The 55,763-nt window shown below is 48.2% G+C and overlaps 1 protein-coding gene across 2 annotated transcripts; it reads right to left on the reverse strand.

Annotated features, from left to right (window-relative positions):
* Positions 1–10,814: 10,814 nt before the first annotated feature.
* Positions 10,815–51,671, reverse strand: MYL11 (myosin light chain 11). 2 transcript variants are annotated; one of them, XM_083155129.1, is made up of 7 exons: positions 50,467–51,671; positions 13,992–14,087; positions 13,315–13,390; positions 12,192–12,296; positions 11,512–11,590; positions 11,248–11,296; positions 10,815–11,158 (listed from the first exon to the last, which is right to left on the reverse strand). In XM_083155129.1, the coding sequence occupies exons 1-7, from the start codon at positions 50,494–50,496 to the stop codon at positions 11,123–11,125; spliced, it is 471 nt and encodes a 156-aa protein (XP_083011255.1). In that variant the 5' UTR covers positions 50,497–51,671; the 3' UTR covers positions 10,815–11,122. The 2 variants fall into 2 exon arrangements, with proteins under 2 accessions (XP_083011255.1, XP_083011256.1); XM_083155130.1 differs by lacking the exon at positions 50,467–51,671 and adding an exon at positions 18,383–18,821.
* Between the last annotated feature and the right edge of the window lie 4,092 nt (positions 51,672–55,763).

A 55,763-nucleotide genomic window follows, 5' to 3' on the forward strand; every position in this document is an offset into this window, starting at 1 on the left:
TGGATTAGGGGGAGTAGCAGAGGTAGATGGTCCAGGTTGGTGGGCTTGCAGAGCAGCAGCGTTGTGGGGGGGGGGGGGGAAGCTGCAGCATGGATTAGGGGAGTAGCAGAGGTAGGTGGTCTGGGTTAGAGGGTTTGCAGAGTTGGGGGGGGTAGGGGAGCTGCAGTATGGATTAGGGGGAGTAGCAGAGGTAGATGGTCCAGGTTGGTGGGTTTGCACAGTTGGGGGAACTGCAGTATAGATTAGGGAGTAGCCGAGGTAGGTGGTTCTGGTTGGTGGGTTTGCAGAGCAGCAGCGTGTGGGGGGGGGGGGAGCTGCATTATGGATTAGGGGGTAGCAGAGGTTGGTGGTCCAGGTTGGTGGGTTTGCAGAGTTGGGCGGGTTAGGGGAGCTGCAGTATGGATTAGGGGAGTAGCAGAGGTAGGTGGTCAGGTTGGTGGGTTTGCAGAGTGGGGGGGGTTCAGGGAGCTACACTATGCATTTAGGGGAGTAGCAGAGGTAGGTGGTCCGGGTTGGTGGGTTTACAGAGCAGCAGAGTTGGGGTGGGGGGGTTAGGGGAGCTACACTATGGATTAGGGGAGTAGCAGAGGTAGGTGGTCTGGGTTGGTGGGTTTGCAAAGCGGCAGAGTTGGGGGGGGGTTAGGGGAGCTGCAGTATGGATTAGGGGAGTAGCAGAGGTAGGTGGTCCCGGTTGGTGGGTTTGCAGAGTGGGGGGGGGGGGGGGTTTCAGGAGCTACACTATGGATTAGGGGTGTAGCAGAGGGTAGGTGGTCTGGGTTAGTTTATTTGCAGAGCGGCAGAGTTGGGGGGGGGGGGGTAGGGGAGCTGCAGTATGGATTAGGGGGGAGTAGCAGAGGTAGATGGTCCAGGTTGGTGGGTTTGCAGAGCAGCAGCATTGTGTGGGGGGGAGGGGGGGGGAGCTGCAGCATAGATTAGGGGAGTAGTAGAGGTAGGTGGTCCGGGTTGGTGGGTTTGCAAAGCGGCAGAGTTGGGGGTTGGGGGGTTAGGGGAGCTGCAGTATGGATTAGGGCAGTAGCAGAGGTAGGTGGTCTGGGTAAGAGGGTTTGCAGAGTTGGGGGGGGGGGGTAGGGGGAGCTGCAGTATGGATTAGGGGGAGTAGCAGAGGTAGATCGTCCAGGTTGGTGGGTTTGCACAGTTGGGGGAACTGCAGTATAGATTAGGGGAGTAGCAGAGATAGGTGGTTCTGGTTGGTGGGTTTGCAGAGCAGCAGCGTTGTGGGAGGGGGGAGCTGCAGTATGGATTAGGGGGGTAGCAGAGGTAGGTGGTCCAGGTTGGTGGGTTTGCAAAGCGGCAGAGTTGGGGGGGTTAGGGGAGCTGTAGTATGGATTAGGGAGTAGCAGAGATAGGTGGTCCCGGTTGGTGGGTTTGCAGAGTGGGGGGGGGGGGGGGGTTTCAGGAGCTACGCTATGGATTAGGGGAGTAGCAGAGGTAGGTGGTCTGGTTAGGGGAGCTGCAGTATGGATTAGGGGAGTAGCAGAGGTAGGTGGTCAGGGTTAGAGGGTTTGCAGAGTTGGGGGGGGGGGTAGGGGAGCTGCAGTATGGATTAGGGGGAGTAGCAGAGGTAGATTGTCCAGGTTGGTGGGTTTGCAGAGTTGGGGAACTGCAGTATAGATTAGGGGAGTAGCAGAGGTAGGTGGTTCTGGTTGGTGGGTTTGCAGAGCAGCAGCGTTGTGGGGGGGGGGGGGAGCTGCAGTATGGATTAGGGGGGTAGCAGAGGTTGGTGGTCCAGGTTGGTGAGTTTGCAGAGTTGGGTGGGTTAGGGGAGCTGCAGTAAAGATTAGGGGAGTAGCAGTGGTAGGTGGTCCAGGTTGGTGGGTTTACAGAGCAGCAGAGTTGGGGTGGGGGGGGGGGGGGTTAGGGGAGCTACACTATGGATTAGGGGAGTAGCAGAGGTAGGTGGTCTGGTTAGGGGAGCTGCAGTATGGATTAGGGGAGTAGCAGAGGTAGGTGGTCCAGGTTGGTGGGTTTGCAGAGTGGGGGGGGGGGTTCAGGGAGCTACACTATGCATTAGGGGAGTAGCAGAGGTAGGTGGTCCGGGTTGGTGGGTTTACAGAGCAGCAGAGTTGGGGTGGGGGGTAGGGGAGTTACACTATGGATTAGGGGAGTAGCAGAGATAGGTGGTCTGGTTAGGGGAGCTGCAGTATGGATTAGGGGAGTAGCAGAGGTAGGTGGTCTGGGTTGGTGGGTTTGCAAAGCGGCAGAGTTGGGGGGGTTAGGGGAGCTGCAGTATGGATTAGGGGAGTAGCAGAGGTAGGTGGTCCCGGTTGGTGGTTTGCAGAGTGGGGGGGGGGGGGTTTCAGGGAGCTACACTATGGATTAGGGGTGTAGCAGAGGTAGGTGGTCTGGGTTAGTTTATTTGCAGAGCGGCAGAGTTGGGGGGGGGGGGTAGGGGAGCTGCAGTATGGATTAGGGGGGAGTAGCAGAGGTAGATGGTCCAGGTTGGTGGGTTTGCAGAGCAGCAGCATTGTGTGGGGGGAGGGGGGGGGAGCTGCAGCATAGATTAGGGGAGTAGTAGAGGTAGGTGGTCCGGGTTGGTGGGTTTGCAAAGCGGCAGAGTTGGGGGGTTAGGGGAGCTGCAGTATGGATTAGGGCAGTAGCAGAGCTAGGTGGTCTGGGTTAGAGGGTTTGCAGAGTTGGGGGGGGGGGGGGTAGGGGAGCTGCAGTATGGATTAGGGGGAGTAGCAGAGGTAGATCGTCCAGGTTGGTGGGTTTGCACAGTTGGGGGAACTGCAGTATAGATTAGGGGAGTAGCAGAGGTAGGTGGTTCTGGTTGGTGGGTTTGCAGAGCAGCAATGTTGTGGGGGGGGGAGCTGCAGTATGGATTAGGGGGGTAGCAGAGGTAGGTGGTCTAGGTTGGTGGGTTTGCAGAGCAGCAGCGTTGTGGGGGGGGGGCTGCAGTATGGATTAGGGGGAGAACCAGAGGTAGATGGTCCAGGTTGGTGGGTTTGCACAGTTGGGGGAACTGCAGTATAGATTAGGGGAGTAGCCGAGGTAGGTGGTTCTGGTTGGTGGGTTTGCAGAGCAGCAGCGTTGTGGGAGGGGGGAGCTGCAGTATGGATTAGGGGGGTAGCAGAGGTAGGTGGTCCAGGTTGGTGGGTTTGCAAAGCGGCAGAGTTGGGGGGTTAGGGGAGCTGTAGTATGGATTAGGGAGTAGCAGAGATAGGTGGTCCCGGTTGGTGGGTTTGCAGAGTGGGGGGGGGGGGGGTGGTTTCAGGGAGCTACGCTATGGATTAGGGGAGAAGCAGAGGTAGGTGGTCTGGTTAGGGGAGCTGCAGTATGGATTAGGGGAGTAGCAGAGGTAGGTGGTCAGGGTTAGGGGTTTGCAGAGTTGGGGAACTGCAGTATAGATTAGGGGAGTAGCAGAGGTAGGTGGTTCTGGTTGGTGGGTTTGCAGAGCAGCAATGTTGTGGGGGGGGGAGCTGCAGTATGGATTAGGGGGGTAGCAGAGGTTGGTGGTCCAGGTTGGTGAGTTTGCAGAGTTGGGTGAGACTGAGTTAGGGTAGCTGCAGTAAGTGGTAAGTGGTCCAGGTTGGTGGGTTTACAGAGCAGCAGAGTTGGGGTGGGGGGGTTAGGGGAGCTACACTATGGATTAGGGGAGTAGCAGAGGTAGGTGGTCTGGTTAGGGGGAGCTGCAGTATGGATTAGGGGAGTAGCAGAGGTAGGTGGTCCAGGTTGGTGGGTTTGCAGAGGGGGGGGGGGTTCAGGGAGCTACACTATGCATTAGGGGAGTAGCAGAGGAAGGTGGTCCATTTGGTGGGTTTACAGAGCAGCAGAGTTGGGGTGGGGGGGTTAGGGGAGCTACACTATGGATTAGGGGAGTAGCAGAGGTAGATGGTCTGGTTAGGGGAGCTGCAGTATGGATTAGGGGAGTAGCAGAGGTATGTGGTCTGGGTTGGTGGGTTTGCAGAGCGGCAGAGTTGGGGGGGGGGTAGGGGAGCTGCAGTATGGATTAGGGGGAGTAGCAGAGGTAGATTGGTCCAGGTTGGTGGTTTGCAGAGTTGGGCGGGTTAGGGGAGCTGCAGTATGGATTAGGGGAGTAGCAGAGGTAGGAGGTCTGGGTTGGTGGGTTTACAGAGCAGCAGAGTTGGGGTGGGGGGGTTAGGGGAGCTGCAGCATGGATTAGGGGAGTAGCAGAGGTGGTGGTCTGGTTAGGGGAGCTGCAGTATGGATTAGGGGAGTAGCAGAGGTAGGTGGTCTGGGTTAGTTTATTTGCAGAGCGGCAGAGTTGGGGTGGGGGGAAGGGAGCTGCAGTATGGATTAGGAAAGTAGCAGAGGTAGGTGGTCTAAGTTAGAGGGTTTGCAGAGTTGGGGGGTGGGTAGGGGAGCTGCAGTATGGATTAGGGGGAGTAGCAGAGGTAGATGGTCCAGGTTGGTGGGTTTGCAGAGCAGCAGCGTTGTGGGGGGGGGGGGGGAGCTGCAGCATTGATTAGGGGAGTAGCAGAGGTAGGTGGTCTGGGTTAGAGGGTTTGCAGATTTGGGGGGGTGGGGGGGGGTAGGGTAGCTGCAGTATGGATTAGGGGGAGTAGCAGAGGTAGATGGTCCAGGTTGGTGGGTTTGCACAGTTGGGGAAACTGCAGTATAGATTAGGGGAGTAGCCGAGGTAGGTGGTTCTGGTTGGTGGGTTTGCAGAGCAGCAGCGTTGTGGGGGTGGGGGAGCTGCAGTATGGATTAGGGGGCTAGCAGATGTTGGTGGTCCAGGTTGGTGCGTTTGCAGAGTTGGGCGGGTTAGGGGAGCTGCAGTATAGATTAGGGGAGTAGCAGTGGTAGGTGGTCCAGGTTGGTGGGTTTACAGAGCAGCAGAGTTGGGGTGGGGGGGTTAGGGGAGCTACACTATGGATTAGGGGAGTAGCAGAGGTAGGTGGTCTGGTAAGGGGAGCTGCAGTATGGATTAGGGGAGTAGCAGAGGTAGGTGGTCCAGGTTGGTGGGTTTGCAGAGTGGGGGGGGGTTCAGGGAGCTACACTATGCATTAGGGGAGTAGCAGTGGTAGGTGGTCCGGGTTGGTGGGTTTACAGAGCAGCAGAGTTGGGGTGGGGGGTTAGGGGAGCTACACTATGGATTAGGGGAGTAGCAGAGGTAGGTGGTCTGGTTAGGGGAGCTGCAGTATGGATTAGGGGAGTAGCAGAGGTAGGTGGTCTGGGTTGGTGGGTTTGCAAAGCGGCAGAGTTGGGGGGGGGTTAGGGGAGCTGCAGTATGGATTAGGGGAGTAGCAGAGGTAGGTGGTCTGGGTTGGTGGGTTTGCAGAGCGGCAGAGTTGGGGGGGGGGTAGGGGAGCTGCAGTATGGATTAGGGGGAGTAGCAGAGGTAGATGGTCCAGGTTGGTGGGTTTGCAGAGTTGGGCGGGTTAGGGGAGCTGCAGTATGGATTAGGGGGAGTAGCAGAGGTAGATGGTCCAGGTTGGTGGGTTTGCAGAGTTGGGGAACTGCAGTATGGATTAGGGGAGTAGCAGAGGTAGGTGGTCCAGGTTGGTGGGTTTGCAGAGTGGGGGGGGGGGGGGGGTTTCAGGGAGCTACACTATGGATTAGGGGAGTAGAAGAGGTAGGTGGTCTGGTTAGGGGAGCTGCAGTATGGATTAGGGGAGTAGCAGAGGTAGGTGGTCTGGGTTAGTTTATTTGCAGAGCGGCAGAGTTGGGGGGGGGAGGGGAGCTGCAGTATGGATTAGGAAAGTAGCAGAGGTAGGTGGTCTGGGTTAGAGGGTTTGCAGAGTTGGGGGGTGGGTAGGGGAGCTGCAGTATGGATTAGGGGGAGTAGCAGAGGTAGATGGTCCAGGTTGGTGGGTTTGCAGAGCAGCAGCGTTGTGGGGGGGGGGGCGGAGCTGCAGCATGGATTAGGGGAGTAGCAGAGGTAGGTGGTCTGGGTTAGAGGGTTTGCAGATTTGGGGGGGGGGGTAGGGGAGCTGCAGTATGGATTAGGGGGAGTAGCAGAGGTAGATGGTCCAGGTTGGTGGGTTTGCACAGTTGGGGAACTGCAGTATAGATTAGGGAGTAGCCGAGGTAGGTGGTTCTGGTTGTTGGGTTTGCAGAGCAGCAGCGTTGTGGGGGGGGGGAGCTGCAGTATGGATTAGGGGGGTAGCAGAGGTTGGTGGTCCAGGTTGGTGGGTTTGCAGAGTTGGGCGGGTTAGGGGATCTGCAGTATAGATTAGGGGAGTAGCAGTGGTAGGTGGTCCAGGTTGGTGGGTTTGCAGAGCAGCAGCGTTTGTGGGGGGGGGGGGGGGGGGCGGAGCTGCAGCATGGATTAGGGGAGTAGCAGAGGTAGGTGGTCTGGGTTAGAGGGTTTGCAGATTTGGGGGGGGGTAGGGGAGCTGCAGTATGGATTAGGGGGGTAGCAGAGGTAGATGGTCAGGTTGGTGGGTTTGCAGAGCAGCAGCGTTGTGGGGGGGGGGGGGGGCGGAGCTGCAGCATGGATTAGGGGAGTAGCAGAGGTAGGTGGTCTGGGTTAGAGGGTTTGCAGATTTGGGGGGGGGTTAGGGGAGCTGCAGTATGGATTAGGGGGAGTAGCAGAGGTAGATGGTCCAGGTTGGTGGGTTTGCACAGTTGGGGGAACTGCAGTATAGATTAGGGGAGTAGCCGAGGTAGGTGGTTCTGGTTGGTGGGTTTGCAGAGCAGCAGCGTTGTGGGGGGGGGAGCTGCAGTATGGATTAGGGGGGTAGCAGAGGTTGGTGGTCCAGGTTGGTGGGTTTGCAGAGTTGGGCGGGTTAGGGGAGCTGCAGTATAGATTAGGGGAGTAGCAGTGGTAGGTGGTCCAGGTTGGTGGGTTTGCAGAGCAGCAGCGTTGTGGGGGGGGGGGCGGAGTGCCAGCATGGAATTAGGGGAGTAGCAGAGGTAGGTGGTCTGGGTTAGAGGGTTTGCAGATTTGGGGGGGTGGGGGGTAGGGGAGCTGCAGTATGGATTAGGGGGAGTAGCAGAGGTAGATGGTCCAGGTTGGTGGGTTTGCACAGTTGGGGGAACTGCAGTATAGATTAGGGGAGTAGCCGAGGTAGGTGGTTCTGGTTGGTGGGGTTTGCAGAGCAGCAGCGTTGTGGGGGGGGGGGAGCTGCAGTATGGATTAGGGGGGTAGCAGAGGTTGGTGGTCCAGGTTGGTGGGTTTGCAGAGTTGGGCGGGTTAGGGGAGCTGCAGTATAGATTAGGGAAGTAGCAGTGGTAGGTGGTCCAGGTTGGTGGGTTACAGAGCAGCAGAGTTGGGGTGGGGGGGTTAGGGGAGCTACACTATGGATTAGGGGAGTAGCAGAGGTAGGTGGTCTGGTTAGGGAGCTGCAGTATGGATTAGGGGAGTAGCAGAGGTAGGTGGTCCAGGTTGGTGGGTTTTGCAGAGTGGGGGGGGGGGTTCAGGGAGCTACACTATGCATTAGAGGAGTAGCAGAGGTAGGTGGTCCGGGTTGGTGGGTTTACAGAGCAGCAGAGTTGGGGTGGGGGGGTTAGGGGAGCTACACTATGGATTAGGGGAGTAGCAGAGGTAGGTGGTCTGGTTAGGGGAGCTGCAGTATGGATTAGAGGAGTAGCAGAGGTAGGTGGTCTGGGTTGGTGGGTTTGCAGAGCGGCAGAGTTGGGGGGGGGGTAGGGGAGCTGCAGTATGGATTAGGGGGAGTAGCAGAGGTAGATGGTCCAGGTTGGTGGGTATGCAGAGTTGGGGAACTGCAGTATGGATTATGGGAGTAGCAGAGGTAGGTGGTCCAGGTTGGTGGGTTTGCAGAGTGGGGGGTTTCAGGGAGCTACACTATGGATTAGGGGAGTAGCAGAGGTAGGTGGTCTGGGTTGGTGGGTTTGCAGAGCGGCAGAGTTGGGGGGGGGGGGTAGGGGAGCTGCAGTATGGATTAGGGGGAGTAGCAGAGGTAGATGGTCCAGGTTTGTGGGTTTGCAGAGTTGGGGAACTGCAGTATGGATTAGGGGAGTAGCAGAGGTAGGTGGTTCTGGTTGGTGGGTTTGCAGAGCAGCAGCGTTGTGGGGGGGGGGGGGGAGCTGCAGCATGGATTAGGGGAGTAGCAGAGGTTGGTGGTCCAGGTTGGTGGGTTTGCAGAGTGGGGGGGGGGTTCAGGGAGCTACACTATGGATTAGGGGAGTAGCAGAGGTAGGTGGTCCAGGTTGGTTGGCTTGCAGAGCGGCAGAGTTGGGGGGTTAGGGGAGCTGCAGTATAGATTAGGGGAGGTGGTTCTGGTTGGTGGGTTTGCAGAGTTGGGGAACTGCAGTATAGATAGATTAGGGGAGTAGCAGAGGTAGGTGGTTCTGGTTGGTGGGTTTGCAGAGCAGCAGCATTGTGGGGGGAGCTGCAGTATGGATTTGGGGAGTAGCAGAGGTTGGTGGTCCAGGTTGGTGGGTTTGCAGAGCGGCAGAGTTGGGCGGGTTAGGGGAGCTGCAGTATGGATTAGGGGAGTAGCAGTGGTAGGTGGTCCGGGTTGGTGGGTTTGCAGAGCGGCAGAGTTGGGGGGGGGGGGGTTAGGGGAGCTGCAGTATAGATTAGGGGAGTAGCAGAGGTAGGTGGTCCGGGTTGGTGGGTTTGCAGAGCGGCAGAGTTTGGGGTTGTGGGGTGTTTGGAAAACTTAAGTATGGATTAGGGGAGTAGGTGCAAATGCACTATGCAATCCTTACATTACAATATATAATAAGAGGTTGTTAGTATATCAATGGCCAGTGATATTGGCCTACCCACCAATCGTCCAGGTCACCTCTTGTCGGGCAGGTCCCTAACACTATGGGGTCACCATCTGGGACGCAGCGAACCCCGAAGCATGATCCAGCTTTGGAGCCCCCCAGGGCATCACAATAAAGAATAGGGGTAGTAAAGTGGTAACATTATAAGTATGGGAGGTCCCTACTATATGTTTGGTGGTAGAGAGTGTGTGAAATAAAGAGTGCATACATAAATAATAGACAAACATGATGTAAAAAGTGACTGTGTAATTAAGTTGTGATGCCCTGAGACCGTCCAGCCAGAGCAGCCCGGGGGCCCCATGCCCAGATGCCAACCCCAAGTTTTCTGACACTCTATACAAATAAATAGGACGTACTTGGAATTATGCCTCTGTCTCAGTGCAGTCCATGTAATGATAGCATAGTGCATATGCACCCTCTCTCTGTGTAAACCATTTTATTCTCAGCAGATGGCACCTTTCATTACTGAGGGTGTGCAATTCAGAGCCACTCTTCCCTGGATTAGGGGAGTAGCAGAGGTAGGTGGTCCAGGTTGGTGGGTTTGCAGAGTTGGGCGGGTTAGGAGAGGTGCAGTAGGAACTAGGGGAGTAGCAGAGGTAGGTGGTCTGGGTTGGTGGGTTTGCAGATTGGCAGAGTTGGGGGGGTTAGGGGAGCTGTAGTATGGATTAGGGGAGTAGCAGAGGTAGGTGGTCTGGGTTGGTGGGTTTGCAGATCGGCAGAGTTGGGGGGGGGGGTGGTTAGGGGAGCTGCAGTATGGATTAGGGGAGTAGCAGAGGGAAGGTGGTCCAGGTTGGTGGGTTTGCAGACTTGGGGGTGGTTAGGGGAGCTGTAGTATGGATTAGGGGAGTAGCAGAGGTCGGTGGTCTGGGTTTGTAGAGCTGGGGGGGGGGGGGGGGGTTAGGGGAGTTGCAGTATGGATTAGGGCAGTAGCAGAGGTATGTGGTCCAGGTTGGTGGGTTTGCAGAGTTGGGCGGTTTAGGGAGCTGCAGTATGGATTAGGGGAGTAGCAGAGGTAGGTGGTCTGGTTAGGGGAGCTGCAGTATGGATTAGGGGAGTAGCAGAGGTAGATGGTCCGGGTTTGTGGGTTTGCAGAGTTGGGGGGAGGGTTTAGAGAGCTGCAGCATGGATTAGGGGAGTAGCAGAGGTACGTGGTCTGGGTTGGTGGGTTTGCAGATCGGCAGAGTTGGGGGGGGGGTTAGGGGAGCTGCAGTTTGGATTAGGGGAGTAGCAGAGGTAGGTGGTCTGGTTAGGGGAGCTGCAGTATGGATTAGGGGAGTAGCTGAGGTTGGTGGTCCGGGTTTGTGGGTTTGCAGAGTTGGGGGGAGGGTTTAGAGAGCTGCAGCATGGATTAGGGGAGTAGCAGAGGTAGGTGGTCCGGGTTGTGGGTTTGCAGAGTTGGGAGGAGGGTTTAGAGAGCTGCAGCATGGATTAGGGGAGTAGCAGAGGTACGTGGTCTGGGTTGGTGGGTTTGCAGATCGGCAGAGTTGGGGGGGGGTTAGGGGAGCTGTAGTATGGATTAGGGGAGTAGCAGAGGTAGGTGGTCTGGGTTGGTGGGTTTGCAGATCGGCAGAGTTGGGGGGGGGGGTGGTTAGGGGAGCTGCAGTATGGATTAGGGGAGTAGCAGAGGTAGATGGTCCAGGTTGGTGGGTTTGCAGAGTTTGGGGGGTTAGGAGAGCTGCAGTATGGATAAGGGAGTAGCAGAGGTACGTGGTCTGGGCTGGTGGGTTTGCAGATCGGCAGAGGTTGGGGGGGGGGTTAGGGGAGCTGCAGTATGGACTAGGGAGTAGCAGAGGTAGGTGGTCTGGTTAGGGGAGCTGCAGTATGGATTAGGGGAGTAGCAGAGGTAGGTGGTCCGGGTTTGTGGGTTTGCAGAGTTGGGGGGAGGGTTTAGAGAGCTGCAGCTTGGTTAGGGGAGTAGCAGAGGTAGGTGGTCCAGGTTGGTGGGTTTGCAGAGCTTGGAAGGTCCACATCAGGAGAGCAGTAAATTAATCTGAGGAGGTGTGTGTAACCTGTTTGTACGCTCAGAAGATCAGGGGCTTAGAGTTACTTGTATTAAGTGCACAACGTTGATACAGTTACAATATTTTATAAAAATCACCCAACAAATAGAATAAAAACTAGATTTTATTGAGTATTTTCTTCCCCTGAGGATTCCACAGTTCCAGTTTTAAGATATTTAAGAGAAAAGAGTAGGGGACAAAGATGGGGAGAGTGTCAGGCAGAAAGAGAACGGGGCAACAAATAAGCCCCTTTCAGACCACACAGACAGAAATAAATTACAGTTGTGTCTTTTATGGGTTGGGTTTACAAAATGAGACGCAATATACAGCAAGTTGGGGATTTGCACTGGGTGTGAGAGCGCACCCCAGAGGGGTAAGATATTGCCCCATTTATTCCTGGTCTTTGTCCTCTCCGTGGGTGATGACATAGCAGATGTTCTTGTAGTCTACGTTGCCGCCTACATCTGGGGGAAGGCGGTCCACATGTTCTTAATCTGATAGAGGGAGAGAAACAAAGTATGAGGAAAGGTCTGATACCTCCAAAACTGTCCCCCTCTACCCAAGGTAAGTCCGAAGCGCTCACCTCCTCTGGTGTGAACCTGTCGCACTGTGTGGTGAGAAGTTCCTCAAGGCTAAGAGAAAACAGAGAGACATCATGAGTTACGTTGCCTTCCATACTGTGACCAGAAGAGAACGGGAAAGATGGGACACAATGGGGTGGGGTGGCATGGGACATGAGAGGATGGTGGTGGGCTAATGACATTAGATGTAAGTGGTGGTGATGAAGATGATGAGGGATGGTATCAGGAGGAGATGTAGATGATAGGAAGGTGAGGTAGATACTTACAACTGCTTCTTGATGGACCCTTTGCCCTCAGGATCAAGCACCTTGAATGCCCCTGTGATAACGTCTTCTGGATCAGCACCTGCGATGAGATTTACTATGAGGACACTGGTGGACAGGAATGGTCCATGTCAGACTCCACTTCTCTGTAAAGCCCCATTTCTCACCTGGGTACAGCTATGACTTAGGGTGAGATGTACGAAGCTTTGAAAACTGCTAAAATTGAGAGTGATAAACCTCCAACCAATCAGCTCCTACCTGTCATATTTCAAACCCAGCCTGTGACATGGCAGTTAGGAGCTGATTGGCTGGTATTTAATACTCTCTATTTTATCACATTTCAAGCGTAGTACATCTGATCCTGAAGGTGATGAGTCCCCCTCTATTCCTCACTGCTGTATTGTCCCCAGGGTCCATTAAGACCTTCACCCTTTTATTGTACCCAATGCCCAATAACACCTGAAGCCTGCTCCTGGCTTACACTAATCCCCCAAACCCACTGAGGTGTATCTTCCCCCTATCCCTAGTACCAGTATATTGTATCAGAACCTCCCCATGTACACAGACCCCCTAGCATAGCCCCGCTGACCCCCGCATTGGCTCATAGAGACACATGTATCATTTAACAACCCAAGGACACATAACCCAAGAGGAATCCCCCCCAAGCACATCAGGACCCTTACCCTTGAGCTTCTCTCCGAACATGGTGAGGAAGACTGTGAAGTTGATGGGGCCTGAGGCCTCCTTGACCATCTCATCCAGCTCCTCATTCTTCACATTCAGGCGGCCTGTGGAGAGCAGGTGCAGACGTGTTACATGGAGACATAAGGCGCACATACAACACAGATCATGTGTCCAGGGTCAGGTGCAGACGTGTTACATGGAGACATAAGGCGCACATCACAGATCATGTGTCCAGGGGCAGGTGCAGACGTGTTACATGGAGACATAAGGCGCACATACATCACAGATCATGTGTCCAGGGGCAGGGGCAGACGTGTTACATGGAGACATAAGGCGCACATCACAGATCATGTGTCCAGGGGCAGGTGCAGGATTTGTGGAGGGGGGTTCCCAAGTGTTTGATATCGGAGTGATGGTGGCCCACCCATGAAGAATGACTATGTAACATGCTACAATGCAGTGTATGTAATCAGACATAGGTGGCCCAGGGATCATGGGAAAGACTCTATCTGGTGCCATAGTCCGCACATGCAGCATGTGTACTGCATGTAGTGGGGATGGGGGGTTTCTGGGCAACTGGAACCCCCCTTGCCTTTGCCTATGGTGGCTGCATGGCCATGTGTTCCTCCAGGAATCTGATGCTGGAGGACAAGACTGAATGTGTGGCATTTTCCTCCGAGAGCAGCCATTTTCTCGGAATTTATTTAGGATCACCCCTATGTATGACAGATGTATGTGTTTGGCCCCAGATAGGCAGGGACGGGCTCCTTCATACATTTGGGTGGTGTGATCGCATCCTGCACTGTGGCGTTATACGCGAATGAGCGCAGGGTGTGGTAGAGGGTTCCGACAGTCGGGATCCCAACAGTCATTAGCCGGACGTCGGGATCCCGACTGGCCGGACTCAGACAGCATGGTGAGCCCCTATTCTATTCTCCCCCTATGGGGGTCGTGGACCCCCACGAGGGAGAATAGCCGGGGGCCGTCTGGAACCCGTGCGTCGGTATTCCCGACGTTGGGTAAATGACTGTCAGGACCCCATCCAGCACCCAATGAGCGCATGATGGATCTAAGGGCCCCTGTGGGAATCACACTACTGGGGCCATGTACACATGCACTCACCCATAGCGGCAAATGTGTCTCTCAGGTCTTCCTTGTCAATGATGCCATCTCGGTTCTGGTCAATCACGGTGAAAGCCTGAGGGGAGAATGTGACATATGTAATAGGATAGAGCTATATGATAATGCTCCGAATCCCCTCTGATCTCGCAGCTGCCCCAGTGTCAGCAATGAGCCATGGCTGACTCTATATTTGGCCCAGCACTCCCCCCCCCCCCCCCAGACACCTGTCCCCATCTCTCATGTTTCTGTGAGTGATAGGAGATGTCTGTGGGCAAACGTCTCAGGCTCAAGATATTAGTCCTGCTGAGCTGTGCGCATATCCTTAAGGAGTATATTTATTCTAGTACTATGGTAACACATCTCCCCTGGTGCAGTAATACATGTAAAACATCTCCCCTGGTGCAGTAATACATGTAACCCAACATCTCCCCCGGGGCAGTAATACATGTAACACAACATCTCCCCCGGGGCAGTAATACATGTAACCCAACATCTCCCCCGGGGGAGTAATACATGTAACACAACATCTCCCCCGGGGCAGTAATACATGTAACACAGCATCACCCCTGGGGCAGTAAATAAATGCAATGTAACTACTGCAGGTCAGCTTTATAGCAGATATCCCTGCACTGGTGTAGAGCATATCCAGGATAACCACCCCACATTGGTGCACTCACCTCCTTAAACTCCTGGATCTGGGTTTGGTCGAACATGGACAGGACATTGGAAGAACCTCCTTCTGCTGCCTTTCTCTTGGCTTTCTTTGCTGGTGCCTGTGGGGGAATAGGAGTTCAATTAGCAGCTGTAGTATCAGGACAGTCTCTGGGACCAGGGGTAGTAGTACTGTGCACGGTGCTACTATGTATTACCAGTATAATCAGTGGGGGAGGATGTGGGAGCAGGGGTAGTAGTACTGTGCACGGTGCTACTATGTATTACCAGTATAACCAGTGGGGGAGGATGTGGGAGCAGGGGTAGTAGTACTGTGCACGGTGCTACTATGTATTACCAGTATAATCAGTGGGGGAGGATGTGGGAGCAGGGGTAGTAGTACTGTGCACGGTGCTACTAGGTATTACCAGTATAACCAGTGGGGGAGGATGTGGGAGCAGGGGTAGTAGTACTGTGCACGGTGCTACTAGGTATTACCAGTATAACCAGTGGGGGAGGATGTGGGAGCAGGGGTAGTAGTACTGTGCACGGTGCTACTAGGTATTACCAGTATAACCAGTGGGGGAGGATGTGGGAGCAGGGGTAGTAGTACTGTGCACGGTGCTACTAGGTATTACCAGTATAACCAGTGGGGGAGGATGTGGGAGCAGGGGTAGTAATACTGTGTGCGGTGCTACTAGGTATTACCAGTATAACCAGTGGGGGAGGATGTGGGAGCAGGGGTAGTAGTACTGTGCACGGTGCTACTAGGTATTACCAGTATAACCAGTGGGGGAGGATGTGGGAGCAGGGGTAGTAGTACTGTGCACGGTGCTACTAGGTATTACCAGTATAACCAGTGGGGGAGGATGTGGGAGCAGGGGTAGTAATACTGTGCACGGTGCTACTAGGTATTACCAGTATAACCAGTGGGGGAGGATGTGGGAGCAGGGGTAGTAGTACTGTGCACGGTGCTACTATGTATTACCAGTATAACCAGTGGGGGAGGATGTGGGAGCAGGGGTAGTAGTACTGTGCACGGTGCTACTATGTATTACCAGTATAACCAGTGGGGGAATATGTGGGAGCAGGGGTAGTAGTACTGTGCACGGTGCTACTAGGTATTACCAGTATAACCAGTGGGGGAGGATGTGGAAGCAGGGGTAGTAATACTGTGCACGGTGCTACTAGGTATTACCAGTATAACCAGTGGGGGAGGATGTGGGAGCAGGGGTAGTAATACTGTGCACGGTGCTACTAGGTATTACCAGTATAACCAGTGGGGGAGGATGTGGGAGCAGGGGTAGTAGTACTGTGTGCGGTGCTACTAGGTATTACCAGTATAACCAGTGGGGGAGGATGTGGGAGCAGGGGTAGTAGTACTGTGTGCGGTGCTACTAGGTATTACCAGTTCAACCAGTGGGGCAGGATGTGGGAGCAGGGGTAGTAATACTGTGCGCGGTGCTACTAGGTATTACCAGTATAACCAGTGGGGGAGGATGTGGGAGCAGGGGTATGTAGTACTGTGCACGGTGCTACTAAGTATTACCAGTATAACCAGTGGGGGAGGATGTGGGAGCAGGGGTAGTAATACTGTGCGCGGTGCTACTAGGTATTACCAGTATAACCAGTGGGGGAGGATGTGGAAGCAGGGGTAGTAATACTGTGTGCGGTGCTACTAGGTATTACCAGTATAACCAGTGGGGGAGGATGTGGGAGCAGGGGTAGTGAAACTGTGTGCGGTGCTACTAGGTATTACCAGTATAACCAGTGGGGGAGGATGTGGGAGCAGGGGTAGTAATACTGTGTGCGGTGCTACTAGGTATTACCAGTAAAACCAGTGGGGGAGGATGTGGGAGCAGGGGTAGTGAAACTGTGTGCGGTGCTACTAGGTATTACCAGTATAACCAGTGGGGGAGGATGTGGAAGCAGGGGTAGTAATACTGTGTGCGGTGCTACTAGGTGTTACCAGTATAACCAGTGGGGGAGGATGTGGGAGCAGGGGTAGTAGTACTGTGTGCGGTGCTACTAGGTATTACCAGTATAACCAGTGGGGGAGGATGTGGGAGCAGGGGTAGTAATACTGTGCACGGTGCTACTAGGGATTACCAGTATAACCAGTGGGGGAGGATGTGGGACCAGGGGTAGTAATACTGTGTGCGGTGCTACTAGGGGAATAGGGGTGGAAAATAGCGGGGTGTGATAAGGTGGAATATAGGGGTGTCATATAATGGGGTGTGATTAGCAGGAATAATGGGGTGTAATATAATGGAGTGTGATAAGGAAAAATAATAGGGTGAGATAAGGAGGAATAAAGGGATGTCATTTGATGGGGTGTGATTAGCAGGAATAAAGGGTTGTCACATAATGGGGTGTGATACGCAGGAATAATGGGGTGTGATAAGCAGGAATAATGGGGTGTGATATAATGGGGTGTGATAAGCAGGAATAATGGGGTGTGATAAGCAGGAATAATGGGGTGTGAAATTATGGGGTGTGATAAGCAGGAATAATAGGGTGTGATATGATGGGGTGTGATAAGCAGGAATAATGGGGTGTGATATAATGGGGTGTGATAAGCAGGAATAATGGGGTGTGATATAATGGAGTATCATATAATGGGGTGTGATATAATGGGGTGTGATATAATGGGGTGTGATAAGCAGGAATAATGGGGTGTGAAATTATGGGGTGTGATAAGCAGGAATAATAGGGTGTGATATGATGGGGTGTGATAAGCAGGAATAATGGGGTGTGATATAATGGGGTGTGATAAGCAGGAATAATGGGGTGTGATAAGCAGGAATAATGGGGTGTGATATAATGGGGTGTGATAAGCAGGAATAATGGGGGTGTGATATAATGGGGTGTGATAAGCAGGAATAATGGGGTGTGATATAATGGGGTGTGATAAGCAGGAATAATGGGGTGTGATATAATGGGGTGTGATAAGCAGGAATAATGGGGTGTGATATAATGGAGTATGATATAATGGGGTGTGATAAGGAGGAATAATGGGGTGTGATATAATGGGGTGTGATAAGCAGGAATAATGTGGTGTGATATAATGGAGTATGATATAATGGGGTGTGATATAATGGGGTGTGATAAGCAGGAATAATGGGGTGTGATATAACGGGGTGTGATAAGCAGGAATAATGGGGTGTGATATAATGGGGTGTGATATAATGGGGTGTGATAAGCAGGAATAATGGGGTGTGATATAATGGAGTATGATATAATGGGGTGTGATATAATGGGGTGTGATAAGCAGGAATAATGGGGTGTGATATAACGGGGTGTGATAAGCAGGAATAATGGGGTGTGATATAATGGGGTGTGATATAATGGGGTGTGATAAGCAGGAATAATGGGGTGTGATATAATGGAGTATGATATAATGGGGTGTGATATAATGGGGTGTGATAAGCAGGAATAATGGGGTGTGATATAACGGGGTGTGATAAGCAGGAATAATGGGGTGTGATATAATGGAGTATGATATAATGGGGTGTGATATAATGGGGTGTGATAAGCAGGAATAATGGGGTGTGATATAACGGGGTGTGATAAGCAGGAATAATGGGGTGTGATATAATGGAGTATGATATAATGGGGTGTGATATAATGGAGTATGATATAATGGGGTGTGATATAATGGAGTGTGATAAGCAGGAATAATGGGGTGTGATATAATGGGGTGTGATAAGGAGGAATAATGTATTGTCCCCAGGGTCCATTAATACATTCACCCTTTAATTGTACCCAATAACTGCTGGCTAATGCCCGGTACACACCAGGACGATGGTGCTCGTGAGCGGGTGGTCACAGGAACGTACGACCCGCTCACGAGCTGACGGTTCCACCGACCCACCGTGAAAATGCCCCTAATGTGATCGCGGTCGGAATGTGACCCCCACCCACTACAATGGTTGATTCTGAGATCCTTCCTGCAGCAGCGGGGCCCCGCTTCGGATCGGGATAGCATCAATAGGGCAGCGAAATGGCCCAAAACACGCCCGATTTACATACAATCGGTCGAGATTGTATCTCATATTGACTGGTTTTGGCCCAAATAGTCCTGGTGTGTACCCCACATTACACTAATCCCCCAACCCCATGTACACAGACCCCCGCATAGAGACACATGTATCATTTAAGAACCCAAGGATACATTAAGCCTCCACCATACTATAACGTAAGAAGAATCCCCCCAAACACATCAGGATATAATGGGGCGTGATAAGGATAATATACTGTGTGTGTGTGTGGGTATATATATATATATATATATCCAAATGTCCTGTGGATGGGGGTGACAGTGTCCCCCGGCATTTTCTTCCCGACCCCCACATCCATGTTAGCCCGCCTCTTGTCTGCGTTACACATGTCCACGTCCCAGGTCCCATACACTTACCATGTCTTCAGATGAGCTGGGTGCTTGTCCTGGTCAGAAGGAGTGCGGGACATGGAGGAGAAACCCCCCAGCAGGCATTATATACCCCTCGTCTGCAAGACGCCGCTTCTAACTTTAGCCTCATCCTCAACTTTGGCTGTAAGGAGCTGGGAGGAGGAGGAGGAACTGGGGACAAAATTGTCCCGACCAAAATAGCTGTCAACTCTCAAGGCGTCTTCTGCTCCTTTCTTGGACACAGGAGAACAGAGAACAGCTGCAGGGGCTGGGGGTCCGAGGAGACAACGAGGGGGCCTGGGGGAGAGGGGGGGCCCAGGAATCCTGCGTGGGGCCAGGTACATATAATACAATACACATCAGTATAGGGGTCTCCCCCGGTGACGCCGCTAATATCCCCTCCTCTGGTCTCTGTGTCATGTGCTATCAAACATACCTGCCCCGTGTCCATTATCTATCTATCTATCTATCTATCTATCTATCTATCTATCTATCTATCTATATCATACTGTATCTATCTATCTATCCGCTATCAGACATTCCTACCCCGTGTCTATTATCTATCTATCTATCTATCTATCTATCTATATCATACTGTATCTATCTATCTATCCGCTATCAGAAATTCCTACCCCGTGTCTATTATCTATCTATCTATATCATACTGTATCTATCTATCTATCTATCTATCTATCCGCTATCAGACATTCCTACCCCGTGTCTATTATCTATCTATCTATCTATCTATATCATACTGTATCTATCTATCCGCTATCAGACATTCCTACCCCGTGTCTATTATCTATCTATCTATCTATCTATCTATCTATCTATCTATCTATATCATACTGTATCTATCTATCTATCTATCCGCTATCAGACATTCCTACCCCGTGTCTATTATCTATCTATCTATCTATCTATCTATCTATCTATCTATATCATACTGTATCTATCTATCTATCCGCTATCAGACATACCTGCCCCGTGTCTATTATCTATCTATCTATATCATACTGTATCTATCTATGTATCTATCTATCTATCTATCCGCTATCAGACATTCCTACCCCGTGTCTATTATCTATCTATCTATCTATCTATCTATCTATCTATCTCATACTGTATCTATCTATGTATCTATCCGCTATCAGACATTCCTACCCCGTGTCTATTATCTATCTATCTATATCATACTGTATCTATCTATCTATCTATCTATCTATCTACCTGCTATCAAACATTCCTACCCCGTGTTCATTATCTATCTATCTATCTATCTATATCATACTGTATCTATCTATGTATCTATCTATCTATCCGCTATCAGACATTCCTACCCCGTGTCTATTATCTATCTATCTATATCATACTGTATCTATCTATCTATCTATCTATATCATACTGTATCTATCTATCTATCTATCTATCTATCTATGTATCTATGTATCTATCTGCTATCAGACATACCTACCCCGTGTCTATTATCTATCTATCTATCTATCTATCTATCTATATCATACTGTATCTATCTATCTATCTATCTACCTGCTATCAGACATACCTGCCCCGTGTCCATTATCTATCTATCTATCTATCTATATCATACTGTATCTATCTATCTACCTGCTATCAGACATTCCTACCCCGTGTCTATTATCTATCTATCTATCTATCTATATCATACTGTATCTATCTATCTATATCATACTGTATCTATCTATGTATCTATCTATCTATCTATCTATCTATCTATATCATACTGTATCTATCTATCTATCTATCTATCCGCTATCAGACATACCTGCCCCGTGTCCATTATCTATCTATCTATCTATATCATACTGTATCTATCTATCTATATCATACTGTATCTATCTATCTACCTGCTATCAGACATTCCTACCCCGTGTCTATTATCTATCTATCTATCTATCTATATCATACTGTATCTATCTATCTATATCATACTGTATCTATCTATGTATCTATCTATCTATCTATCTATCTATCTATCTATCTATCTATATCATACTGTATCTATCTATCTATATCATACTGTATCTATCTATGTATCTATCTATCTATCTATCTATCTATCTATCCGCTTTCAGACATTCCTGCCCCGTGTCTATCTATCTATCTATATCATACTGTATCTATCTATCTATCTATCTATCTATCCGCTATCAGACATTCCTACCCCGTGTCTATTATCTATCTATATCATACTGTATCTATCTATCTATCTATCTATCTATCTATATCATACTGTATCTATCTATCTATCTATCTATCTATCTATCTATCTATCTATATCATACTGTATCTATCTATCTATATCATACTGTATCTATCTATCTACCTGCTATCAGACATTCCTACCCCGTGTCTATTATCTATCTATCTATCTATCTATCTATATCATACTGTATCTATCTATCTATATCATACTGTATCTATCTATGTATCTATCTATCTATCTATCTATCTATCTATCTATCTATCTATCTATATCATACTGTATCTATCTATCTATATCATACTGTATCTATCTATGTATCTATCTATCTATCTATCTATCTATCTATCTATCTATCCGCTATCAGACATTCCTGCCCCGTGTCTATCTATCTATCTATATCATACTGTATCTATCTATCTATCTATCTATCCGCTATCAGACATTCCTACCCCGTGTCTATTATCTATCTATATCATACTGTATCTATCTATCTATCTATCTATATCATACTGTATCTATCTATCTATCTATCTATCTATCTATCTATCTATCTGCTATCAGACATTCCTACCCCGTGTCTATTATCTATCTATCTATCTATCTATATCATACTGTATCTATCTATGTATCTATCTATCTATATCATACTGTATCTATCTATCTATCTATCTATCTATCCGCTATCAGACATTCCTGCCCCGTGTCTATCTATCTATCTATATCATACTGTATCTATCTATCTATCTATCCGCTATCAGACATTCCTACCCCGTGTCTATTATCTATCTATATCATACTGTATCTATCTATCTATCTATCTATCTATATCATACTGTATCTATCTATCTATCTATCTATCTATCTGCTATCAGACATTCCTACCCCGTGTCTATTATCTATCTATCTATCTATCTATATCATACTGTATCTATCTATGTATCTATCTATCTATCCGCTATCAGACATTCCTACCCCGTGTCTATTATCTATCTATCTATCTATCTATCTATATCATACTGTATCTATCTATCTATCTATCTATCTATCTATCTATCTACCTGCTATCAGACATTCCTACCCCGTGTCTATTATCTATCTATCTATCTATATCATACTGTATCTATCTATCTACCTGCTATCAGACATTCCTACCCCGTGTCTATTATCTATCTATCTATCTATCTATATCATACTGTATCTATCTATCTATATCATACTGTATCTATCTATGTATCTATCTATCTATCTATCTATCTATCTATCTATATCATACTGTATCTATCTATCTATCTATCTATCCGCTATCAGACATACCTGCCCCGTGTCCATTATCTATCTATCTATCTATATCATACTGTATCTATCTATCTATATCATACTGTATCTATCTATCTACCTGCTATCAGACATTCCTACCCCGTGTCTATTATCTATCTATCTATCTATCTATCTATATCATACTGTATCTATCTATCTATATCATACTGTATCTATCTATGTATCTATCTATCTATCTATCTATCTATCTATCTATCTATATCATACTGTATCTATCTATCTATATCATACTGTATCTATCTATGTATCTATCTATCTATCTATCTATCTATCTATCTATCCGCTTTCAGACATTCCTGCCCCGTGTCTATCTATCTATCTATATCATACTGTATCTATCTATCTATCTATCTATCCGCTATCAGACATTCCTACCCCGTGTCTATTATCTATCTATATCATACTGTATCTATCTATCTATCTATCTATCTATCTATATCATACTGTATCTATCTATCTATCTATCTATCTATCTATCTATCTATATCATACTGTATCTATCTATCTATATCATACTGTATCTATCTATCTACCTGCTATCAGACATTACTACCCCGTGTCTATTATCTATCTATCTATCTATCTATCTATCTATATCATACTGTATCTATCTATCTATATCATACTGTATCTATCTATGTATCTATCTATCTATCTATCTATCTATATCATACTGTATCTATCTATCTATATCATACTGTATCTATCTATGTATCTATCTATCTATCTATCTATCCGCTATCAGACATTCCTGCCCCCTGTCTATCTATCTATCTATATCATACTGTATCTATCTATCTATCTATCTATCTATCCGCTATCAGACATTCCTACCCCGTGTCTATTATCTATCTATATCATACTGTATCTATCTATCTATCTATCTATCTATATCATACTGTATCTATCTATCTATCTATCTATCTATCTATCTATCTGCTATCAGACATTCCTACCCCGTGTCTATTATCTATCTATCTATCTATATCATACTGTATCTATCTATGTATCTATCTATCTATATCATACTGTATCTATCTATCTATCTATCTATCTATCTATCCGCTATCAGACATTCCTGCCCCGTGTCTATCTATCTATCTATATCATACTGTATCTATCTATCTATCTATCCGCTATCAGACATTCCTACCCCGTGTCTATTATCTATCTATATCATACTGTATCTATCTATCTATCTATCTATATCATACTGTATCTATCTATCTATCTATCTATCTATCTATCTGCTATCAGACATTCCTACCCCGTGTCTATTATCTATCTATCTATCTATCTATCTATATCATACTGTATCTATCTATGTATCTATCTATCTATCCGCTATCAGACATTCCTACCCCGTGTCTATTATCTATCTATCTATCTATCTATATCATACTGTATCTATCTATCTATCTATCTATCTACCTGCTATCAGACATTCCTACCCCGTGTCTATTATCTATCTATCTATCTATATCATACTGTATCTATCTATCTATCTATCTATCTATCTATCTATCTACCTGCTATCAGACATTCCTACCCCGTGTCTATTATCTATCTATCTATCTATCTATCTCATACTGTATCTATCTATGTATCTACCTGCTATCAGACATTCCTTCCCCGTGTCTATTATCTATCTATCTATCTATCTATCTATCTATCTATCTATCTATCTCATACTGTATCTATCTATGTATCTACCTGCTATCAGACATTCCTACCCCGTGTCTATTATCTATCTATCTATCTATCTATCTATATCATACTGTATCTATCTATCTATCTATGTATCTATCTATCTATCCGCTATCAGACATTCCTACCCCGTGTCTATTATCTATCTATCTATCTATCTATCTATATCATACTGTATCTATCTATCTATCTATCTATGTATCTATCTATCTATCCGCTATCAGACATTCCTACCCCGTGTCTATTATCTATCTATCTATCTATCTATCTATCTATCTATCTATCTATATCATACTGTATCTATCTATGTATCTATCTATCTATATCATACTGTATCTATGTATCTATCTATCCGCTATCAGACATACCTGCCCGTGTCTATTATCTATCTATCTATCTATCTATCTATATCATACTGTATCTATCTATCTATCTATCTATCTATCTATCTATCTATATCATACTGTATCTATCTATCTATCTATCTATCTATCTATCTATCTATCTATATCATACTGTATCTATCTATCTATCTATCTATCTATATCATACTGTATCTATCTATCTATCTATCTATATCATACTGTATCTATCTATCTATCTATATCATACTGTATCTATCTATCTATCTATCTATCTATATCATACTGTATCTATCTATCTATCTATGTATCTATCTATCTATCCGCTATCAGACATTCCTACCCCGTGTCTATTATCTATCTATCTATCTATCTATATCATACTGTATCTATCTATCTATCTATGTATCTATCTATCTATCCGCTATCAGACATTCCTACCCCGTGTCTATTATCTATCTATCTATATCATACTGTATCTATCTATCTATCTATCTATCTATCTGCTATCAGATATACCTGCCCCGTGTCTGTCTATCTATCTATCTATGTACCTGCCCTGTGTCTATCTATCTCTCTATCTATGTATCTATCCATCCATCTATCTATCTATCTCCCTGCTATCAGACATACCTGCCCCGTGTCTATCTATCTATCTATCTATCTATATCATACTGTATCTATCTATGTATCTATCGATCTCTCTCTCTCTCTCTCTATCTCTCTATCTATGTATGTATCTATCTATCTATATCATACTGTATCTATCTATGTATCTATCTATCTATCCGCTATCAGACATACCTGCCCCGTGTCTATTATCTATCTATCTATCTATCTATCTATCTATCTATATCATACTGTATCTATCTACTGTATCTATCTATCTATGTATCTATCTATCTATCCGCTATCAGACATTCCTACCCCGTGTCTATTATCTATCTATATCATACTGTATCTATCTATCTATCTATCTATCTATCTATCTATCTATCCGCTATCAGATATACCTGCCCCGTGTCTATCTATCTATCTATCTATCTATCTATCTATCTATCTATCTATCTGCTATCAGACATACCTGCCCCGTGTCTGTCTATCTATCTATCTATCTATGTACCTGCCCTGTGTCTATCTATCTCTCTATCTATGTATCTATCTATCCATCCATCTATCTATCTATCTCCCTGCTATCAGACATACCTGCCCCGTGTCTATCTATTTATCTATCTATCTATCTGCTATCTGACATTCCTACCCCGTGTCTATCTATCTATCTATCGATCTCTATCTATCTCTCTCTCTCTATCTCTCTATCTATCTATGTATGTATGTATGTATGTATGTATGTATGTATCTATCCATCCATCTATCTATCTATCTATCTGCTATCAGACATACCTGCCCGTGTCTATCTATCTATCTATCGATCTCTATCTATCTCTCTCTCTCTATCTCTCTATCTATCTATGTATGTATGTATGTATGTATGTATCTATCCATCCATCTATCTATCTATCTATCTGCTATCAGACATACCTGCCCGTGTCTATCTATCTATCTATCTATCTATCTATCTATCTATCTATCTATCTATATCATACTGTATCTATCTACAGTATGTGTCTATCTATCCATCTATCTATCCGCTATAAGACATTCCTACCCCGTGTCTATCTATCTCTCTATCTATGTATCTATCTATGTGTCTATCTATCTATCCGCTATCAGACATACCTGCCCCATGTCTATATATCTATCTATCTATATCATACTGTATCTATCTATCTATCCGCTATCAGACATACCTGCAGTGGCGTAACTACATTTTGGGCGCCCCCCCCGCCGTTAAAGGGAGGGCGCCCAGCCACTCACCCGCCGCTCCCCCAGGTAGCCGTCAAGGTGGGGGGGACGGACGCTGCGGGGGGAGCCGGGAGCTGTCAGTACGGAAGGAAAAAAAAAAAAGCCCATACAATGAATGGGCAGCCTGTGATTGGCTGAGCGCTCTCTCAGCCAGTCAGCAATTGGCTGAGAGAGCGCTCAGCAGCCAATCACAGGCTGCCCATTCATTGTATGGGCTTTTTTTTCCTTCTTCAGTACAGACAGCTCCCGGCTCCCCCTGCCCGGCTCAGCTGTAAGTAATTGCCGCAGCTGTGTCCCCCGCAGCGTTCGTCCCCCCAGCCGCCTCGCAGCGTCCCCCCCACCTGCACAGGCAAAGACTGGGGATGGTGCGGCGGGCGGCGGGGTGTAACGTAACTATAGCACTGCAGCCCCCGGCGCCCGCACATGCATAGCGCCCCCCCGCGGTCGCGGGGGCTGCGGTGCTATAGTTACGCCCCTGCATACCTGCCCCGTGTCTATCTATCTATCTTTATCATACTGTATCTATCTATCTATCCGCTATCAGACATTCCTACCCCGTGTCTATCTATCTATCTATCTATGTATCTATCTGCTATACCTACCCCGTGTCTATCTCTCTATCTATCTGCTATCACATACCTACCCCGTGTCTATCTATTTATTTATCTATCTCTCTATCTATCTATGTATCTATCTAACTGCTATCAGACATACCTGCCCCGTGTCTGTCTATCTATCTATCTATCTATCTACTACTAGAGGATTCTACCCCGTGTCTATCTATCTATCTATCTATCTATTTGCTATCAGACATACCTGCCCCGTGTCTATCTATCTATCTATCTATCTATCTATCTACTATTAGAGGATTCTACCCAGTGTCTGTCTATCTACTGTATCTATCCATCTATCTACAGTACCTGCTATCAGACATTCCTACCCCGTGTCTGTCTATCTCTCTATCTATCTGCTATCACATACCTACCCCGTGTCTATCTATTTATTTATCTATGTATCTATCTATCTAACTGCTATCTGACATTCCTACCCCGTGTCTGTCTATCTATTTATCTATCTACTACTAGAGGATTCTACCCCGTGTCTGTCTATCTACTGTATCTATCCATCTATCTAACTGCTATCAGACGTTTCTACCCCATGTCTATCTATCTATCTAACTGCTATCTGACATTCCTACCCCGTGTCTGTCTATCTACTGTATCTATCCATCTATCTAACTGCTATCAGACGTTTCTACCCCATGTCTATCTATCTATCTAACTGCTATCTGACATCCCTACCCCGTGTCTGTCTATCTACTGTATCTATCCATCTATCTAACTGCTATCAGACGTTTCTACCCCATGTCTATCTATCTATCTAACTGCTATCTGACATCCCTACCCCGTGTCTGTCTATCTACTGTATCTATCCATCTATCTAACTGCTATCAGACGTTTCTACCCCATGTCTATCTATCTATCTATCTATCTATCTAACTGCTATCTGACATTCCTACCCCGTGTCTGTCTATCTATTTATCTATGTATCTATCTACCTGCTATTAGACATACCTACCCCGTGTCTATCTATCTCTCTCTATATCTATCTATCTCTCTATCTATCTGCTATCAGACATTCCTACCCCGTGTCTGTCTATTTATCTATCTACCTGCCCCGTGTCTATCTATCTCTCTATCTATGTATCTATCCATCCATCTATCTATCTACCTGCTATCAGACATACCTGCCCCGTGTCTATCTATTTATTTATCTATCTATCTATGTATCTATCTATCTATCTATCTAACTGCTATCTGACATTCCTACCCTGTGTCTGTCTATCTATCTATATATCTATGTATCTATCTATCTCTCTATCTCTATCTATCTATCTCGCTATCTATGTATCTATCTATCTGACATTCCTACCCCGTGTCTGTCTACCTATTTATCTATCTCTCTATGTATCTATCATAGGCGAATCTAGAATTATGGTAATGGATGGTCCCAGATCTAGACATAATAGCAGGGGGTCCTTTGCCGCATCGCAAAAGGAAGCATGGCCTCATGGGAAGGAGGCGTGGCATCACAAAAAGGGGTGTGGTATTACACTTTAGACCATACACAGTAATGCCCATTACACATTTTAGCAAACTCCATAATACCCATTACACATAAAGCCACACGCTGTAATGCCAATTACACATAAGGCCACACACCATAATGCCCATTACACATTGTGCCACACATCATGATGCCCATTACATACTATATAACAAACCGTAATGCCCATTACATATTTGCCACATAAGCGCTGCTTACCTACATGCTCATTGCTATGGGGTTCTTGCTTCATGGCACCATAGTACCCATTACACATGATGCCGCATACCATAGTACCCATTACACATGATGCCGCACACCATAGACCATAGTACCCATTACACATGATGCCGTGCACCATAGTACCCATTACACATGATGCTGCACACATAATGCCCCTTACACATGATGCTGCACACCGTAATGCCCCTTACACATTAAGCCACACATTATGCGTAATGCCCCCACATACCGCCACTTGTAGCGTCCCTTAAGCAATGCCCCCAAAAGTGCCACTTACTGTAAATTTTTATATGAGCCCTCGCTGCTGCTGCAGGGAGAGATGGAGAGCGGTGCAGCTGCTTCTATGGGGAGAGGAGCAGAGCGCAGCGCAGAGAACGCTCCCACTCCCCTCCTGGTGTCCCCTCAAGCACAGTGGACATTTGAAATATTGTGCGCGCTGTTGTTGTGCGTGACGTCGGGGGAGCACGCCGGGCGCCGGCACCACATGATTAAAGGGGGAAGGGGGGGGGGGCAGTGCCAGATTATGGTCTAAATGGGCCTGGAGCTGAAAACTATCAAGGGCCTATTATGCACAATAATAAGGGTTGTGGCCAGCACCTAATTATGTGGGGCGTGACCAGTGTTCTGTTTGGGTGGTCTGCTCATCAGGGGTGGATTGAGGGATGAGGGCGCCCCTAGGCACAACAATAATATCCCCCCCAGTGCCTAATTGTATTATTTTTATTGATTACTTATAAGCCCTCATTTGAAAATAGCCAATATAATGGATTTATAAAAAAAAGCCACTAACTGTGACATTTTATAGGGGCAGTATCTGCATGTCCTATCCATTTACAGTCTATTTAAGATGGAATATAGTACAGTATAGTGGATATTTTGCAGTTATTGGTACATTTTGGGCTGATCGTACTATCACAGGCATCCATGTGCCACCCCCAAACATGTGCCGCCCCTAGGCCGGTGCCTCAGGTGCCTAATGGGTAATTCGGCTCTGCTGCTCATAGGTGTGTATCTATTTGTGTAAATACTTTCAACTAATTATATAAGTCTGGAAAAGGCAGGGGGCTGGCATTGGAAAAATGCAGGGAGATATATTGGCTGGTGCCCTCCAAAGGTGCACCAGCAGGATGCCGATGTCCAAAAATACTTGCGGGGTGAGGTCAGTCATAAAAAAAATACTGAAAGCTAAAACATGGTAGACAACATTTCAGCACCTTTTATGTGGTCACCTAAGTTTACCACACCATATACCCCTTATACAAATCATGTAACACATGATTTTAGGATACTAAAAGAGCTTAAAGGGGAGCTGGTAAAACCAATAACAGAATGATTCAACCAGTCACTAGCTACTGGAGTAATCCCAGAGGACTGGAAAACAGCAAATGTAGTCCCACTGCACAAAAGTGGAAGCAAGGAAGAGGTAAGCAACTATCGACCAGTGAGCCTTACATCAGTAGTAGGGAAATTGATGGAAACACTCTTAAAACAAAGAGTTGTAGAATATCTCAAAACCAGCAATTTACAGGATCCAAAACAGCATGGGTTTACTGGGGGGAAGATCATGTCAAACAAATCTGATTGACTTTTTTGACTGGGTGACTAAAGTAATAGATCAAGGTGGGGCTGTAGATGTAGCTTATCTAGACTTTAGTAAGGCTTTTGACACTGTCCCACATCACAGACTGTTAAATAAACTTGAAAGCTTGGGATTGGATTCTAAGATAGTTGAATGGATAAGAGCGTGGTTGCAGGACAGAAAACAGAGAGTTGTAGTAAACGGAGTACAGTCAAAGGAGGGAAAGGTTACAAGTGGAGTACCCCAGGGATCTGTACTTGGACCGGTGCTTTTTAATATCTTTATTGGTGATATTGCAAATGGAATTGAGGGTAAAATGTGCCTTTTTGCAGATGACACAAAGGTATGCAACAGGGTAGACACAACAGGAGGGGTAAAACAAATGATTGAGGATCTAGGTAGATTAGAGGAATGGTCAAGAGAATGGCAACTACAGTTTAATGCCAAAAAATGCAAAATCATGCACTTGGGTCTCAGAAATCCAAAGACTCAATATAGTATAAATGGCACTATAATGGAAACTACTGAGGAAGAGAGGGATCTAGGTGTCACTATTTCAGGGGACTTAAAAGCAGGTAGGCAATGTAACAAAGCAATGAAGAAGGCAAGTCAGATGCTTGGTTGCATAGGGAGAGGTATCAGCAGTAGAAAGAAAGAAGGGTACTTATGTAATAATGTTTTTCTTATGAGACCGCGTCCGCTCGCCACGCTTCGGGCACGGTGGCTCGCTGCGCTCGCCACACTATATAAAATCAACTCCATGCGTAGTTGGATAGTAGGGGTATGAAAAAATGGGGTGCATTTAACATGGGAGCCCAGATAATACATAAGTACTGAAAGAAGTAATAATGCCACTGTATAGGTCATTGGTACGACCTCACCTAGAGTATTGTGTTCAGTTCTGGAGGCCATATCTCCAGAAGGATATAAATACATTAGAGACTGTACAAAGAAGGGCAACTAAAATGGTGCATGGCCTACATCACAAAACGTACCAGGAAAGACTAAAAGATCTTAATATGTATACTTTAGAGCAGAGAAGGGAAAGGGGGGACATGATAGAAACTTTCAAATATATCAAGGGTTTTAACAAGGTACAAGTGGGAGACATTCTTCACAGGAAGAGGAGCAGCAGAACACGAGGACATGCACTGACACTCAGTGGCATAGCTATAGCACCGCAGCCCCCGCAGTCGCGGGGGGGCGCTGTGCATATGGGGGCGCCGGGGGGGGGGCTGCGGTGCTATAGTAATCCCCCCGCCCTCCATCCCCCGCAGGCTTACCTGTCCAGTGTCCGCGCGTCCCGGCTCCCCTCCTGGCTTCAATCAATGCTATGGAGACGGACCACGATAAAATGGCCGCCCGATAAAGCAGACTGTTCTCTGAAACTGTCTGCGGTATGGGGGCGGCCATTTTATCGTGGTCCATCTGCATAGAATTAATTGAAGCCAGGAGGGGAGCCGGGACGCGCGGCGGACAGGTAAGCCTGCGGCAATGGGGGGAGGGGGCATGGGGGGCATGGGCAGCCGGGGGGGCGCCCCCCCATTAACGGCGGGGGGGGCGCCCCAAACAAAGCTACGCCACTGCTGACACTAGAGGGAGGAAGATTCAGGGGAAATGTGAGGAAGAATGACCTCACAGAAAGAGTAGTAGATAAGTGGAATAGCCTCCCATCAGAGGTGGTGGACGCAAATACAGTAGTACAATGTAAACATGCTTGGGATAGGCATATTGATATCCTTACAAAAAAATAAGGATCAAATATGGTTTGAGGTAACATGTTTAAAAAAGGGGCAGACTAGATGGGCCAAGTGGTTCTTATCTGCCATCAAATTCTATGTTTCTATACTTTACTTACCTCTTACACATTATGCCACGTGGATTGAGCCAAAATACACACAATACCAAACAGATTGAGCAATAATGCACAATATGCCTCACAAACTGGGGCATTGCGCATTAAAAATTTACACCGGTACTTGTGTATTATCACGGCGCCCATCGCATCGTATACCATTACACTAAATAAGGTATACGATGGTATGCGATATTGTACAATAAAATATTGCATCGTATGCCATTAAATGGCATGCGATTTTTAATTGTAAGCTGATGGGTCCTTACAATGTTAAATGCCCCCCCATTGTCAAAGCGTGGCAAGCGCAGCGAGCCCCACGAGGGGACGCGGAATACATGTAAAGTTATACGCGGCCCCTCGCTCACCACGCTTCGGGCGCGGTGGCTCACTGCGCTCACCACACTATCAAGATTTAACTCCATGCCAACGTGGATAGTGGGGGTATGAAAAGGTCGGAGGACGCGTAACCCTGCCCCTCGCAGGCACGCTGCGCTCGGCACGCTTCGGGTTGGCAATGATACTGGGTGTGGCATTAACAATGGGGGGGCATTTCACATTGTAAGCACCCATCAGGCATGCGATGCGATTACCTGCCCTACGTGATAATACACAAGTACCTTTACACCATAATGCCCATTACATGTTAAGCCACACACCATAATGTCCATTAAGTATTATGCCAAATACCATAATGGCTATTAAAAATTATGCTACATAAGTGCTGCTTACCTACATGCTCATTGCAAGGGGATCCATGCTCATTGCCAGAGTTTCCACGCTCATTGCCATGTGGGATTACATGCTCATTGCCAAGGCGGAATACATGCTTGCGGTCACTGGGGGATAGCCACCGCCGGGCAGAAATGACAGCCATTGACAGCCAGGGAGAGAGCAGGGGGCTGCCTGGCTGTATTCAGAGCACTGCAGGTCCGGGCTAATTGAAATAATACCCCTTTTACACTAGAAAATGCAGGGACTTACCCAGGAATATGGTCCCAGGATCATGCAGGGACATTCCTGGGCTGGCCCCTTTTACACCAGCCATGTCCCTGCATTTTCTGGTGTGAGGGGGAGAGAAAGCACCCCAACCCCCCCCCCCCCCATTTAAACAACCAGCTATATTTTCCAAACCAACTGACCCATTTACATGTGGGCTTCAAATAAGTTTGGTCCCGTGAAACTGGGCCGTTTGGTTCCAGAGAAATCTGTCCTCAAACATGAACAGCCATACAATTACATTTCAGAAATGAAAAAAATCTGTTTACCCGCAATATCTCTGGAACCAATGAACCCATATGGACCAGCCTAGTATATGATTGAAGGCCCAGCGATTTGGGTTTGACTGAGATCAACCTCAAGCTGCTGTGATGCTGGAGGGGGAACTGGCAGTCGTGGAATTAGCGGGTCCATTGTTATCCTATGGGGAAAACGTACCAGCTTTGCCTGGTGGTACCTCCGGTTCCCGGGGGGCTAGTGACGCGGGGCTGGGCTCATTGGAAAGCCCTGTCCCTCAGCTACACAATGGGCCTACTTGGAGAGTGGGCCTGGATCTGTAGCTCCATCAGGCCCATTGTTAATCCGGCCTTGGGGGGGCGGGCTGAGGTGAAAGCGGGGAGAATTGGAGCGGAAGCTGCAGGGGTGACAGTCATTGACAGCTGGCCAGAGAGCAGGGGGCTGCCCGGCTGTATTCAGAGCACTGCAGGTCACGGCTGTTTGAAATAATACCCCTTTCAAACAGAAAATGCAGGGATTTACCCGGGAATATGGTCCCAGGATCATGCAGGGACATTCCCAGGCTGATCCCTTATACATCAGCCTAGTCCCTGCATTTTCTGGTGTGAGGGGGAGATACAACCACTCCCCTCTCCCTACCCCCCCCCCTTTAACCAACCAGCTATATCTTCGGAACCAACTGACCCATTTACATGAGACCAGTATCATATTGAAGAACTTTTTGGTCCCGTGAAACGGGGCTGTTTGGTTCCAGAGAAATCTGCCCTCAAAGAACATAAACAGTCATGAAATTACATTAAAGAAATGAAAAAAAAAAAAAAAAAAAAAAAACGGTTTAACCTCAATATCCCTGGAACCAATTAACCCATATGGATCCAGCCTGGTATCAGATTGAAGGCCCAGCGATTTGGGTTCGACTGAGATCAACCTCGAGCTTCAGTGATGACGAAGGGGGAACTGGCAGCCGTTGAACTGGGTGGGGGTCGGAATTAGCAGGTCCCATGTTATCCTATAGAGAAAACGTTACAGCTTTGCCTGGCAGTATCTCCGGTTCCCAGGGGACTAGAGACACGGGGCTGGGCTCGTTGGAAAGCCCCAGCTACAAATTGGGCTAATGGGTGGTCCGGTGCACCCCCTAGATTCGCCTATGGTATCTATCTACCTGCTATTAGACAAATATTGTCACAATAATCCTCGCTTGGACCAGCTCTCCATATTTTCACTGGACTTTCAAAAAGTGACACCACCACCTGCCAATATCTTGGAGCCCTCCATTCCGTGAGACGTGTGCCACCTTTCCTCACGAGGGGAGTATCAACATCAGGCTACAACCAGGTATATGGACACTCGCTAATCCAGCATTTACCAAACAAGAGAGCACAACTAGGAACAAGTGAGACTTTATATGTGTATATTTCCACATTTAGGTCATGTGTAGAGGTGAATACTGTCACTTTGATTGTTTTTATTCTATACATTGTGTTTTATATACTGTCAGTTTTTTTATATTTTATTATATGTTATATTAAATATTTTTGTAATACCCAACCGGTCAACTTTCATTTTAAATAGCGCTCCACCATTCCTATTTTTTTACCGTCCATCTTCAGTCCTCTTACTGAGGGAAGGAGGTTTTTGGCCAAAATCTCACAATACATGGCCCCATTCATCCTCTTCTTAATACGGATCAGTCGTCCTGTCCCCTTTGCAGAAAAGCAACCCCAAAGCATGATGTTTCCACCCCCATGCCACACAGTGAGTATGCTGTTTTTGGGTTGCCACTCATCATTCTTCTCCCTCCCAACACGGCGCGTGGAGTTTATACCAAAAAGTTATGTTTTGCTCTCTTCTGACCACATGACATTCTCCCAATCCTCCCTTTCAATCCCTTTCCCCTAGTCTAGTTGTCTAGCCAGCTGGCAAACAAAACATGAAAACTTCAAAAGTACATACGGGTACTGCTGGTGAGCCAAAGTGGCCCATTGGTTTACTGTGATTGTTTTGTGTGCTGCAATTGTCATCCTTGGGCTGATTGACACAACATAGCCGACCACTGGCTTTATTCTCCAGGTGCCTCTGGCTGACTAAAACAAAATGGCTGACCACTAACATGAAGTCCTGCACAGTCACTGGCTATCCTCCTGATGCCTCTCGCTGACTGACACAACACAGTCAACCAATAACAGAGGAAGTCCTGCTCAGTCACTGGCTATCTTCTCCTGGTGCCTCTGGCTGACTGACACAACATGGCCGACCAATAAGAGGAAGTCCTGCACAGTCAATGGCTATATCCTCCTGGTGCCTCTGGCTGACTGACACAACATGACCGCCCACTGGCTATATCCTCCTGGTGCCTCTGGCTGACTGACACAACATGACCGACCACTGGCTATATTCTCCTGGTGCCTCTGGCTGACAAACAACATGGCTGACCACTAACATGAAGTCACTGGCTATCCTCCTGATGCCTCTCGCTGACTGACACAACACAGTCAACCAATAACAGAGGAAGTCCTGCACAGTCACTGGCTATCTTCTCCTGGTGCCTCTGGCTGGGTGACTGACACAACATGGCCGACCAATAAGAGGAAGTCCTGCACAGTCACTGGCTATATCCTCCTGGTGCCTCTGGCTGACTGACACAACATGGCCGACCACTGGCTATATTCTCCGGGTAACTCTGGCTGACTGACACAACATGGCCGACCACTGGCTATATCCTCCGGGTGCCTCTGGCTGACTGACACAACATGGCCGATCACCCTCATAAGATATCTGCAGGCTGCAGGGAGCTGGGGTGGATGCTGGGCTTGCTGCTTTATTTTGGGACACAAAGACTCAGCAATGCTGTAAATGGGGCAGGGGGAGGAGGAGACTCTGCCGAGGGAACCTGAGGTCCTATATACAGACAGCAACAGTAACACATATATAACATGGGGGACTTACAGCGCACATCCGTCACCTCACCAACACCCGCCCAATAGCGTAGCTGCAGCTGGCTCCATTCTGTCCCCCACAGAAGCCTAGGGTCATTAGGTCCACAGAGTCATGTCAACATGTCAATAGAGCCATCACTATTGGTCAACAGGCAATAGGTCGACACATCAAAAAGGCCAACATGCTTTAGGTCGACATAGTCAAAATGTTGACATGAAAATGGCCAACACAGTAAAAGGCAGACACAAATTTTCCATGTTTTGTGTCTATTAACAAGAAGATTGCTGCACTCGCCATGCTTCAGGCACTGTGCCTCGCTGCACTCGCTATGCTTCAAGCACAGTACCTCGCCATGCTTCAGGCACGGTGCCTCGCTGCGCTCGCTATGCCTCAAGCACAGTACCTCCCCAATGCTTAAGATACGGTGCCTTGCTGCGCTCGCCATGCTTCAGACACGGTGCCTCGCTGCGCTCGCCATGCTTCAGACACGGTGCCTCGCTGCGCTCGCTATGCTTCAAGCACAGTACCTCGCCATGCTTCAGATACGGTGCCTCGCTGCGCTCGCTATGCTTCAAGCACAGTACCTCGCCATGCTTCAGGCACGGTGCCTCGCTGCGCTCGCTATGCTTCAAGCACAGTACCTCGCCATGCTTCAGGCACTGTGCCTCGCTGCACTCGCTATGCTTCAAGCACAGTACCTCGCCATGCTTCAGGCACGGTGCCTCGCTGCACTCGCTATGCTTTAAGCACAGTACCTCGCCATGCTTCAGGCACGGTGCCTCGCTGCACTCGCTATGCTTCAAGCACAGTACCTCGCCATGCTTCAGGCACGGTGCCTCGCTGCGCTCGCTATGCTTCAAGCACAGTACCTCGCCATGCTTCAGGCACGGTGCCTCGCTGCGCTCGCTATGCTTTAAGCACAGTACCTCGCCATGCTTCAGGCACGGTGCCTCGCTGCGCTCGCTATGCTTCAAGCACAGTACCTCGCCATGCTTCAGGCACGGTGCCTCGCTGCACTCGCTATGCTTCAAGCACAGTACCTCTCCATGCTTCAGGCACTGTGCCTCGCTGCACTCGCTATGCTTCAAGCACAGTACCTCGCCATGCTTCAGGCACGGTGCCTCGCTGCGCTCGCTATGCTTCAAGCACAGTACCTCGCCATGCTTCAGGCACGGTGCCTCGCTGCACTCGCTATGCTTTAAGCACAGTACCTCGCCATGCTTCAGGCACGGTGCCTCGCTGCACTCGCTATGCTTTAAGCACAGTACCTCGCCATGCTTCAGGCACGGTGCCTCGCTGCGCTCGCTATGCTTCAAGCACAGTACCTCGCCATGCTTCAGGCACGGTGCCTCGCTGCGCTCGCCATGCTTCAGGCACGGTGCCTCCCTGCAAGCGCCATACTTCAGGCACGGTGCCTCGCTGCGCTCGCCATGCTTGAGGCACGGTGCCTCCCTGCAAGCGCCATACTTCAGGCACGGTGCCTCGCTGTGTTCGCCATACTTCAGGCATGGTGCCTCCCTGCAAGCGCTATACTTCAGGCACGGTGCCTCACTGCGCTCGCCATGCTTCAGGCACTGTGCCTCGCTGCGCTCTCCATGCTTCAGGCATGGTGCCTCGCTGCGCTCGCCATGCTTCAGGCACGGTGCCTCGCTGCGCTCGCCATGCTTCAGGCACGGTGCCTCGCTGCGCTCGCCATGCTTCAGGCACGGTGCCTCGCTGCGCTCGCCATGCTTCAGGCACGGTGCCTCGCTGCGCTCGCCATGCTTCAGGCACGGTGCCTCATTGGTCTCGCCATGCTTCAGGCACGGAGCCTCATTGGTCTCGCCATGCTTGAGGTACGGTGCCTCATTGGTCTCGCCATGCTTGAGGTACGGTGCCTTGCTGCACTCACCATGCTTGAGGCACGGTGCCTCACTGCACTCGCCATGGTTCGGGTGCGGTGCCTCTCTGCCATTGCCATGCTTCGGGCACGGTGCCTCGCTTTGCTCACCATGCTTCGGGCACGGTGCCTCGCTTTGCTCGCCATGCTTCGGGCATTATATACGCTTCTATGCCGACATGGATGGTGAAGTATGAACAAGTTGGTTTAAAAAAAAACCCAACACATTAAAAGCCATCTTGTGATTTGTTTCTTTAGTGAACAGCACGTTCTGCTAGCCCACAGGATTGTTGATATTCGGGCCACATAGTGGGCACTGGTGATGGTGTATGTGACATCCTTCCTTTATTCCAAATGATGGACACAGTGCAATCCAGACACAGGCCTTGACAAAGATTGGAATGGAAACGCGTTGGTGACTATCTGGACTTGCACTTCGGCCTTTTGTTCGCTCTGGATATTTATTCGAGGTATTTTATGTGGTGGGCTCCCTTCCATTTAAGACTTATCCGGATGGTCTTTTTTGCTGCGGAGAGCCCTTTGACATCATCCACTTGCTTCCAATTTGTTGTTCCAGGGTAACCATAGGATGATCCCTTTTAAAAGCTTGTCATTATTAAAAGCTTTTTACATTTTTCAATATTGGTCGTTTGGAATCCTAAAATAAAGATACCCAGATGTGTTTGAAAACCTTACTGTAAATTGGGAGTAACTGGGACGCATCATCTTAAAGAAACTGCTACATATATGTACCCTGATTTTTTTGAGTAAATGAAAAACGTACGCTCTAAAATCTCAACACCTGGTGAATTTGGTGAAGGCTTTCAACATCACTAAAGATACCTTTATGAGTTTTATCACACACTTTATTGTGAGTGTGGTACGTCTTGTGAAATTTTGCATAAAAAAAGTGATAATCCTACACATTTGATTCTTCTCTTTTTTGTCACATAGACCACCTGGTGAGAATTGGAGAAGATAGAAGAATCTATACGGACAGCGTTCTGCAGGATGGCCTGCTCCTGCCTGCTTTCCCAGGAACACCAACATTTGAACTTGGCGCTCCGCAGCTAATATCCCCTGCTGCCAGATGTCCAGGAGTATCTGGCTCGTGGTGGCCCCACCCTCCGCCTCCACATGTGGCTTCCCATGTGTTGGTGGCATTTTGACCAGGAGTACATCAGTCACATCCTTGAAGAAAAAAAAAACAATGTCAGCATCACACAAGTTTACAATGTAACAAACAATCACAAAACAATGTCAACATTTACCAGGAATGTCAGCATCAAACTCCTCCACCGGGAGTTCCCTATCGATGTTAGCCACACCCTGGATCTCCTTGACTGCAATGCAATCTTGGAAATTTCAGGGGGTAATCTGTAAGTGTTGATGAGAATTCGGTACTTGTGTATTATAGCGGCACCCCCAATTTCCATTGCGCAATGTTTTAATCGCGTCGCATCGCATGCCATGCACCCTATGGCATGCGATGCGACGCGATTTTTGGCCCCAATACTTCACAGGTATCGGAGTCACCTCGCGGGCTTCACAGGTATCCGCGTCCACTCGCCACGCTTCGGGCTCGGTGGCTCGCTGCGCTCGCCACACTTTCTATTCTCAACTCTACGCCGACGTGGATAGTGGGGGTATGAAAAGGTCGGAGGTCGCGTACCGCCGCTGCGCTCGCCACGCTTCGGGTTCACGTTTATAGTGGGGGGCGGGGTGGCGTGGGGGTGCATTTAACATTGTAAGCACCCATTATCGCATCGTATTGTATGGCATTGTATGCCATATACAATGTCATACAATTTTAAAATTGTATGGCATTGTACAATATCGCGTCGCATCGCATACCATCGTATGCCTTATGGTATGTGATGCGATGGGCGCCGCCAAAATACACTAGTACCGAAAATTCCCCCCTCCCCGAACCTGTTTATAGCGGTCGCTGAGTTTTTTTTTCAGATTGCACTTGAACTCTTGCCACCTACTAATAATGAAATCATAAAATAGATATAATATCGGAATGTCACTGTGGCACCAATCACGGCTGAAATTTGGCACAAACACAATTTGTTCTCCCTGGTGACAGTTGTCACACTCTTCCCACCGGACATCACTCCCTTCTATGCAGTTGCGTGCATGTATAAGTAGCAAAACTGGATCCCAATAATACTACATTTTGCAGAAATGGTTCACACATGTTTTGTGTTTGTACCCAAACAATAAGAGAAATAACACACACTTGCCTTCTCATGTTGTGCCAATCACGGTGCTGTGCTGCCACCTTACTGATTTCCTCCATGATGTTTGCCCATCTATGTTCCTTGGCTGTAGCATCCATCTTCTTTGGCGCAAACTGAATCAACTCCCGTGCTTATGGGACCAAGATCTGAAGTTCCTCACGTGTAAATGCAAGGTTCCTGACCCTTGCCTGCTCACTTCCATGATCAGGGGATGGACATCCAGTGCTGCGATGGCCTCTCATTCAGCAGCCAACTGTTGGGAGCCAGATGGTGCTGATGTTTGAATATTTGACTTGCCTGAGAGGTGGAGGCTTCACCTGCATTTCTCCTGTGTGCCTCTGCACGTTGGCGCACATTCGCCGTGATTGAGGCCAACCTAGCTGCTATGAGCTCAGGATCAGAGATAGGTGAATCCCTCCCGCATCCCTCCTGTTCGCCTCTGCACGTTGGCGCACATTCGCCGTGATTGAGGCCAACCTAGCTGCTATGAGCTCAGGATCAGAGATAGGTGAATCCCTCCCACATCCCTCCTGTTCGCCTCTGCACGTTGGCGCACATTCGCCGTGATTTAGGCCAACCTAGCTGCTATGAGCTCAGGATCAGAGATAGGTGAATCCCTCCCGCATCCCTCCTGTTCGCCTCTGCACGTTGGCGCACATTCGCCGTGATTGAGGCCAACCTAGCTGCTATGAGCTCAGGGTCAGAGATAGGTGAATCCCTCCCACATCCCTCCTGTTCGCCTCTGCACGTTGGCGCACATTCGCCGTGATTAAGGCCAACCTAGCTGCTATGAGCTCAGGATCAGTGATAGGTGAATCCTCTGGGTTGGACATGTTAGCAGCAAAGAAAACATGTATTTTGCCGATTTATATACACTTCAACTTCCCGCCCTTCCCATTTGCGTACCACCCGCAAATTCCACACATTCGCTCAACACACGGCCAAAACCCAGACAAAACCTATTCACTCCAGTTTTTTCCAGGTGCTTAGTGTTCAACTATTATGTGTAGATTATTGCAGGAACATGTCAGATTGCTTATTCAGTGCTACTATTATGAATGTAAGAATGAATGAAATTGAATAATTAGGTAATTCCGCACATAAATCTGCAAACCATGTTTTCATTTTCACACAACGCCACCAGAGCAGCTTTAATTATGTAGCACACACCTGTACTGCGCCTATATATGGTAGCCGGAACACTTGGGACATTTGCTGCTCTTGGTTGAGTTGAGGAGTAGGGGTTTGGTCAAGCTGGTGAGTGTTTATGGTTTGGATACACCGTTGAAACTCAGCCTATCCTGGCACCCGATTTTATTCTTTATTGAATTTTTTCCCGGTTTTAAGAATAGATATTGTTTGGTGTGTAATGTTTTTTTTTTTTTATTTTGTTTTTATTGAATTAAAGTATTCAAGTACAGAGACCAGAGAAATAATAAACATGAACCATTACGATTAATTCAGAATACAGATAGTGACATTGCATTAACAATGATCGTTACAGAATTACAGTCTCAAAAATGAAAGCAGAACAAGAATAAGTACCATTATAGTTTGGTGTGTAATGTTGTTTTGTACCAGTCATGTAAGGAATGTGGAAAGTATGAAGGGGGTATTAGTGGACTATATTTGTAACCAATTTGTGTTTCTCCGTAGCTGAGATGCAAAGTCGTGCACAGTTAGCTGACAAATATGTCATTTTTGTACTATGGTTCACAATATAAAAGTGTGTTGTTGGCAGAGTTTGATGTTTTTGGGTTATTTTAGGATATTTTCTAAATGTAAAACATGAATCCTACAATGTCCAAATGACTGGAATGTATAGTGCTAGTCTCATATGTACATAGCAAACTATTTTCATTGTAGATTATTGTTCAATTTGATCTTTTGACTGGATAACGGCGGCACTCGTCAACACAAATAAATAGACCAGGAGACTGGATAACGGAGGCACTCGTCAACACAAATAAATAGACCAGGAGACTGGATAACGGAGGCACTCGTCAACACAAATAAATAGACCAGGAGACTGGATAACGGAGGCACTCGTCAACACAAATAAATAGACCAGGAGACTGGATAACGGCGGCAATCGTCAACACAAATAAATAGACCAGGAGACTGGATAACGGCGGCACTCGTCAACACAAATAAATAGACCAGGAGACTGGATAACGGCGGCACTCGTCAACACAAATAAATAGACCAACGGCGGCACTCGTCAACACAAATAAATAGACCAGGAGACTGGATAACGGCGGCACTCGTCAACACAAATAAATAGACCAGGAGACTGGATAACGGCGGCACTCGTCAACACAAATAAATAGACCAGGAGACTGGATAACGGCGGCAATCGTCAACACAAATAAATAGACCAGGAGACTGCATGTGTTTCCCCAACGTTTCAAGGTGCTTAGCCTCTTTATCAAGGGGCAGAAAGTCTTGATAAAGCGCCTTGAAACGTTGGGGAAACACATCCAGTCTCCTGGTCTATTTATTTGTGTTGACGAGTGCCGCCGTTATCCAGTCTCCTGGTCTATTTATTTGTGTTGACGAGTGCCGCCGTTATCCAGTCTCCTGGTCTATTTATTTGTGTTGACGAGTGCCGCCGTTATCCAGTCTCCTGGTCTATTTATTTGTGTTGACGAGTGCCGCCGTTATCCAGTCTCCTGGTCTATTTATTTGTGTTGACGAGTGCCGCCGTTATCCAGTCTCCTGGTCTATTTATTTGTGTTGATGAGTGCCGCCGTTATCCAGTCTCCTGGTCTATTTATTTGTGTTGATGAGTGCCGCCGTTATCCAGTCTCCTGGTCTATTTATTTGTGTTGACGAGTGCCGCCGTTATCCAGTCTCCTGGTCTATTTATTTGTGTTGATGAGTGCCGCCGTTATCCAGTCTCCATATATCCTGGGAACATCCCAAGCTTGTTTGCGGGGGCACCGCATTATTATACATTGGACAGTGCAAGCAAGACGGAGTGCCGCTCTACCAGATTCCTATATATATATATATATATATATATATATATATATATATATATATATATAGGGGCGTGGCCTAAACTGACAACGCTGTGCTTTTGGAGTTCCTGACCACGGAGGCCCTGGCGGCGGCGAAAAGGCTGGTCCCGGCTATTCAAGTCGTTGGTGCACCGTGTTGGATATCACTGTGGCAAGCTGTTTGCTGTTATCTATGATGTATGTGAGCCTGCACTTTTAGTAAAATTTGTTTTACACTTTGCTCATATCTGCGCTTTTTCTCCAATTTCTTTCTACATGTGATTGGGACAATTAAAGCTAAGGTCTGGCTTTATTTGGAGAGAGCTGCACTACATCCTGACCCAAGGACGCACTCCTATTTTCTGAAGCTTGTGGCTGTGCGCAGTCTGGATCTACATTTTATATATATATATATATATATATACTGTTGTTGGAAGGTGCTAATTTCAGACTGTATTCATTTAGCCCTAGACATATAGGCATGTACTTTATATACGAATGTGTGTATGCGGATATTTGCGGATATACAGAAATGCATTTCTCAGAGAAAGCTGCACATATGTGTACTCCTGTATACTGTTAGATATTGGCGTATACATATACGAATATATATTGTACATTTGTTGATTATGGATAAAGTTAATTAAAATAACAGTAATCAACCAATCACAGTGCAATATAGTTAATATATGTGCAATTGTTTTCTGCGCCATTGCCAACATGAGAGCCCCACCATTTTCAAACAGAGAGCTATGGCTCCTCGTACAAATTATGGATGTGTGCGGCTAAGCGATGCGCCTACAATGTGTCCTGCCGCACCATTATTGCCCGCACGGGCGTATCCAGGACCATCGTCCAGCTTGAAAGGCGTATATACATTCCATACATACATATTCCATCCCAACAGCATGGCCACACCTGTACACCGGACAAGAGGCTGTCCAGGGGATTACTACACCTGCAGCAAAGCTTCCAGGAAGCTGCAGTTTTTTTGTTAAATAAAAATTGTTAAACATTTTTAATTTGACAGTGATTTCTACAAATAGGTTATAAAAGATTAAAGGGGCCTTGTAAATATGTACATGTACCCATCAGTGGTGTAGCTAGGTGCCGCGGTGCCCGGAGCAGGGGCATGTTTCGCGTATAAGTGCCACTTACCTACATGCTCATTGCTAGGAACTTCATGCTCGATGCCAGGGGTTTCATGCTTGATGCCAAGGGGGACTTAAATAGCTCATTGCCAAGGGGAACAGCTCCAAACTGTCATGTTTGTGACAGTTAGGAGCTGTTTGGCTGGAACGCTCCTTGTACGCAGAGCAGTTACCTACATGACCCTAATGCTGTGTAGGTACTAATCTGTAGCTGTCCCACTACCGGTCATACAGGGGGCGGCCACGTCCTGATTATGTGACACATGGAACCCAAACCCCATGTTCCCGCACCACAGGTGCACGGCATCCCACCATACACCCTGCTACAGCGCAAGTGGCGGCTCCGCGGAACGCCCACCTCTTCAGGGCGCCGGTCATTAAGTAAAAGTCAAAGGAGAACGTTTTCCCCGCCATCTCTGCTGCTTTCCTGGGCACAGGTGAAGCGGGGCGGCCTGCAGTCCCCGCCACTGCCCAGCTCCAGGCTCACGGTGAGATACGGGGAGAAGGTCAGGGACCGGTGAACTCCTCCGTCATGGTGATAACCAGCGCTAGAACCCCCCGGATCCAGTCTTACTGGGGATCCCATCTCTCTGCTCTCTAATTTCAGCACATTCCACCACATTGCGACATGGATGCTGTCACCAATGAGGAGCTCACTCTTCGACACCAACGTGCTCGGTTGATAGGCTGAAGGGGGAGAGCCTAAAGCGCGGGTAATGTAAATCGTAGCAGCTGTAGTGAGTGACAGGGCAGCATCGCAGCTCAGCAGCGAGTGGGGGCGGGTGAGCTGGAGGCACAGTTTGCTGTGCATGGCTCCGTTGCCCTATAATCTTTCGGCGCCTGGAGCTCGTGCTTCGCCGGCTCCACCCTCCCTACGCCCTTGGTGCCCATGGGTAATTGCATTTAGAAATGTCCGTTAAACTGATGGGTAACGAATAGATGTCTGTGTGTGTGTTTTGTAGATAAAGGACACATACAGCAAATGGCCAAAATTCCTATTTTGAGGGTAGTGTGAGGGTAGTGTGAGGGCAGTGTGAGCGTAGTGTGAGGGTAGTGTGAGGTTAGTGTGAACGTAGTGTGAGGGTAGTGTGAGGGTAGTGTGAGGGCAGTGTGAGGGCAGTGTGAGCGTAGTGTGAGGTTAGTGTGAGGACAGTGTGAGCGTAGGGTGAGCGTAGTGTGAGGGCAGTGTGAGGGTAGTGTGAGGGCAGTGTGAGGGTAGTGTGAGCATAGTGTGAGGGTAGTGTGAGGGTAGTGTGAGCATAGTGTGAGGGTAGTGTGAGGGTAGTGTGAGGGCAGTGTGAGGGTAGTGCGAGGGCAGTGTGAGGGTAGTGTGAGCATAGTGTGAGCATAGTGTGAGAGTAGTGTGAGGGTAGTGTGAGCGTAGTATGAGCGTAGTGTGAGGGTAGTGTGAGAGTAGTGTGAGGGTAGTGTGAGGGCAGTGTGAAGGCAGTGTGAGCATAGTGTGAGCATAGTGTGAGGGTAGTGTGAGGACAGTGTGAGCGTAGTGTGAGAGTAGTGTGAGCGTAGTGTGAGGGTAGTGTGAGCGTAGTGTGAGAGTAGAGTGAGCGTAGTGTGAGGGTAGTGTGAGCGTAGTGTGAGGGTAGTGTGAGGGTAGTGTAAGGGTAGTGTGAGGGTAGTGTGAGAATAGTGTAAGCATAGTGTGAGGGTAGAGTGAGCATAGTGTGAGAGTAGTGTGAGGGTAGTGTGAGAGTAGTGTGAGGGTAGTGTGAGGGCAGTGTGAGGGCAGTGTGAGCGTAGTGTGAGAGTAGTGTGAGGACAGTGTGAGGGTAGTGTGAGAGTAGTGTGAGCGTAGTGTGAGGGTAGTGTGAGCGTAGTGTGAGAGTAGAGTGAGCGTAGTGTGAGCATAGTGTGAGGGTAGTGTGAGGGTAGTGTGAGCGTAGTGTGAGGGTAGTGTGAGGGTAGTGTGAGCGTAGTGTGAGGGTAGTGTGAGGGTAGTGTGAGCGTAGTGTGAGGGTAGTGTGAGGGTAGTGTGAGGGCAGTGTGAGGGCAGTGTGAGCGTAGTGTGAGGGCAGTGTGAGGGCAGTGTGAGGGCAGTGTGAGCATAGTGTGAGGGTAGTGTGAGGGTAGTGTGAGAGTAGTGTGAGGGCAGTGTGAGAGTAGTGTGAGGACAGTGTGAGGACAGTGTGAGGACAGTGTGAGCGTAGTGTGAGGTTAGTGTGAGGGTAGTGTGAGGGCAGTGTGAGGGTAGTGTGAGGGTAGTGTGAGCATAGTGTGAGGGTAGTGTGAGGGAAGTGTGAGCGTAGTGTGAGGGTAGTGTGAGCATAGTGTGAGGGTAGTGTGAGAGTAGAGTGAGCGTAGTGTGAGGGTAGTGTGAGCATAGTGTGAGGGTAGTGTGAGGGTAGTGTGAGCGTAGTGTGAGGGTAGTGTGAGGGTAGTGTGAGGGTAGTGTGAGAGTAGAGTGAGCGTAGTGTGAGCGTAGTGTGAGAGTAGAGTGAGCGTAGTGTGAGGGTAGTGTGAGCGTAGTGTGAGAGTAGAGTGAGCGTAGTGTGAGCGTAGTGTGAGAGTAGAGTGAGCGTAGTGTGAGGGTAGTGTGAGGATAGTGTGAGGGTAGTGTGAGCATAGTGTGAGAGTAGAGTGAGCGTAGTGTGAGAGTAGAGTGAGCGTAGTGTGAGGGTAGTGTGAGGATAGTGTGAGGGTAGTGTGAGCGTAGTGTGAGGGTAGTGTGAGCGTAGTGTGAGAGTAGAGTGAGCGTAGTGTGAGCGTAGTGTGAGAGTAGAGTGAGCGTAGTGTGAGGGTAGTGTGAGGGTAGTGTGAGGGTAGTGTGAGGGTAGTGTGAGGGTAGTGTGAGAGTAGAGTGAGCGTAGTGTGAGCGTAGTGTGAGAGTAGAGTGAGCGTAGTGTGAGGGTAGTGTGAGGGTAGTGTGAGAGTAGAGTGAGCGTAGTGTGAGAGTAGAGTGAGCGTAGTGTGAGGGTAGTGTGAGGATAGTGTGAGGGTAGTGTGAGGGTAGTGTGAGCGTAGTGTGAGGGTAGTGTGAGGGTAGTGTGAGCGTAGTGTGAGGGTAGTGTGAGCATAGTGTGAGGGTAGTGTGAGAGTAGAGTGAGCGTAGTGTGAGGGTAGTGTGAGGGTAGTGTGAGCGTAGTGTGAGGGTAGTGTGAGCATAGTGTGAGGGTAGTGTGAGAGTAGAGTGAGCGTAGTGTGAGGGTAGTGTGAGCGTAGTGTGAGGGTAGTGTGAGGGTAGTGTGAGAGTAGAGTGAGCGTAGTGTGAGCGTAGTGTGAGAGTAGAGTGAGCGTAGTGTGAGGGTAGTGTGAGGATAGTGTGAGGGTAGTGTGAGGGTAGTGTGAGCGTAGTGTGAGGGTAGTGTGAGCGTAGTGTGAGGGTAGTGTGAGGGCAGTGTGAGGGTAGTGTGAGCATAGTGTGAGCATAGTGTGAGGGTAGTGTGAGGGTAGTGTGAGCGTAGTGTGAGGGTAGTGTGAGCATAGTGTGAGGGTAGTGTGAGAGTAGAGTGAGCGTAGTGTGAGGGTAGTGTGAGCATAGTGTGAGGGTAGTGTGAGGGTAGTGTGAGGGTAGTGTGAGGGTAGTGTGAGGGTAGTGTGAGGGTAGTGTGAGAGTAGAGTGAGCGTAGTGTGAGCGTAGTGTGAGAGTAGAGTGAGCGTAGTGTGAGGGTAGTGTGAGGATAGTGTGAGGGTAGTGTGAGGGTAGTGTGAGCGTAGTGTGAGGGTAGTGTGAGGGTAGTGTGAGCGTAGTGTGAGCGTAGTGTGAGGGTAGTGTGAGGGCAGTGTGAGGGTAGTGTGAGCATAGTGTGAGCATAGTGTGAGGGTAGTGTGAGGGTAGTGTGAGCGTAGTGTGAGCGTAGTGTGAGGGTAGTGTGAGGGCAGTGTGAGGGTAGTGTGAGCGTAGTGTGAGCGTAGTGTGAGGGTAGTGTGAGGGCAGTGTGAGGGTAGTGTGAGCATAGTGTGAGCATAGTGTGAGGGTAGTGTGAGGGTAGTGTGAGCGTAGTGTGCCATCTGACCAGATACAGCCATAATGAGGAATGGTTCACGTGGACATTAGTAATGGCATACGTTTGCCGGACGGCTACCCTACAGTCGGGATTCTGACAGTCATTACTCCGATGGAATCCCGACTGCTCCCTCGTGGGGGTCCACGACCCCCATAGAGGGAGAATAAAATAGGTGGCGAGCGCAGCGAGCCCGCAAGGGGCTTCATTGCGCTCCCCACGCTATGCAGTCGGGATTCCGACGTCTGAGTAATGACTGTCGGTCTATTATACCACACCCTGGCATACAGTGGTTGAAAGTACAGAAAAACACATGAGCGCACCTCATGCAATGTCATATACAAGCCTGTCCCAGGTATGTGTAAAAGAACACGCTAGTAGTGGGATACATATGTCCAACAAAAGCAGTGCAGCTATGTTGGACATTTCTGTGACTGGATTGTATATCACTGTGTAAGGTTACACAATAATGTGACATAGTGAGTACAAATAATATGTAGTGTGGTAACGCATTAGTTATTTAAATAATGTGAACATACAAACATGCAATCATTCCAGGATCACCATCAGGGTTTAGCCACAATTATGAGTGACATATTAATTGTCCAGACATCTATGGGACACATGCTGTACATTGCCGTTTAGTTTGGGAAATAAAACACTAACAACACTAGAAAGAAACAGGCAATAACGGTTAATTACCAGTTCCATTTGGGGAGGCTATGAAATCATTAAACACCATGAAATGAGGGTAATTGGTTAATGGGTTGTTAATGACAGGGCAAGCGCATTAGTGCTGGGGTGTGTGAATAGCCCGCGGACCGTATTCACTGGATACAAAAACAAAATGACAGTGGGTGCGTGGCGCAGTGCTGCCAAAGATCACAATCCCTGAAGATACACCTTTACTTCAACAACATAACATACAGAGAAATGGGATATATAATCAATGGCACAAAAAGAGACAATACTTAGATTTCTTAAGTTCAGGCTTTTTCCTCTTGTAGGATGTTAATCTCGGATGGGCAAGACTCACCAGATCAGGGTGTTGCGTGAGGAAGAAATACAAAATAAAGATTACAATTTGATTTTGTGTGTGTCCTTTATTATGAACACTCTAAGGAGTGGGTGCTCTATTATTTGGAGAAACTGGGTCACTCCGGGCGTACCACAACTCACGTGGGTTTCTGATGGTTTCCCTCTTATAAAGGTTTCTTTTGTCCCGGAGAGGCTCAGTCTTAATGTGAATATCTCTAAATGCTTGTGAGATGATCGAAGGGCTTTTCAGCCCTGCTCGAAAAAAGAAAAATTGGTGTCTGAGAATCTATCAAGTGGTGAAGTTAGATGTATGCGAGAGCTGTACAGAACATAATGAGTTGTGACAGCGTACCTCACTTACATAGACAATTAAGAAGAAACATATGTAAAAGTTTATTTTCTTTGAATGGAGAAGAAGTGTACCCCTACTCACAATGTTATGTGGAGTTTTTAAACCTATAAAGGTTTCTTTCTCCCATATGTTCTTCATTAGTGTGGGGTTCTGGGCAGTTGTGGTGTTCACTATTTCAGTGCTCCCAGGTGTATAAGAAATACAAGGAAATAACACAGATGTGGTTAAGATATGCTGGCTTAGTGGGGTTATATATAAAGTTACACCCCGAAATTTGATGGCGTACCTTACTCACCCCTTAAGATGGGGGCAGAAAGCCCATAGCGGTTTCTTTATAGATATATCCCAATATTGCTTTGTGTAAAACCAGGAGGCCAGTATAGGTAAAAAATTCCAAAAGATTTTAATCCACAAAAACACTTAACATCAGTCCCATGGGCAGGTCATGAGGACACATGAAAAAACATCCAGAGAAAAAAAAACAAAATATAAAACCAAAAACGATTGTAAAATAGCAGAATATACATACATCCAAGATGGTGGCTGTTCACTATCCTCTGGCAGGATCTACGCGTTTCGGTCGTAATGACCTTTATCAAGATGTCTTGAAAAGCTGAAAAGCCCTTCGATCATCTCACAAGCACTCAGAGAGATAGTCACATTAAGACTGAGCCTCTCCGGGACAAAAGAAACCTTTATAAGATTGAAACCATCAGAAACCCACGTGAGTTCTGGTACGCCCGGAGTGACCCAGTTTCTCCAAATAATAGAGCACCCACTCCTTAGAGTGTTCATAATAAAGGACACACACAAAATCAAATTGTAATCTTTATTTTGTATTTCTTCCTCACGCAACACCCGTATTCACTGGATGTCCGAGAACAAAGAGACTGAGCTACGTGCGAACACTTTAGCGTATGTGTATTGTAACACCACTCCCCTTTGTCTTTGGATACGAACAAATGGGTTTGCATGGCTTAGAGGCGTACCTTCGCTGGCTGTGTGCAAGTGCATGCCATTCGGTCGGATGCGTGGGAATGTGTGTCCGAGCGAATTAACCTGAATAAGGCCCCTTGTGTAGGTGCAGAGTTTCCTTCAGCTGATGTGCTTTCTGACGACTCCAGGAACCAGATATGCAGACGTCTCTATCCGTGCCAGGCAACATGGTGGACCAATATAACGGATTCTCTGTTCCTGTGTTTGGTGGCTGGAAGTCCTCGTGGCACCGGTGAAGCTGCTTTGCATAGTAATTCTGCAGGGTGTAGCGGATTATAAATATTTGATCTCCCAGGATGACTCAGACACAGTGAGCTTATCTCTAATGGCAAAACTGGGGCACAGATCCTGGTAAATATCCCTGGAGATTGGGGCCACCCTTGTGGTATTATAGAGACAACCATCTTCCAGGGTTTCATTTTATAGCTCATCCATTCAGTTAGAGGACAGTATTGTTACAAACATTACATCATATCCATAATCCACTTGTGGGCACCTACGGTGAAGTAAGTAGGCCCTGGAGAGGGCATCAGCCAAAAACATTTCCACCTTTGTAGACAACATCCAAGTGACATCTCTAGTGAGCAGACAGAAGCATTATGCAGGGGCTTCCTCAGGATGCAGATGCAACAGCGCTGGGACAGCCATAAAGTCACCAGAAATGATACAGTTCTTTTACAATCAGAGCACTTGGTGATTCAGTCCCAGTCCATGCTCTGGAGTGGTAGGCGGTGATTCAGTCTCTGTCCATGCTCTGGAGTGGTAGGCGATGGGTCTGTTCTTCTAGAACAGCATCACATACAGTACATAACAAGACTGACTTCAGGGTAACAGGGACCCAGCACACATGGCAAAAGACACTGTGTGACAGCGAGGACACATCATTATGAAGACATGATATCACCGGGGAAGGGTCTGGTGACTGCGAGGACACATCTGTAGGAAGACATGATCTCACCGGGGAAGGGTCTGGTGACTGCGAGGACACATCTGTAGGAAGACATGATCTCACCTGGGAAGGGGACGGTGACTGCGAGGACACATCTGTAGGAAGACATGAAATCACCTGGGACGGTCTGGTGACTGCGAGGACACATCTGTCGGAAGACATGATCTCACCCGGGACAGGGACAGTGACTTCGAGGACACATCTGTAGGAAGACATGATCTCACCAGGGAAGGGGACAGTGACTGCGTGGACACATCTGTAGGAAGACATGATATCACCTGGGAAGGGTCTGGTGACTGCGAGGACACATCTGTAGGAAGACATGATATCACCGGGGAAGGGTCTGGTGACTGCGAGGACACATCTGTAGGAAGACATGATATCACCGGGGAAGGGTCTGGTGACTGCGAGGACACATCTGTAGGAAGACATGATATCACCGGGGAAGGGTCTGGTGACTGCGAGGACACATCTGTAGGAAGACATGATATCCCCGGGGAAGGGTCTGGTGACTGCGAGGACACATCTGTAGGAAGACATGATATCACCTGGGACGGTCTGGTGACCGCGAGGACACATCTGTAGGAAGACATGATATCACCGGGGACGGTCTGGTGACCGCGAGGACACATCTGTAGGAAGACATGATATCACCGGGGAAGGGTCTGGTGACTGCGAGGACACATCTGTAGGAAAACATGATATCACCGGGGAAGGGTCTGGTGACTGCGAGGACACATCTGTAGGAAGACATGATCTCACCGGGGAAGGGTCTGGTGACTGCGTGGACACATCTGTAGGAAGACATGATCTCACCGGGGAAGGGTCTGGTGACTGCGTGGACACATCTGTAGGAAGACATGATATCACCTGGGACGGTCTGGTGACTGCGAGGACACATCTTTAGGAAGACACAATATCACGGGGGAAGGTCCTAGTGACTGCGTGGACACATCTGTAGGAAGACATGATATCACCGGGGAAGGGGACGGTGACTGCGAGGACACATCTGTAGGAAGACATGATATCACCGGGGAAGGGTCTGGTGACTGCGAGGACACATCTGTAGGAAGACATGATATCACCGGGGAAGGTTCTGGTGACTGCGAGGACACATCTGTAGGAAGACATGATATCACCTGGGACGGTCTGGTGACTGCGTGGACACATCTGTAGGAAGACATGATCTCACCGGGGAAGGGTCTGGTGACTGCGTGGACACATCTGTAGGAAGACATGATATCACCTGGGACGGTCTGGTGACTGCGAGGACACATCTTTAGGAAGACACGATATCACGGGGGAAGGTCCTAGTGACTGCGTGGACACATCTGTAGGAAGACATGATATCACCGGGGAAGGGGACGGTGACTGCGAGGACACATCTGTAGGAAGACATGATATCACCGGGGAAGGGGACGGTGACTGCGAGGACACATCTGTAGAAAGACATGATCTCACCGGGGAAGGGTCTGGTGACTGCGAGGACACATCTGTAGGAAGACATGATCTCACCGGGGACGGGGACAGTGACTTCGAGGACACATCTGTAGGAAGACATGATCTCACCAGGGAAGGGGACAGTGACTGCGTGGACACATCTGTAGGAAGACATGATATCACCTGGGACGGTCTGGTGACTGCGAGGACACATCTGTAGGAAGACATGATATCACCTGGGACGGTCTGGTGACTGCGAGGACACATCTGTAGGAAGACATGATCTCACCGAGGAAGGGGACGGTAACTGCGAGGACACATCTGTAGAAAGACATGATCTCAATGGGAAAGGGTCTGGTGACTGCGAGGACACATCTGTAGGAAGACATGATCTCACCAGGGAAGGGTCTGGTGACTGCGAGGACACATCTGTAGGAAGACATGATCTCATCGGGGAAGGGTCTGGTGACTGCGAGGACACATCTGTACGAAGACATGATATCAACGGAGAAGGGGACGGTGACTGCGAGGACACATCTGTAGGAAGACATGATATCACCTGGGAAGGGGACGGTGACTGCGAGGACACATCTGTAGGAAGACATGATATCACCGGGGAAGGGTCTGGTGACTGCGAGGACACATCTGTAGGAAGACATGATATCACCGGGGAAGGGTCTGGTGACCGCGAGGACACATCTGTAGGAAGACATGATATCACCGGGGAAGGGTCTGGTGACTGCGAGGACACATCTGTAGGAAGACATGATATCACCGGGGAAGGGTCTGGTGACTGCGTGGACACATCTGTAGGAAGACATGATATCACCGGGGAAGGGTCTGGTGACCGCGTGGACACATCTGTAGGAAGACATGATATCACCGGGGAAGGGTCTGGTGATCGCGAGGACACATCTGTAGGAAGACATGATATCACCGGGGAAGGGTCTGGTGACCGCGAGGACACATCTGTAGGAAGACATGATATCACCGGGGAAGGGTCTGGTGACCGCGAAGACACATCTGTAGGAAGACATGATATCACCGGGGAAGGGTCTGGTGACTGCGAGGACACATCTGTAGGAAGACATGATCTCACCGGGGAAGGGGACGGTAACTGCGAGGACACATCTGTAGAAAGACATGATCTCAATGGGAAAGGGTCTGGTGACTGCGAGGACACATCTGTAGGAAGACATGATCTCACCGGGGAAGGGTCTGGTGACTGCGAGGACACATCTGTAGGAAGACATGATCTCACCGGGGAAGGGGACGGTAACTGCGAGGACACATCTGTAGAAAGACATGATCTCAATGGGAAAGGGTCTGGTGACTGCGAGGACACATCTGTAGGAAGACATGATCTCACCAGGGAAGGGTCTGGTGACTGCGAGGACACATCTGTAGGAAGACATGATCTCATCGGGGAAGGGTCTGGTGACTGCGAGGACACATCTGTACGAAGACATGATATCAACGGAGAAGGGGACGGTGACTGCGAGGACACATCTGTAGGAAGACATGATATCACCTGGGAAGGGGACGGTGACTGCGAGGACACATCTGTAGGAAGACATGATATCACCGGGGAAGGGTCTGGTGACTGCGAGGACACATCTGTAGGAAGACATGATATCACCGGGGAAGGGTCTGGTGACTGCGAGGACACATCTGTAGGAAGACATGATATCACCGGGGAAGGGTCTGGTGACCGCGAGGACACATCTGTAGGAAGACATGATATCACCGGGGAAGGGTCTGGTGACTGCGAGGACACATCTGTAGGAAGACATGATCTCACCGGGGAAGGGTCTGGTGACTGCGAGGACACATCTGTAGGAAGACATGATCTCACCGGGGAAGGGGACGGTAACTGCGAGGACACATCTGTAGAAAGACATGATCTCAATGGGAAAGGGTCTGGTGACTGCGAGGACACATCTGTAGGAAGACATGATCTCACCAGGGAAGGGTCTGGTGACTGCGAGGACACATCTGTAGGAAGACATGATCTCATCGGGGAAGGGTCTGGTGACTGCGAGGACACATCTGTAGGAAGACATGATCTCACCGGGGAAGGGGACGGTAACTGCGAGGACACATCTGTAGAAAGACATGATCTCAATGGGAAAGGGTCTGGTGACTGCGAGGACACATCTGTAGGAAGACATGATCTCACCAGGGAAGGGTCTGGTGACTGCGAGGACACATCTGTAGGAAGACATGATCTCATCGGGGAAGGGTCTGGTGACTGCGAGGACACATCTGTACGAAGACATGATATCAACGGAGAAGGGGACGGTGACTGCGAGGACACATCTGTAGGAAGACATGATATCACCTGGGAAGGGGACGGTGACTGCGAGGACACATCTGTAGGAAGACATGATATCACCGGGGAAGGGTCTGGTGACTGCGAGGACACATCTGTAGGAAGACATGATATCACCGGGGAAGGGTCTGGTGACCGCGAGGACACATCTGTAGGAAGACATGATATCACCGGGGAAGGGTCTGGTGACCGCGAGGACACATCTGTAGGAAGACATGATATCACCGGGGAAGGGTCTGGTGACTGCGAGGACACATCTGTAGGAAGACATGATATCACCGGGGAAGGGTCTGGTGACCGCGTGGACACATCTGTAGGAAGACATGATATCACCGGGGAAGGGTCTGGTGACCGCGTGGACACATCTGTAGGAAGACATGATATCACCGGGGAAGGGTCTGGTGATCGCGAGGACACATCTGTAGGAAGACATGATATCACCAGGGAAGGGTCTGGTGACCGCGAGGACACATCTGTAGGAAGACATGATATCACCGGGGAAGGGTCTGGTGACCGCGAGGACACATCTGTAGGAAGACATGATATCACCGGGGAAGGGTCTGGTGACC

The sequence above is a fragment of the Crinia signifera genome, chromosome 7 (assembly GCF_055691185.1).
Source record: "Crinia signifera chromosome 7, ASM5569118v1, whole genome shotgun sequence".
NCBI lineage: Eukaryota > Metazoa > Chordata > Amphibia > Anura > Myobatrachidae > Crinia > Crinia signifera.

Excerpts from the sequence above, each read along its gene's own strand:
- MYL11 (XM_083155129.1), bottom strand. The coding sequence starts at position 50,496 with ATGGCATGCACTTGCACACAGCCAGCGAAG. Across the intron at positions 14,088-50,466 it reads CTTGCACACAGCCAGCGAAG|GCACCAGCAAAGAAAGCCAA; the intron begins GTACGCCTCTAA and ends ATTCCCCCACAG. Across the intron at positions 11,297-11,511 it reads GGGTCCATCAAGAAGCAGTT|CCTTGAGGAACTTCTCACCA; the intron begins GTAAGTATCTAC and ends GTTTTCTCTTAG.